This window comes from Pongo pygmaeus, chromosome X, assembly GCF_028885625.2.
Source record: "Pongo pygmaeus isolate AG05252 chromosome X, NHGRI_mPonPyg2-v2.0_pri, whole genome shotgun sequence".
Taxonomy (NCBI): Eukaryota; Metazoa; Chordata; class Mammalia; order Primates; family Hominidae; genus Pongo; species Pongo pygmaeus.
Genome location: NC_072396.2, coordinates 95,300,804 through 95,372,892, shown reverse-complemented (window position 1 = coordinate 95,372,892; position 72,089 = coordinate 95,300,804). Strand labels below are relative to the sequence as shown.

At 35.5% G+C, this 72,089-nt stretch overlaps 2 protein-coding genes and 1 long non-coding RNA gene across 3 annotated transcripts; 1 reads left to right on the top strand and 2 right to left on the bottom strand.

Moving 5' to 3' along the window:
- Nucleotides 1-34,040: 34,040 nt before the first annotated feature.
- PABPC5 (poly(A) binding protein cytoplasmic 5) lies at nucleotides 34,041-38,782 on the bottom strand. The gene is made up of 2 exons (XM_054473077.2): nucleotides 38,678-38,782; nucleotides 34,041-38,137 (listed from the first exon to the last, which is right to left on the bottom strand). Exon 2 carries the CDS (start codon nucleotides 37,992-37,994, stop codon nucleotides 36,846-36,848), a length of 1,149 nt encoding a protein of 382 aa, XP_054329052.1. The 5' UTR covers nucleotides 37,995-38,137; nucleotides 38,678-38,782; the 3' UTR covers nucleotides 34,041-36,845.
- LOC134738996 (uncharacterized) lies at nucleotides 38,556-55,708 on the top strand. Its single transcript, XR_010125350.1, has 3 exons — nucleotides 38,556-38,749; nucleotides 54,611-54,698; nucleotides 55,089-55,708. It is a non-coding gene; the product is annotated as an uncharacterized LOC134738996 (long non-coding RNA).
- Nucleotides 50,974-51,864, bottom strand: LOC129024140 (TSC22 domain family protein 3-like). The gene is made up of 3 exons (XM_054471059.1): nucleotides 51,829-51,864; nucleotides 51,357-51,442; nucleotides 50,974-51,232 (listed from the first exon to the last, which is right to left on the bottom strand). The coding sequence occupies exons 1-3, from the start codon at nucleotides 51,862-51,864 to the stop codon at nucleotides 50,974-50,976; spliced, it is 381 nt and encodes a 126-aa protein (XP_054327034.1).
- Nucleotides 55,709-72,089: the final 16,381 nt, after the last annotated feature.

Genomic DNA, 72,089 nt, shown 5'->3' with positions numbered 1-72,089 from the left:
TAGGGTGCTGTTTTGAGATTTTTTTCTCTTTTCATGTTTACAGCTATAAATTTTCCTTTAGTATATTATATTTTATATTTTCTTGTCTCAGGATATTTTATAATTTCCTTTGTGATTTATTGTTTGATCCATTGATTTTTACAGAGGGTATCTGTTTATTTTTACATTTTTTCAGTTTTCTTTCTGTTATTGACTTTTTATTTTATTTCATTGTGATAGGAAAAATGCTTTGTATGATTTTTTTAACTTTATTAAGAAAGAAACATACATAGTGCTTGCATACACAGAAACAATGTCCAGGCTGAGAGGGAAATGAAGAATACAATCTCATTTACAATAGCCACAAAGAAAATGAAATATCTAGGAATATATCTAACTAAGGAGGCAAAAGATCTCTACAAGGAGAACTACAGAACACTGCCAAAAAACATCAGATACAACACAATAATGAAAAAGCATTCCATACTCATGTATTGGAAGAGTGGATATTTAAAAAATAGCCAGAGTGCTTAAAGCAACTTACAGATTCAACATTATTCCAATCAAACTACCAACATCGTGTTTCACAGAATGAGAAAAACTTATTCTAAATATAATATGGAACCAAAAAGAGCCCAAATAGCCATAGTAATCCTGAGCAAAAAGCACAAACCTGGAGACATCACACTACCCAACTTCAAACTATACTGTCAAGCCACACTAACCAAAACAGCTTGGTACTGGAACAAATACAGACATATAGACCAATGAGACAAAATAGAAAACTCAGAAATACAGCTGCACAAGTACAACCATCTGATTTCCAACAAGGCCAACAAAAATAAGCAATAGGGGAAAGTACTCCTTATTAAACAAATAGTGCTAGGATAACTGGCTAGCCATATGCAGAAGATTGAACCCTTCCTTTCACCATATACAAAGATTAACTTAAATGGTTTAAAGATTTAAATGTAAGACCTCAAAATATAAAAATCCTAGAAGACAACCTAGGAAATACTCTTCTCAACATCATTCTTGGCAAATGATTTCTGGCTAAATCCTTAAAAGCAATCACAACAGAAAAAACTGAGAAGTGGGACCTAATTAAACTAAAGAGCAAAAGAGATGATCAACAGAGCAAACAGACAACCTGCGGAATAAAATAAGGTATTCAAAAACTATGTATCCAACAAAGGCCTAATACCCAGGATCTATAAGGAACTTAAACCAACAAGCAAAAACCAAATAACCTCATTAAAAATGGGTAAAGGACATGAACAAACACCTCTGAAAGGAAGACATACAAGCAGTCAAAAAACATATGAAAAAATTCTCAGCATCACTAGTCATCAGAGAAATGCAAATCAAAACCAAAATGAGATAACATCTTTCACCAGTCAGAATGGCTGTTATTAAAAAGTGAAAAAGAAGAAATAAATAATACATGCTGGCGATGCTGCAGAGAAAAGAGAACACTTTATACACTGTTGGTGGGAATGTGAAGTAGTTCAGCCACTGTGGAAAGCAGTCTGCAGATTTCTCAGAGAAGGTAAAGCAGAGCTGCTAGTCAACCTAGCAACCCCATTACTGAGCTTATGCCCAAAGGAAAATAAATTATTCTGCTAAAAAGACATATCTGCTCATGTTCATCCCTGCACTATGCATAATAGCAAACACATGGAATCAACCCAGGTGCCAATCAATGGTATATTGGATAAAGAAAATGTGGTAAATACACACAATGGAATATTACACAGCTATAGGAAAGAATGGAATCATGTCCTTTGCAGCAACCCGGATGGAACTTGAGGCCGTAATCCTAAGCTAATTAATGCAGGAATAGAAAACCAAATATCACATGTTCTCACTTATATGTGGGAGCTAAACATTGAGCACACTTGTACATAAATATGAGAACAAGAGACACTAGAAACTACTAGATTGGGGAGGGAGAGATGAAGGATGGGTTAAAAACTACTTACTGGGTAACTATGCTTACCAACTGTGTGATAGGATCCATATTCCAAACCTCAGCATTACAGAATATTCTCATGTAACAAACTTGCACTTAGACACACTATATCTAAAATAAAAGTTGAAATTGATCTTAAAAAGATTATTTGACTGCGTTAAAAGAAAGCTCTCTCACAAAACCACTGTAAAAATTTTTAAAGTTGAGACATACACTGAGAAAAGACATTTTAAACACGTATAAACAATAAAGAATTAATATATAGTATATATAAAGTATTTTCACAAATCAGTAATGAAACACCAAAACTTCACGAGAAATACAGTCAAGAGTTTAAACAGATGTTTCACAGAAAAGAAAATCCATTTAGTGAATAATAATATAGAAATATGCTCAACTTCATCAATAATCAAGGAAATACAATTTAAACTATAGTGAGATACCATTTCGAATCCAGCATATTGGGAAAAAATCTGACAAAAACAAATCAGGCAAGTATATGAAAATATTGGCATTTTTCTGCATGGCTACTGGACATATATATTAATACTACTATTTAGGTGAACACATTTGCAATATTGGGTAAAGTTGAAAATGCCCCCACTCTTCAACCCAGCAGTTATACTTCTAGTTATAACCCTTGCACACTTGCTTGTAGTATTTATAATAGTGAACCATCTGAAATAACAGATGCCTATCACTAGGAGAACACACTGATATATTATGGAAAAAAATAAGCAGTTAATGTGACAATCTTGAGCTGCATATATAAACATTGTTAAACCTCTAAAATGTAAGTCTCAGCAAAGATAAATGATATATAGTGTCATGCTATTTATTATAAAGCTATAAAGCTTAAAGGCAACAAACTGTATAGTTTAATTGACAAATAAGTGTTAAGCATATAAAAAATATAGGGACAACAAACATCCAATTGAAGATAGTAGTTTACACTGGTGAGGGAGACAGGGGAATATACAAAGGAAGTTTACAAAGTATGTTTCAATGTATTTGTAATATATATTTTCTAAGAATTTGTAATGCATCTATACCAAAAATACATATTAAATGATACCAGAATATTCAGAGTTGATAAAGCTTGCTGGTGGGTCAGTAGCTATAATATTTTTAAATTATTTGCTGTAATTTAAAAATTATTCTATTTTATGTGTATTTGAAATATATTAAATTAAAAAGTGTAAGTATGTTTACCTGATATCTAAAGAGACAAATATTAAAAATATCTTTTAAATAAACTGGATACAAAAGCAGAGCAGAATGTATACAGCTCTGAGAGAAGCTAAGGATGTTTAATACATTCTAGGCTTCTCCTCAAATTGTCATTGTAGTGATTGATCTGTGAGAGATCTTCTCATTAAAAACTTGGAAATAATAGTTAAAATATATACCTAACAAGTTTGAAACTACCTAATGCAAAAACAGTTCTTAGAAATACTGAGGAAATCTGTAATATTTATATATAAAGCTTGAGGTTTGGTAGTGCATATATTTGGTTAGATTATCTATCGTTAGAATTTTGAAGGTGCAGAATTTGTTGATGTCAATGTTGTTAGATAACATTTAGATCTTCCGTGAATTCACTCTCTAGTTATCTGTGACTCCAGATAAATTTTCATTCATTGTTCATTGTTCCCTTCTGTTTTGAAATAAGAGAGCAGAATCCACACAAAAGAACAACCCCACTACAACTTTTTGCGTTTGTGGTATTTCTCATATGGAGCAAAATTACCTTACCATGGTTTGAGGTCATTATTCAACTAATTTCTTAAAGTTAAACATTTTTCTTCCTTTTGTCAAGGTAAACATGTTTTGCTGTTGTTGCAAATGAATGCTCTTGGGTAAAAAGATAATCACCATTACACACAAACAGATGCATATGGCCATGTGCATGACTCAGTTTATCTTAATACAGAAAGAAAAATAGTACTATTAATTTAGCATAAATTGTTATGGAATGCAAGTATTTGGAAATAAAGTTAAAAATAAATAGTAAAAATTATTTTTTAACTTTCCCAGTAGAGAAATTTCTGGTCTTTTTTTCTTCAGGATCGAAATGTCCTCATACCACATTTGTTCTCTATGGAACAATGATGGTGAAAAGTTGACAAAGCCATTTTAATTGCTCAATACTGTATTTGAAATAACCTTTCTTTCTCGTGAATGTTATTATCAGTTTTTAAAAATAAAGCTACATTGCATAAGAGGTAATAATTTATGGCATCGTTGCACAGGTATTAATGAAACAAATGGCAAATAAGAAATTCAAATTTATTTTGAGCGAAATGGAAGACAATTGTAGATAAATTTAAGGAAGTGACAAGTGACTTGGCTATTTTTCTTACCATCAAAATTACTGGCAGTTTAGTAATAATGATAGGCACTTTGAGCTATTTTTGAAGTATAGCATGACTTGAAGCTCACAGTAATTTTAAATAAGGTTTTTTCCTTGGAAATCATATTTTTATTTTTATTTTTGAAAAGTGCAAACTAATTTTCTTGGTGTCATTTTGAAATTATGGATCAACAAGTGAGAATCGAAGAGAAAGTGATTTAATGTGAACCTTCTGTAAAGCTTTTCCAGATTTCAGATCTAAGCTTAAGGTCAAAATTGGACTGTCCCTGCCTTGATCCTTCAGAACACATGTAGCCTACACTGAACATTTTGGAATACAAATATATGTAATTTAGCAACTTTACTGACTTGTTCACTTAGCTCTCAAATACACTGTAAGTGCTTTGTTAAAAGGAATAAATGTATTCTTGTTTCCTACCCTAACGTTGTTCACCTCAAAATTCTACACAAATTACACGCTTTGTAAACTTGAATTGTTCGTGATCTTGTCAATCCCCCTTTATCCCTCTATCTTGTGGTTCTTTTTTTCCAAGTCTGAGTTAAAGAATAACAATTTTCTTTATAATTTCTAAGTTTCTGTTAGTTTCCCACACAGAAGTTTAAGCACCAGAATTTTTATTTTTCAAGGAAATTAGGAAAAGTTTTCCATAAGGAGACTCCTTTGGCAACAAATTAAAATACAACTGATATATGATTCAAAAGAGCAGGACCTAAGACTCCCAAATAACCACAAGTATTATATGAACCATTTTCACATAACCTGACACCTGGACAAGAAGCTTATTTTTGGTATTATTGGCCTTCTGGGTAGTGAGCATGCCATATTGTGATTTGTAAAAATAATCATTTCTTTTTTTTATACTGAAAGTACAAATTCTTTTATATTTTTTATTATACTTTAAGTTTTAGGGTACATGTGCACAACGTGCAAGTTAGTTACATATGTATACATGTGCCATGTTGGTGTGCTGCACCCGTTAACTCGTTGTTTAACGTTAGGTATATCTCCTAATGCTATCCCTCCCCCCTCCCCCCACCCCACAACAGGCCCCGGTGTGTGATGTTCCCCTTCCTGTGTCCATGTGTTCTCATTCTTCAATTCACACCTATGAGTGAGAACATGCGGTGTTTGGTTTTATGTCCTTGAGATAGTTTGCTGAGAATGATAGTTTCCAGCTTCATCCATGTCCCTACAAAGGACGTGAACTCATCATTTTTATGGCTGCATAGTATTCCATGGTGCATATGTGCCACATTTGCTTAATCCAGTCTATCATTGTTGGACCTTTGGGTTGGTTCCAATTCTTTGCTATTGTGAATAGTGCAGCAATAAACATATGTGTGCATGTGTCTTTATAGCAGCATGATTTATAATCGTTTGGTTATATACCCGGTAATGGGATTGCTGGGTCAAATTCCCTATTTAATAAATGGTTCTGGGAAAACTGGCTAGCCATATGTAGAAAGCTAAAACTGGATCCCTTCCTTACACCTTATACAAAAATTAATTCAAGATGGATTAAAGACTTAAATATTAGACCTAAAACCATAAAAACCCTAGAAGAAAACCTAGGACATAGGCATTCAGGACATAGGCATGGGCAAGGACTTCATGTCTAAAACACCAAAAGCAATGGCAACAAAAGCCAAAATTGACAAATGGGATCTAGTTAAACTAAACAGCTTCTGCACTGCAAAAGAAGCTACCATCAGAGTGAACAGGCAACCTACAGAATGGGAGAAAATTTTTGCAATCTACTCATCTGACAAAGGGCTAATATCCAGAATCTACAAAGAACTCAAACAAATTTACAAGAAAAAAATGCACAACCCCATCAACAAGTGGGCAAAGGATATGAACACTTCTCAAAAGAAGACATTTATGCCGCCAAAAGACACATGAAAAAATGCTCATCATCACTGGCCATCAGAGAAACGCAAATCAAAACCACAATGAGATACCATCTCACACCACTTAGAATGGCGATCACTAAACAGTCAGGAAACAACAGGTGCTGGAGAGGAGGTGGAGAAATAGGAACACTTTTACACTGTTGGTGGGACTGTAAACTAGTTCAACCATTGTGGAAGTCAGTGTGGCGATTCCTCAGGGATATAGAACTAGAAATAATTTCTTGTTGAGTCCTATGCCAACCACATTTTGCATGCTTAGACAAACAGTCCCCAAATTGAAGCAAAAAAAAAAATGATAAGGGAGAAGGAGAAATGTTGGAACCAGATAGATCTCTTGAAATTAGTTGCTTATGTAGAGAAGGGAGCTTGTTTACTCACACTTAAAAAGCTGTATGTTTTCTCAATCTCACTTAATCAAATTTGCTCTACCAATACAGCACAACTTTAAGTTGATTTTTCTTTTGATGTTTCTTTTCCTCTGTTTTGTAGAAAATTGGCAATTTTGAAAACATTTCCAAAATACAGTCATTTGCACAAATATTACTTGCTTTATTGCTTATAATTACTGGGTTTGCTTTACATGCTTTATTCCTTTTCCAAAACAGATAATAGATAAATGTTCTCATTAATTTATTCACTCATTCATATCTTTATTCTTTATTTAATGGACATTTTACATGAAATAGTCACTCAAGTAGTGGTTGAACATATGAATTATTTTATGCCTGTTATGTAAGTCATATTTCTCTGAATTTCATCATTTTCTCTTCTGTTCACACACACTAAAACACATACTCAGGTGTACAAAATGCCGATTGTTAATATTAATTACAATTTCCAAGTCCTCACCTTAAAAACCCCAAACTTTTTTTTATTTTTTTAATTATACTTTAAGTTTTAGGGTACATGTGCACAACGTGCAGGTTAGTTACATATGTATACATGTGCCATGTTGGTGTGCTGCAACCAGTAACTCGTCATTTAACATTAGGTATATTTCCAAATGCTATCCCTCCCCGCTCCCGCCACCCCACAACAGGCCCCGGTGTGTGATGTTCCCCTTCCTGTGTCCATGTGTTCTCATTGTTCAATTCCCACCTATGAGTGAGAATGTAAAGAAGACGTTTATGCAGCCAAAAGACACATGAAAAAATACTCATCATCACTGGCCATCAGAAAAACCCAAAACTTTTTATGTGAACTTGCATGATTGTTGTGTTTATCAATGTCCCCAAAACATATTTAATAGAAGAGTTTTCTTTCTTTTATATAGAATGCTACATGAATATTAAGAACAATAATACGTAACAGAAAAAACATAAAATATATTTGAAAATTAATATCATGTCTAAATAATAGAATAATATTTAGGTTTTTTGTAGTCAAGGAATTTTGATATAGCAGAGTGTGACATGCTTAGAATTAGTAAAACAGATGTTATGATAAAAGGTGAGATTAATAGGTATGTTGTGAATTTATATCCAAATCAGAAAAATTGTCATACAGATATACTTTTTAGAAAATGTTTTCCAATAATTTTAATAAGAATATTCTCAAATTTTGCAAGTATGATTTTATGCAGATATAACAAAATGTTTGAATATTTTAACAAAATAATATTATTTATTTGAATGCTTATCCAGTGCCAGGTTCTCTTCTAAGCTTTTAAATGCATTAACTCACTTAATCCTCCCAACAAATATGTATGGTGAGGTACCGTTATTATCTTCATTTTATGTATAAAAAAACGGAGACACCAAAAGGGTAAATAATTTGTTCAAAGTTATACAGCTAGTAAGTACTATACCGGCAGTGAGTTTAGTTCCAGAGTCTGTACTCTTAACCATTTTTGTTCTCTTAAAAATTCCCATAATACATAAAACATTTTTTATATCTACATAAAATATTTTCTTTCAGGATCACTAAGTGCTTAAAAAATATCTGGTGGAATTATCTTCTTTTCATTATACCATTTTTTTCAATTAATACATTTCATTTTTTAGAGCAGCTTCAGTTTCACAACACAATTGAACAGAAAGTACAGAGACCTCCCTTATACTGCGCCCTCTGTTCCCAAATATAAACAACTAACCCAACTACCAACATCTCTTACCTGAGTGGTACATTTGTTACAATTGACAAATGTTTATTGACACACCATTATCACCCAAAGTCAATAGTTTACATTAGGGTTTGCTCTTGGCGTTGGACATGTCAAATGTATAATGGTATATATTCACCACTGTAGTTATTATACAAAATACTTTCACTGCCCCCTCAAAATTCTCTGTGCTCTGCCTATTCAATCCTCCCACCTCCTTTACTCCCAGCAACAAGTGATCTCTTTACTTCCTCCATAGATTTGCCTTTTTCTGAATGTCATATAGTTGAAATCATACAATAATGGTAGCTTTTCAGACTGGTTTATTTTACTTAGTAATATAGATTTAAGTTTCTTCCATGTATTTTCATGGCTTCTTAACTCATGAATTTTTAGCACTGAATGATATTTCATTTTATGGATGTATCACAATTTATTTATCCATTCATCTACTGAAGGACATCTTGGATGCTTTCAAGTTTTGGCAATTATAAGTGATGCTTCTATAAACATGACTGTGCAGTTTTTTTTTGTGGACGTAAATTTTTAACTCTTCTGCGTAAATACCATAGGGCATGAATGCTGGATCATATGATGAGAATATGTTTTATTTTGTGAAATACTGTAAAACTGTCTTTAAAAGTACTGTATAATTTTGCGTTCCCATCAGCAATTAATGAGAGTTCCTGTTGATCCTTGCCAATATTTGGCATTGTCAATATTTTGGACATTGAACATTCCAAAGAAGTGTGTAGTGTTATCTCATTGCCATTTTAACTTGCAATTTTCACTGATGACATATAATATTGAACACCTTTTAATATTGTGTTGGTATTCTGAAACTTTTGCTTCTCCATTTAAACTTTAGAATTAATTTGTTGATATCCACAAATAACTTGCTGGGATTTCGTTTGGGATCTATAGACAATTTGGTAAGAACTGACATTTTGACAATATTTAGTCTTTCTATTCATAAACATGGAGTATCTCTCCATTCTTTTTTTTTGATATCTTTCATCAAGGTTTTATAGTTTTCTTCATATCAATCTTGTACCTATTTCATTAAATTTATATCTATGTATGTTTTTTGATATAACTTAAATGGTAATGAACTTTTAATTTCAAGTTCCACTTGTTCATTGATGATATATAGGACAGCAATAGAATTTTCTTAAATATTAATCTTGTATCCTGCAAACTTGCTACAATAACTTATTACTTCTAGGAATTTTTTATTGATTCCTTTGGGACTTTCTCATAGATGATCATGTTATTTGTGAACAAAGACAGTTTTATTTCTTTATTCCTAATCTATATACCTCTATTTCCTTTTTCTGGTTTTATTGCATGAGCTAGGACTTTCACTATGATGTTGAAAAACAGTGGTAACAGGGGACATTATTGCTTCTGATCTCAGTAGGAAAACTTTTGAGTTTCTCACCATTAATTATAATTTTAGCTGTAGGTTTTTCATAGATGTTCTTTATCAAGATGAGGAAGTTCCCTCATATTCCTAGTTTGCTGAGAGTTTTTATTATAAATGTGTGTTTGATTTTGTCAAATGCTTTTTCTGCAGCTGTTAATATGACCATGTTATTTTTCTTCTACACTCTGTTGATATGATTGATTAAACTAATTGTTTTTCAAATGTTCCCAGTCTTGCATACCTGGAAGAAATCCCACTTGGTCATGATGCATAATTCATTTTATATATTGTTAAATTTGATTTGCTAAGTTTTTGATGAGGATTTTTTGCATCTATGTATATGACTGTTATTGGTCTGTAGTTGTCTTTCCTTGTAATGTTTTGTCTGGCTTAGGTATTAGGGTAATGTTGGCTTCATAGAATGAGTAAGAATTACCTCTGCTTCCATGTTTTGAATGAGATTGTATAAAATTGGTATTTCTTCCCTAATTGTTTAGTACAATTCAACATATAATTTATCTGGGCCTGGTTCTTCCTGTTTTTGATATTTATTAATTTTTAATTCAATTTATTTGGTAGATATAGGCTCATTTATGTTGTGTATTTCTTCTTGTGTAAATATTGGCACATCATGTCTTTCAAGGAATTTAGTCATTCATCTAGGTAACTATATGTGTAGATGCACTGTTGTCCATAATGCTCTTTTATTATTTGGCTATGAGATCTGTAGTGATAGCCCCTATTTCATTTCTGATATTAGTAATTTGTGTCTTCTCTCTGTATTTCTTAGTTTGCCTACTAGAGGCTTATCAATTTTATTAATCTTTCAAATAATTAGCTTTTGGTTTTATTGATTTTCTCTATTGATTTCCCATTTTCAATTTCATCGATTTCTGCTCTAAATTTGTATATGTCTTCTTCTTCTTGCTTTGGACTCAGATTACTCTTGTGGATTTGTAAGTTGAAAACATAGATGATTGATTTTAGATCTTTCTTCTTTTCTAATATATGTATACAATTTCTTCCTAAGGACTGCATGCATTCCTTGCATTCCACAAATTTTGATAAGTTTTTAACATTTTCATACATTCCAAAATACGTGTTAATTTTACTTGAGAATTCTTCTTTAACCCATGTGTTAATTAGAAGCATGTTTCCGAATCTTCAAGTATATGGGGGATTTTTCAGTTATCTTTCTGTTATCGATTTCCAGTTTAATATCATTGTGATCTAAGAGCAGACATTATATGATTTCCATTTTATAAAATTTGTTAAAAGATGGTTTATGGTCCAGAATATGGTCTATCTTGTTGAATATTCCACTTCTACTTGAGCTTGAGAAGAATGTATATTCTGCTCTTGTTGGATGAAGTAGTCTATAGATGTCAGTTATATTCAGTTGATTAGTGATACTGTTGTGTTCAACTATGTACTTATTGATCTGTTGAATCTATTTCTGATAAGAAGGTGTTCAATTCACTAAGTGTGATATGATATTTATTTATTTATATTTGTACTTCTATAAGTTCTTTTCTGATCCATTTTGGTACTGTGTTGCTGGATACATACACATTAAGGATATTTATGTCTTCTTGAAGTCTACTTTTTTTATTATTATGTACTGCATCTCTTTATTCCTAATAACCTTTCTTATTCTGAAGACTATTTTGTCTGAAATTAATACAGGTACTTCCACTCTGTTTTCATTAGTATTAACATAGTATGCCTCTATATCCATTCACTTTTAATCCATATGTGTCTTTTAAAATTTTTAATGTATTTTATTATATTATTTTTATTTTTGAAACAAGAAGACAGGGTGTCACTTTATTCAGCCTCAGCTAAGAATGTGCTCATAGAGTGACTCAAATTTTTTGTCACCCTGTGCATATCTGTGAATGATTATGAAAGTGCTGCAAGTATTGATTTTGAAATTACTAATAAATTGCAGTGAGTAGGTAAATTTGTAAATATGGAATCTGAGAATTATGAGCATCAGGTGTACTAATTAAGAATAAAGACTGTACTTACAAATTTACACTTAATTAGGCATTCAGTGTCACTATGGGATGATTAAAACAGACAAAAAGAAACCAACATTATTATTTTTATTATGTTAGGTTCAGGAGGTAATTATGTGCGTTTGTTACCTGGATATATTCCATAATTGTGAGGTTTAGGTTTCTAGTGTACCCATCACCCAAACAGTGAACATTGTACCTAATAAATAATTTATCAACCCTCACCCCCATCAATCTCCCTCTTTTTTAGAGTCCCTAGTGTCTATTCCATTCATCTATATGTGCCCATGTGTTTATTGTTTAGCTCTCACTTATAAATGAGAATATGCAGTATTTGTTGTTCTGTTTATGAGTTATTTCATCTAGGATAATGAACTCTAGTCACATCCATGTTGCTGCCAAAGACATGATTTTATTATGCTTATGGCTGCATGGTGTTTCATGGTGTATCTATACAACATTTACCCAATCATCTATTGATGGACACTTGAGTACATGATTTTGCTATTGTGAATAGGGCCGTGATAAATATATAAATTAAAGTGTCTATTTAATATAATGCTTTCTATTCCTTTGGGTAGATACCCATTAGTGAGATTTCTGGGTTGAATGGTAGTTCTATTTTTAATTTTTTGGGAAATGTTCATACTGTTTTCCATAGAGACTGTACTAATATACAATTCCAACAACAATGTGTAAGTGTTTCTTTATTTTTCTGCATCCGCATCAAAACCTGTTTTTTTTTTTTTTGACTTTTTAATGTTATCCATTTTTACTGCTGTGAAATGATATCTCATTGGGGATTTTATACACATTTATCTGATGATTAGTGTTGTTGAGCATGTTTTCATATGTTTGTTGGACACCTGTATGTCTTCTTTTAAGAAATGTCTGTTTATGTCCTTTGCTAACTTTTTAATTTTTTTTTTGTTTGTTTTTTCTCTTGTTTAGTTGTTTGAGTTCCTTGTAGATTCTGGATATTAGCTTTTTGCTGAATGCATAATTTGCAAATATTTTGTCCCATTCTGTAGGTTGTCTGTTTAATGTGTTTATTATTTATCTTTCTCTGCAGAAGCTCCTTGCTTAAATTAAGTCCCATTTGTCTATTTCAGTTTTTTATTTGCACTTGCCTGTGAGGTCTTAGTCACAAATGTCACAAATTCTTTGCCTAAACCAATGTCCTGAAGAGTTTTTCCTAGGCTTCTTCCAGAATTTTATAGTATCAAGTATTAAATTTAAGTCTTTAATCCATCCTGAGTTGATTTTTGTATGTCATTAGAGATAGGGATCCAGTTTTATTATTCTACATAAGGTTATCCAGTTTTCTCAGTACCATTTATTGAATAGGGTGTTCTTTCATCCATTGTTTATTCTCATTGACTTTGTTGAAGATCAGTTGGTTGCAAGTATGTGTATTTATTTCTGGGTTTTCTGTTCTGTTCAATGGATTTATGTGTCTATTTTTTTGTCAGTACCATGATGTTTTGGTTACTCTAGCCTTGTAGTGTAATTTGAACTCAGGTAATCTGATGGCTCCAGCTTTGCTCTTTTTGATTAAAATTGCTTTAGCTATTTGGGCTCTTTTTTGGTTTCAAATAATGGTTTTTAATTCTGTTGAAAATATTATTTGTAATTTGATAGAAATTGCATTGAATCTATAGATTGTTTTGGGAGTATAGTCATTTTAATAAAATTGATTCTTCTAATCCATGAGCTTAGGATGTTATTCCATTTGTTTATGCCATCTACAATTTCTTTCATCAGTATTTTATAAGCCCTCCTTTTAGAAATCTTTCATGTCCTCAGCAAAATGTATTCATGGGTATTTTATTTTCTGTGTATGGCCACAGTAAATGGAATTGAGTTCTTAATTTGGTTCTCAGTTTGGATATTATTGATGTATAGAAATGCTACTAATTTTGTGCATTAATTTTGTATCCTGAAACATTGTTGAAGCCATTTATTTGACCTAGGAGTCTCTTTGGGGAGCCTTTAGGGTTTTGTAGGTATAAGATTATGGAATATAAAACTGAGAAAATTTGACTTCCTCTTTTCCAATTTGGTCGCCTTTTAATTCTTTCTTTTGCCTGATTCCTCTGGCTGAGCCTGAGCCTCTGGACTATGAACTTCAGAAGACCTTCTCAGCTTTCCTCACTTCCACTTAGGTAAGACAGAATTATTGAAGAGGGCTGGAGTTGTGGATTTCTCTTTCCCCACTGTTCTAAGAGAAGTTGTTGATTTTTTAGTTTGTTTAGCTGTTTACTTGTAGATAGGGTTGAGTGAAAATTTCTAAGCTCTTCGCACTCTGTAGAAAATTGAAGTCTTACATTTTTAAAATGCTATTTTTGGAAGATAGTAATCCTATCAGTATTCTCAAAGTAACCTTCCAATGTGATATTTAAGAAATTGAGAAAACATAAATAAAGAATTCATCACTTCCTTAATTAGAATTTTTTATTTTCTTTGATTGAAGTTTTATGCATGAAATTACATATTGGAGTAATCAAACAGGCTTATTTATTAATATAATTTATTCATTTTATTATAGACGGTAGTAAGATACAGATATATTAGCAAAAAGCAACATAATTATATGTATTTAATTTAAAAATCTTTCCAGTCTTTGCCTTTGAAGATTACTCTGCGATAATTAAATCTCCCCGCCTTGGTGTTGCTATTCCTTTATGCTGAATAAGCTCAGCTGCAGGAGAAACCTCTCAGGTAAAGAAGCAGACAGCAGCAGGTGTTTGAAGAAGATAGTTGTGAGACAAGAAGAATAGACATGGGATAGGGTTATGATTTTTAGTATCATAGAAAGAACCTACAATAATCTATCACATAATATATAGATATTACATGGATGTAGTTATTATTTTTTCTATTGTAAATTAACTCATAAGGTAAGTGGTAAGGTGCAACATCTACAGCACAGTCCATGTATAATATTTAATTATTACAACATGACATTTCTAATTTTAAAATTTAAAAATTTTCATGTGTACATCATAAATGTACTTATTTATGGAGTACATGAGATATTTTGATACAGGCATGCAATGTATAATAATCACATAGGGTAAATGGGGTATCCATCATCTCAAAAATTCTTCGTTCTTTTGTGTTATAAACATTCCAGTTGTACTCTGTCAGTTATTCTAAAATGTAAAACAAATTATTGCTGACTGTAGTCACCTTATTGTGCTATCAAATACTAAATCTTATTCATTGTATCTAACTATATTTTTGTATCCATTTAGTACCCTGATTTCCCACATTCCACTACTGTACTAGTCCTTTCTCATGCTGCTATAAAGAACTGTCCGAGACTGGGTAATTTATAAAGAAAAGAGGTTTAATTTACTCAGTTCTACAGGCCTGGGGAGACCTCAGGCAACTTACAATTGTGGCAGAAGGGGAAGCAAACAGGTCCTTCTTCACATGGCAGCAGGAAGGAGAAGTGCTGAGTAAAGTAGGGAATTGAATTGTTTTTAAATTTTTATTTTTTAAATGTTGTTGGTTTCCACCTTTCTTTTGCATCTCTTTGAGTAATGTAATAAAATTTTGAATTCCTTTTCTGATATTTCAAAAAGTTCATCTTGGTTTGTGTCCACTGCTGGAGTTAGTGTGATCTTTTGGGGTTTTATAGAACTCTGTTTTTTCATATTGCCAGAATTATTTTTCTGGTTTCTTCTCATTTGGATTAAATGTTTCTCCTAATTATTTTTGAATTTATTTTTGATTTGACTGTTTTTTTTTCTCCTAGAGAATGTGACTTTAATATTTATAGTTTATTGTCACTTAGCTTTGGCTCTATTGATTTCAGAGACAGATTCTGTATGTGTTCCTTGGTTATGGAGAATCTTTGAGCAATGGCTTTCTCAGATGGTAGTTATGGTAGCAACATGCTGGGTGTGTGAGCAGGTTCATTCTCTTTTAAAGCTGTAATGGATGAAGTCTCATGAAGTTTATCTCATTATCAAGTGATGTGTACTTAAAAAAAATGCCCATATTTCATTCATGGGATTAAACAGTTCAGCTTCAGGAAAGTAGGAGATGCCCATGGGTAAAATCCCACTATGGCTAAAGCAGGTGGGTAAATGCAAAATCTGAATGGTGGGCCAATGTCCCAGTTTTGACAGAGGAAACCGGGGAAACTCTCAGTAAAATGAACAGAAGTCTTTTTAGAGGGAAGGGAGGGAGCTGCCACAGCTTCTCTTCCAGGCCAGCTGGACAGCAATCCACCTTCCCGTCACTTTCCTGACACAGTGTTTTAGTTGTGATTTTCCATGTAGAGAAGGATTTTGACTCTACCTATTGTGCAAGCGTAAACCTGGAGTGCACTATTCCTGTGGGGATGCAGTCACCCTGAAATGTTCCAGAAAGGCTGTCTGCAGATGCACCCATGCTTAGCTCCTATCTGAGAAGCCCCAGCTGTGTCCGTATTACTGGGTGAGGGGGAAAAGTAGTACCCTTCTCCAAGACCCTTCATGAGCACCAGGGATGCCTGACTGTTGGGTTAGACCTGCAGAATTTCTCCACTGAGCCCAGCACTGCATCTGTGCCTATGGGAAGAAACTATCCACAAGCGGAAAGTTCAGGGACTCAAGGATCACAGACTGGTCTCCTTTGTCCCGCTGGATTTTCCCATACTGTGATACACGTCTTCTTTCCCTAGGAGTAGAAATCCTGAGGGCAAGACTACTGTGAATGCTTCTGCTCCTCTGGGTATAGCTACCCAGTGGGGCTGCCACATTCCAGGCTGGTTTTGGAGAATGTCTGCAAGGGATCTAGTTATTTAACCTGTCCTCTAGTCTCCTAGAGTCGGTACCAGCAGAAGCTCTGATGAGGCTGGGAGGGGAGTGATGTAGACTCTATGAGATTTCGTTGGTTATAAATAGTCTAACTATGTTGACTTTCTTAAATGCCACCTTCAATAATAATGTACTGGGCACATGGCCAAACTCAAGACCTCCTGGTTATCCAGTATGATGCAGGCAATTCTGATAGCTGAGGTCGTGAAAAAGTTTTCTTGCTGTTGAGGGCTCTGTTATTGTGCCCACAGTTGTAATGGGCTGTGCTGCTTGGCCTTCAGCCGGGAGGTGGTGCAGAGGAGTTACCGCTGCAATGGCTCTGTTGGGATCTGTGTTTGCCTTATGTTATCCAAGGGACATACTCTGGTGTTTTAGGCAATGGCTGGAGCCACGGAGTTCCCAAAAGTCTTTGACCATTGTGTTATGCTACTAGGGTGTGGGGAGGGAAAAAGCCAAGTTTGTGCTGAGTCAGTCAAGTCCACACTCTGGTTCCCTATGTTTGGGTACAAACAGCAGCCCCAATAAGAATCAGATGGAAGTTCCCTGGCCACTGGAGTAATGTTCTAAGGTAGAATGCAGCTGTCTCTGCTCCACAAAAGAATCCACGCAGACAGCAGAGAGTAGCAGGTGGCAGTAAGACCCATTCAACTTCCATGCATACGGCAACGCAGGTTCCACATCCACATTTTTTTGCTAGCAGCAGCTAGCTGGGAAACAGGCAGCCTGCATTTAAAACTCAAAACTGCCTCAGGCCATAAGCCTTCTCCATCAAGTCAGAAAAGACGGCTTTCAGGTCATGCCCCTCCCAGTCCAACCAGGAAGCAAGGGCACTCAGCTCCTGTAGCTATAGAACACTTCCCATTAGCCCCTTGGTTCTGGCCAAGGGGATTTATCCCCACTCAAGAATATATCACAGATTTCAATTGAGAACTTCTCTCAACCTGTGACCACAGCCTGATTTAGCTGGCAGACTTCCACAAGTTCCCCTATGAGGTAAGATCAGGAGTGGCTTTTCTCCATCACCACTGGAATTGTGGAGTACATGCAAAGCATGTCCTGATGCTGCTCCATATACTTCACACTGCTCAATGAATCAGCTCTAGTACTGGGTAGGATTGAAGCATTACCCCATGGCCTGGGTTACCTGGCCTCCCTGTGAGATGGTGTGTCATGGAGGGAGTCTCTCTCCCTTTGATGCTCTGCAAACTCAGTTTTCTGCATGGTTTATAGTGTATGTTCCTGCCTGCTGCTTTTTGCAAAGGGTCTGTGATTTCTTTCAGTTTTTCTGTTAAGTTCTTGTGTTGTTTCTTGAAAAAAAGTTCACAACATGTATCTCCACACACCATTTTGTCTTCCCAAGTGGGAGAGGCATGCTAATAATGTCTCCAATCCATTGTCTTGGAAAGAAAATCTCCTTTGTGTTTTTAAGAAGACATGAATGTCCAACAGCTATGTGTCAAGATTATTGGCTAAGATAAATCTTGGTAATACATTGAACTGGAATTTTTTTTTGTTTTAAACACATTTATTGTGAAGTATAACGCATATAAGGAAAACCATATAAAATATTTGTATAGTTTAGCATTTGATTATAAAGTGAACATCCAGTAACCATAACTAAGTTCAGGAAATGGAGCATCTTTTTTATCATAAACTTTTTATCTCCCTTAAAGATTAATAGACTTCTGTTTTTGGTGAAAATTGCTTCTTTACTTTCTTTATAGTTTTGCTATGGATTCACACATCCTTAAACACTATTCTTACTATTCCCTGTGTTAAAATAAAACTTTCGACAAATTAAATTAAGCAGAGTTTATTTGAGCAAAGAATAATTCATGAATTGGACATCACTTTGAACCAGGAGAGGTTCAGAGAACACCCAACAACATGGACAGGCAGTATTTATAGACATAAAAAGGAGGTTACATACAGAAACAAATTGATTGATTACAACTTGGCATTTGCCTTATTTAAGCACGATGTAAGGTCTTTGACTTTTATGTACATGATCTGATCAGTTGGTAGCCTGCAATTGGCTGAAGCTTGACTGTTATGATTGGCTGAGACTCAGCTACTCCTTACTAAAATATATCCTTAAATTAGGATGCAGTATGTTTACATACTCGGTTAGGTTGCAGTTTGCTACGTAGGAGCTCAAAGTACCTAGGCAACGCTGGACCAAAATTAGTCTACTTTAAGAGATGTTTTTGACAAGTGTTGTAAACTTTTGACATATTTGACAAGCCTCCCAAAGTCAGATTTCAACTACAAAATTAAGTCTTTCGTTTTTTAAATCGTTAATGTCAGAATGTTAAGGAGGGCATCTGCAACATCTGATAGAGAGATAAAAAGCATTATTTGATATGTTCAATTACTTGGAAAGCATTGTCAAATAAGGAACGATGTTTAAACTTCTTTGAGATGTATTGTATTGAATATGTTATTAATATGTGTTCCAAAATTGTATGTGATTCCTAAAATGATGATGTCTGGGTACATGTTATCAGTTGTAATTATGGTTATTATGTTAAATTATGTAGGCCACAAAGTCACAAAATTTTCTTGGCATTTTTGTCTTTATGCTTATTTTAAGTTCTTTCCACAGTTAATCGCTTAATTCTGATGCACTTTTTGAAAACATCACTAAAAAGTAAAATCTTAGAGTATTGTGTTTTCAGGGAGGTTCATGAAAGGATGGAAAGAACCCTGACAAGTGCTCTTGAATACAAGGTTCTGATAACTTTAGGATTATATCATTTGGACTGAGTAACAATTCCCCTAACTCTAATAAAAAGACTGACTGGTTGATAATACTGCTAACCCCAGCAGAACAAAAATTAATTGAATACCAAGTAAATACTTTGCTAGATTTTTATGCTAAGTCTACCAGTACTGAAAAAGTTTAGATATTCAGTTTTAATAAACTTATGATCCAAGTCAAATTATCTATGATAACCCATCTGATAAATAGTATACACCTAAATTGGAGAAGTAAAATTTGTATTTAAGATATAATTCCAATATTAAGTGTGGACTCATAGAGAAACTGGATGACTCTATGTGGTCTTTCCTGAGTCCTTAAAGCTTTCATTATTAAAAGCTCTGCACTCCATGACTCATTATGAAAGAAATAAGATGATTCAAATTAAATATATATATTTTTAGAAGTCACTATATATATATATATATGCATGTATATGTATGTGGAAACTTCTAAATTGCTACAGTGGTTTTTGACCATTGTTTGGTTTGTCAAACCCATAATCCTGGGAAAACAGTCAAACTTCAGGTACATCTCTAATAGCTGATGGGCCAACTAAGCATTTATAGAGGGATTTCTTTCCATTGTCATTTTTGATGCATGTTTTCTGTTTATATAAAAGCTTTCCCTCACAAGAGGGCTGATGTTATAATGATAGCTGAAACGTTATTAGGAAATATGTTTTCCTCATGGGATGTTCTTGAAGAAATCTCTAGTGATATAAGTACTTGTTTCACTAGAAAAGTTGTAAAACAGTTAAATAAGGTATTGCAGATACGATAGCATTAAGCAAAGCTAACTGAATTGACTGAATTCCCTTCATCAAAGGTATTGTAGATTAATGACAGATTCACTTCCTGTGGAAAAATAAGTTGATATCTTGTAAAATAGTCACTGGAAGGCCTATGTACCTAATAGTAGAAACTTACGTATCTTCTGCTTCTAAGCTCTGATATGACTAAATGCTACCAGGCTTTAATGCAATGTGCCAAAATGTATTTTCACCAGGTAAAGAAAGCTTTACGTGTTCCACTGACTGAGCACATTCGAACCATTCACAATCTAGAACCTGGATATTGGGTCTTCTGAGAATGACATCAGAGAAAGACTGACCTTGCCACCCACATTGCCACCAAATTTCAGGACCTTGAAACTTGGGGTTGGAATCTCACAACTCAGAAGGACCCTTCTCTGTATGTTGATTGGAGACCTTAAGGTAAAGGAACCCAGGGAAATTTCTCCCCAGAAGCAGACGTCATCCCAGACCTGGACTGGTTTTATCCCAAGATTGCAGATCAATACTTCTCTGCTATCATGAAACTCTTATTTCTCATTATTTTCCCTTGCTTATGCCTCAACGAACAATAGAACTGAAAATGAGGTCCCTCTTATTCATTCATAAGGTATACTTTTATTTGTGCAGGATTTTTTAGCCAACCTTATACGTGGACAACCATATGCCTTGATAGCTAAAATATGAAGGGCCAATGTGGATGAGAAATGATACCTTTGTTGCTTCATAATCAGTCAGAAATATAACATTGGTCCACTCCTGTTAACCTACGTCATAGATTAAAGAGAACATTGTCAGAAGGCTTTCAGTCTTATGGATGGGCATCATGTGTTAGGCCTCCGTTTTCATGGTTTGGAGTAAATGAAACAATGATTAGAAATGTATCCCTCATAAGAAGTTGTATAGCAGATTATACTGTAAAGGCTATGATCACACAACACATTTTAAATTCTGTTGCTAAACTTGTGCTAAATAATATAATGGCTCTAGTTTACTTAGTGGTTAAACAGAGAAGTGGCTGTGCAGTTATTAATAGTTCTAGTTGCACATGGAGGAATACATGAAGTATTTTAGAGGCTCAGTTATAGGGGATCAATGAACAGGCAGCTTGACTAAAAGAAGTGTATTCTATATAGCTCATTCTTTGATCTATTTGATTTTAGTAGATTTGGTTTATGGAGATCCTGGCTAGTGTACATGCTCCAAACACTTGGTATTATCTTCCTGATAGTCATAATAGCAGTTTCCCTGGTGTGCTTTATTCTTGCAAAAGCTTTAGACATTTGCATGCAGCCATCTCTAGAATGTCAAGGTCTCTCTTTGACTGTAATGACATAAACTGAAAAAAAGATGTGTGACCATGAGGGCACCATAACTCATCAGTGACGTGCTGAGGCCAGGAACCCAAAATGATAGTAACTGAGTGACGCTAAGGCCCTGTGTTTTGGTTACACTCTTATCTAAATGAGAACCTTACCAAAAGTGAAAAATTTTTAAAGAAAATTATGGGAAGCCATTGTTTTGGACTGAGCTCATGTACTAGGCCCCAGCAGACTAAACCGAACAAAAATGGAGTCATTTATGCTAAATGTGACATAATCAAGCTAAAACTTTAGCAAAACAGATAGATCCTAAAACGGACTAGGGTTTTTCTCCTGTAAATCAGAGATTACAGCACAAAACTTAACCTCTTCTCTAAACATTTAAAAAATAATCACATAAAGTCCTTGTCCCTACCTTACAAAACCCACTGCTTTGCTATTTTCCAATGGGATTTGAGACCAAATAAGTGCATTTACAATGGTGACAGAGTGACATCAATGCTTAAAGTTTTGGTCTACCAAAACTGAGAGGATGATAAAAAGGGGGGAATAGTTAAAGTAAGTTTAGCCTAAAGCTGCCTCACATATTTTATTAATAAGTTCTGCCTAAAGTTTTCTCCATACTTATCAAACCGTAACCTAAGTGGACATGTAAACTGACTGTAACCTACTCTTCTGCCCATCACTGAGTTTCAGCCAATCAAAGGCCGTCAACCGTTCAAACCAATTTCAAATAAGGCAAACGCTGAACTCTATTCAATCTGGCTGTTTCTGTACACCACTTCCATTTTCTGTACATCACTTTTCTTTTTCTGTCCATAAATCTTTTTCTACCACGTGGCTGCACTCTGAGACTATTCTGGCTTGGGAGACTGCCTGATATATGAATCATTCTTTGCTCAATTAAATTGTTAAATTTTTTAAAAGGACATGTTCTGGGGCTTTTTATACACTTTTGAATGTATGTGTTCTCTTGAGCCTAGCCTCTTTTGCATAATATCATGCTTGTAAAATGTATTCCTGCTGCTGTGTATACTTGTGTTTCCTTCATTTTTATTGCTTCATAGTGTGATGTTTATATGAATATACTATAATTCTACAATTATACACTTTTTGATGGCTATGTGGGTTTTTTTTCTGTTGGGGCTGTTATGAATTGTACTGCATATATTTTCTCACATAAAAGGAGTAGTGAAATTGCTGGGTGGTAGGATATGATTTCCCTCAATTTTATTAGATAATTTCCAAATTATTCTCCAAAGTGGTTTTACAAGCTTATACTCTCACCAGGAGAATATCAACTTTCCTATCTTAAAGTGAATGCTTTCAATATTTTACCATTAAGAATGATACTTTATAGTTTTTTAGATGATTCTTATTGGATTAAATAAATTCACCTTGTTAATAGCACTCTACATGTTTTTAATTGAGAATTGATGAGAACATTAAAAGAACCAGTTAGTCAATTTAGACATTTGAAATTTCATCCTTCTAGTGGTGTTTATCACTCTGAGCTGTTAACTTGTATTTTCTTGATCTTGAATATGGTCGAGCACTTCTTCATACGGTTATTGTCCATTTTGATTTTCTTCTTGGGAAGTTTCATTCAAGTCGATGGCCCATTTTTAGAAGTTGGCATTGTTACCTGTTCTTTTTTTAAAAATCTATATAGGTTTATTGTATATTCTTGTTGGTTATATGCACAGTAAATATCTATGCTCACTCTGTGGCTTATATGTTAATGTTTTTTATGATTTTTTTGATGAATAGAAGTTTTAAATGTAATTTAATTTTTCAAACATTCTATATTGTCATAAAAATCTCCAACACTGTCTCTAAATGGCTTTGTTGTTTTTTCTTACAAATGTTGGTGCCTAATACACCTGGAATTGATATTTGTGTGTGGTGTATGGTATCCAATTATTTTTTACACTTTAATATTGTTCTATTGCCCTTTATTTAATTTTAAAAAGTCTTCTTATTACATCTTTTCATCACTGCAACCTCTGTTCATAAATCAAGTTTCCATATATAAGTAAGTGAAAGTAACATTCCGTGCTTTATTTTCTGTTCTATTGAGCTATTGTGCCCAATAATTAACTCATCATATTAATTACTATAGCTTTATAATAATCTTGGATAATAAGTTTATATGGTTATTGATATTTGGCAGAGCTATTTATACCATCATGTTCTTTTGCAACATTATTCTGACTATACTTGGCCCTTTGAATTTTCATAAAAATTTTAGAGTCAACTTATCAAGTTATACACAAGAAATATTGTTGGAAATTTTACTGGTGTGAAATTTAATCTATAAATCAATTTTTGATAGTTGACCTCTACAATTCATGCCTTTAATTTATGAACATTGTACTTCTCTCATTTATTTTGGTCTCCTTTAAATAACTCACAATGAAGTTTTAAATTTTTTCTAATTTTCTGTTGTGTTTTTTTCTAGTTATTTGATATTTTGGATCATATAAAATATTTAAAAATTTATAATCTTTTAAGAAAGACAACTTTACATTGTCCTTGTATTTAGCACATATAAGAAAATCAATTTTCATCATGACTTTATTTGCAGATTCATTTTTATTTTCAACTTATAAAATCATATATTCTGTGGCTAGTGATAGTTTTATTTCTTTCTGACCATTTTCCGTCTTATTTGTACAGATATTCATGTATCTATTTATTTATGACTTACTGAGCTACCTAGGACATACAGTACACTGTTTTTATGTATTTATTTATGTATTTATTTATTTATTTATTTGAGACGGAGTCTCTCTCTGTCACCCAGGCTGGAGTGCAGTGGCGAGATCTCGGCTCACTGCAACCTCTGCCTCCCAGGTTCCAGCGATTCTCCTGCCTCAGCCTCCCGAGTAGCTGGGACTACAGGCGCATGCCACCACTCCCAGCTAATTTTTTGTATTTTTAGTAGAGATGGTGTTTCACTGTGTTAGCCAGCATGGTCTCGATCTCCTGACCTTGTGATCTGCCCGCTTCAGCCTCCCAAAGTGCTGGGATTACACGTGTGAGCCACCATGCCCGGTCCTGGTACACTGTTAAATAGAAACAGTGATAGCAACATTCTTCTCCCACTCCTGCGCTGAGAAAGTTGACTTCAGGATGTATAAAACAAGGCCAACTTAGAAATCATTTATGTTGACTTGGAATGCAATGAATCCAAACCACTTAAGTTAATAAGACAGTCTATATTTGAAATCACCAAATGTATGACTTATTTCATTCTTTATGAACTCTTTGCTAACTCAGAAGTGCTTTGACTATTAACTTTTTTATTTTTACTGTTTTTAATTAGCCTTTCTCAGTTATATTTGCATATGTCGAATTTTTTAATATTTAGATAATACTGAAATTTCTGAAAAAAAATTTGGGCCTTTTTTTACATGTTTGCATTTTTATAGAGTATACTTATATAGTCTGTGTAGGTATCTGTGAAGGCAAATAGGTATATAGCTACATAGTAACTACAAGCTCCTATTAAGAGTAACAGAGTTTGGAAATTCCTTTAGGATGAAATGGTGGTAGTTAGAAATGCCTTTCTGATATAGGCACCAACCCAACATTAATATAGTAAGATAGGGGTAAGGAAAGAAAAGCTTATTGCATAAGGATGTGATTTCAGAGAGGGTGGTACTATTTTTACAAGGGCGACATAAATTTAAAAATTGATTTGAGTACATATATAAATTATTTAGATAGTTGCCTCATCTTCTCCCTATTAGAGCAATTTTAAAGCAGTAGAGGTTTCTCACCCACACTTAATGTGAAGAGACTGAAGATTTTTAGACATGTTCCAAAGACAAAAATCTGTAGACTCATGTTTAAAGACTTCGAATTAATCCTGGGGGAAAATATACATATATTGTTGGTCATCCTTACATTTTGTGAATACTGTTCTTCAGTTGCTAAAGGATGATGATTATCTCCCCATACTGCAAATGATCCCAATATTTTATTCATAGATAAGAGAAAGTGTATCATAATTTAACATGGTTCAAGAAGTGAAAAGCTCTGTGACTGCCTCACCCCAGGCTACAACCTAATGCTTTTACACAAAATCTGAGTTTAATTATATACTGTGTTTGTTGTCAAACATACTGCCAGATAAGAAAGAATAAATGGCTCAGAAGGCAGGACTGCATAGCCTATCCTTGTTGGTGATAAAAGCAACATCCATTATATGTATTATTATTTTTGAATATAAAGGGAAACATAGAGCTGTGGTTTTCGAAATTAAAAACATAAAATTGCCAATATTTTACATTCACTGAAATGATTTTACCTAACACTAATAAACATTTGGGAATATAATATAGTTTAGAAATAGATTTACATTTAAAAGAAATATTAGATACTAGAATAGAATAGATTTTAGAAATAGATTTACATTTAAAAAGAAACATTAGATATTATATTAAATAACTTTATTTTATATAGATGAAAAAAGTTGCCAAAGTCGTCTCCTTAATTTGGAGCAAATCTAATCATTTGTCTCAGTTCTTGCCATTCCTTTAATTAGATTAATTGTATCCTTGCTTTATTTACCTAGCAAGAGTTACTCTGTTGGTTCAACAATTCATTTTACAAGTGACTACAGATACTTATTGAGCTTGACACCTACGTCTTCCTCACTCTCAAGTATCTCTACTACTTGCTCTTCTAGGGGAATTATATAGAACGTGTATAATAGGTCAAAAAACAAAGTATTTCTTTTATTAATGGTCTTTCTTTAACACTTTTATTCTCTTCCAAGTATACTTCATTTGGTGATGGCTTTCAATTTGTACTTTCTTTTCTGTTTCTGTTCTGAGTTAGTTAATGCTGAGGTTGTATAAGTCAGATAATATCATCTCTACTCCTATAACTGGTTGGCCTACTTAAATTACATTAATCAGGCAATTCTGATAATCTTTCTTCTCCCTGAGCACACAAAAACACATGAACAAGCACATACACACACACACGCTCGTGTGCAAAAAGACAGTTTGTGTAAAGCAACAAATTGATATTTGGTAAAAGTTGGACACCACCATAGAGGAAAGGCTAAGATCAAGGTGAAGTTATTGGTTCTGGATTGGCAGGGGATAACTACATTGATTCTCTCCTTTCTCTTTGGATGTTATCCTCTATTTCTAACAACAGAAAATAATTTCATGGTTAGAAGAAAACCAGATGTGTATCTTCAATAATTTGATTAACAAATAGGTGCTATATACCTTCTATGATCTCATGTCTGTGGTAGATGTAGCTACTTGAGAAAAGCAGATAGAAAAAAAGGATGTTATATATAAAGAATAATGAGTTTGTCTGGCATGTAATAGTTATACTTGCAAACACAATGCACTTTTTTCGCATATGCTGTGGCATGAAGGTGGAGTGGGGACATGGCTGTAGAAGAATGATGAAGCATGACGATTACTCCAAAGATGCTTAATGAGGTTTGAAAATGTTATTTTCCATTCTAATATGACTTTTCAGATGATAAAAACTTGTTCAAAACCTATGAACAACTTTAGAGATACTAAAACATATTGCTATTTAATAAAATAGTTTCAAAAGGGTTTTATAAATTTAAACCCTGATAAGCAATACCTGAGAATGCCTGTTTTAACTATAGCCTCATCAATATTGACACTTTCTTCAGTATTACTAATTTCATGGGTGAAAATAGTATCTCACTAAAATTGCATCTTAGCTAGTTACTTTAGACATTGTCATTGTCATATGTCTGTCATCTAGTTGTTTTATCCTTTTATAGTTGTCTGTTGTTATGCTTTCCCAAAAACTATTTTTGCTCATGTGCTCTTGTATTGATTTGTGTGACCTCTTTATGTAAAAACAAATAATACGCCAATTGATTTGGCATAACTGGTGTGAATATTTTCCAAGTTTGCCTTCAAAATTTTATTTGGTTAATAGAAATATAAGAGTAAAATGTTAATATAGTTAAATTCATTGAGCTTTAATGTTTTATTTATTCTGTTATATTTTAATGATTTTTTGAAGTTCAACAATTTTATCCATTAAAAAATCATATATGTTCATTAAAGATAATTTGGAATACCCAAAAAACAGAAGAGTAAAAAAAGTTTTCTTTTGCTATTGCTATTTTCTGCCTTTTAGCACTATGCACTCTGCTTCATTTTGTTAACAGTATACAGTAGAATAATTGCTGTTTCATGTCATGTTTCTTCCTGTCATGTCATGCAATTCATTTATTAAATAAACATTTATTTATCATCATTAAATATCAGCCACTCTTCCAGGTACTGAATGCAGCTATAAACAAAGTCTTTGATCACGTGGAAAATACTTTCTAGTGATAGTACGGTGGGGGACAAAAACACATATCAACATAAAACATGATGGGTATTTTTTAGTGCTATGAAGAAAAAGAAAGTCGTTTAAGTAATAGTAATAAGGAGTTTTGGAAGGAGGGGTTGCAATTTAGTACAGGGTTTGAGGGAAACCCTTGTTTGGTGATACCTTAGCAGAGATCTGAGTGAAATGATAGAATGAGAAAAGAGAATCCCAGGCAAAGGGACAGAGCAGGAACAAAGGAGCTGAGATAGGAATGTGCTTGATGTTTTAGAGAACATTGAAGTGACAGTGTGACAAGAGTGGCATGAGGGAGGGGAAGTGCAGTAGGAGATCTAATCAAGGAGGTAAGGTCACAGTAAGAACTTTGAACTTCATTGAATATGAGATAGGCTGCCATTGATCATTTAGAGAGAGAAGTTACATGATATGACTTGTAAAGATTTACCTTGGTAGTTTTGTGGAGAATAGACTATAGGAAGAAAACAAGGAGAGCTGGAAAATCTGTTAGGAGACTACCAAAATAATCTGCCTTAATAAATAGCCTATCTTAATAGGCTACATAATGGCCTACATAAATAACCTACATTAGAGGATTAGAGGTGATGGCAGTTTGGACTGGGAGATTGGCAACAGAGGTGATATAAAATCCTAATATTTTGAATATATTTTGAAAACGTAGCCATCATGATTTCCCAACAGATTGGATTTGGGGGGCATGAGAAGAAGAAAAGAGTAAAGAAAAACCCTAAGGCTTTTAGCCTAAAAACTTCAAGAAAAAAGCTGACATTTACTGAGATGCAAAATATACAAGGGTAGAGGAATAAGTTTAGAGTGTGAGGACATAAGAGTACAGTTATTACAAGGTGTTTGTAATTATATTTTTAAATAGTTTTTCTTTATTAAAAATATCCTATACTTTAGCTTGCTATGGTGGAAAGGTTTGTGTATTTCCAAAATTCGTGTTAAAATCCTAACCTCCAAAGCTGCGATATTAGGAGGTAGGGTCTGTTGGGAGGTGATTAGAGAATGAGGGTAGGGTCCTCATGAATAGAATTGATGTCCTTATAAAAGAGACCCAAGGGAGCTTGTTTGCCCCTCCCACCAGGTGAGGCTGTGGGGAGAAGGCATTGTCTGTGATCAATAGGCTCTCACCAGACATCTAACCTGCCTTGATCTTAGACTTTCAACCTCCATAACTATGAGAAATACATTTTCGTTGTTTACAAACTACCCAATTTATGGTATTTTGTATTAACAGCAGAAACTAAGACAAGCCTCTGGAACAGTGTTTCTAGATCAGAAGGTGGAAAACGAGAACTTGCAGGCCACCACTTGTTTTTGTACGGCCACAGCTAAAAAAAGGTTTTTACAGGTGAACACATTTACAATTGATTTGATGATTGAGAACACTAACTTTGAACCTTAAGTGAAATATAACCCTCTCAAATTCTTCTCATTAGTAGAATTTTATTATAGTATTCTTTTCTTCTCAATATCATCACTATATTTTGAATTTTGTCAAATTTGACATTTGTGGAAATGTGTTTTTTCTTGTTATATGAGAGCCTGCATAATATCCTTGATGCCTCCTCTTGGCCCACAATGGCTGCAATATTTGTTATCTGGACTTTTATATAAACAATTTGCTGACTCCTGTTCTAGAAAAAGTATGCATAAAAATCTCCTGGGAGCTATGAGAAAAAATGTAGATTTCTGTTCTTCACCCCAATGTCACCACTGCTACATCAAATTTGATTCGGTAAGCCAAGGGTGAGTCCTAGGAATCCAAATTTTAACAAATACTCTCGTTGATTCTGATACACTTTGAAACACAGTTTGAGAAACACAAAAATGCTGAACAGGTTTTAATACTGTCGTTTAACTAAATGTGGGCCAGTGCTTCCACACCAGCATGCTGGTAAATATTAGTTCATCATAAAGATCTTACTGGAGTGAATTGCTACAGGGATCACACTTGCCTATAGTTCTGTCCACCTGTCCAATCACCTTTCTTTGGACCACAGGCTTGTTTGGGAACCAAAGCTTTGTTTTTGGACTAAGAGGTCTGTTGTTCCTAATTTGAGCCCACGTGATAATTGATGTATTGTTAGTCCTGGGATCCTTGTATTTGTTCTTATCTCCCTTTCTATATCATCTTTATTATTGTTTATATATGCATGGAGGTATATATGCATGCATCCACCCTCACATTCATCCATCCATTGATCTATTCGTCCATCCAATTTCCTTACAAACACAAAGATTTTAACTTGACTACATTTAGAACAGTCCTCCAGCCCCATTGCCATGCACATCTTGAGTTTTTAATAGGTATGATCTACCATTTGTGCCATAGAAAATTAAAAAATTTACCAATACACCTTGGAAAGAGCAAATTTTGGGTGTCTAACTCAGTACAAAAAAGGGAGCTTTAAAAATCAAATCATTATAACACATTTCAGAATCATTGTTATTATAAGTTAAAATTATTGCTTTAATACCTTAATAATTCTAAGACGTTCTGGAGCTTTTAGATAGTACATATGAAATTAAGAAAGCAAGCAGTAATGTATCTTCTGAGATAATTTCTAGCATTAAATACTGACACTTTTTAATGAACTTTCAATGCGTGCCACAAGTTTATATTTCCAAGGGCCAAGTCTTTCTTTTTGCCACCTTTTCTACATTCTCACTGTTACTTTGGATCTACATTGATGGTGCAACAGAGAAACATGACTCTCCTTTCAGAGTTGTTATGAAAGATTTCCATGACTTTTTTTTATCCTTTTGTATCTAATCATCACCTTTAGAAATTTCTGTGAGGGCTCTCTGGAGAGAATGTATTAACTAGTATCTGACGCAGATATGTTTTCCATTTTTTCAACTGTAAAATTCTTTTTTTTTTTTTTGCATTTCAAAATGTGTATTCAATTGATCTGAAACTCCTCTCTTTTTAAATTATGAATTCTTAATACTGACAAGTTATTTAATATAATGTTCTTAGTTATTCACTGAAGAATTTTTTTAGGGACAGATTCCATATTGTTTTATGTATTTAAAAACATTTGAAATTTCATCCAACAACTTGAACAATAGGTAACCTTTGCATATATAGCAAGACAAACTGCTTTACCAGAAAAGGTTAGCAATACCCTAAAAACGTATGACCCAAGATCAATTAAAACATAATTGTCACAACCCCAAGTTCTCAGCCCCAGATTACAGTTAAAATTTCAAGCAAGCAATTATTTGAGTCAGAAACTCAGCTTAAATGACATTTATGATGAGAACTGCTGCTGAGGGGAGGTTGTAGTCCTGTTTCCCAGTTTATATATTACCTTAAAATGTACTCAGGAGATATTTTTGTACTTGAGCATTACAATAAACGATATGCATGCATCTCTCACAATCTAAAGATAATACAAACAGTAGTCAGTAGTCTGAGAAAATTATTTTGCCTAAAGTAAAACTGTTTTTCATTTTGGAGACTAAAGTAAGAGACATACCTAGTTTATACTTTTTCATTCTTTCATGGTTTCTTTCACTTATATCAAAATATAATACAAGTTTCAGAAAACTGCATCTTCCTACACGTTTTTACTCTTTAACCGAGAGGGCTCACATTATTGTAATATGTCTCCATGAAACAACTAGATAATTTCATTGCCTATGTTACACTTCAGAAGTATTGGGCAGTTTCTCTCAGCATTATCTCTTGTTATGCTTGCAGTATGATTTCATACCACAAAATTTATTCCACATTAGCAATATATATTTCTAGATATATTCCCTAGTCTTCGATATTCATATGCTCCAGCGCATGTATACATTATGAAACCACAATTCCAAACAGACCCCATGGCTTTGTCATTGGTTTAATTAGCATCATTATGAAATTTACATTTTTTAAAAGAATAGCTAAATACATTCACTCACATCTAAACAGTAGACAGGTTTCCCACCATGTACAACGTGACGTGCAAGTCCTGAAGCTTTATCTCACCAAATTGTACAATATCAAACACATGCACATCTAATAGTTACAGATAAATTTCTGAGGTGATGATTAGACAGACTACATAAACCAGAAATACCTCATGTACTTTTGAATAATCAGCAAGGATAGGATTGAGATTCAGTGAGGGAGGTAAGAGAGTAGAAGGAAGTAGATTAGCACCAATAATTATTTAAGCAATTTCACTTACAAATGAAATACTCCTGAGGCTTAGTGTCACTGTAGTAGTCATATCAATGATAAAAATAACCATACAAATTGAATACAAACGGTTTGTGATGTTTTATCTTCAATTAAGTATCAAAATAGGCAGAATTTTAATGCCTTTACAGTATTAATTTATATTTCTAACATTTAAATTACTATTTATTTCTGTACATCCTTTCTTTTAATTATTCTTGACTTAATTTGCAACTCTCCTATTTTTTTAAATTCAGCAATAAACAAGGAAACAAATTATTCATCCTGACTTGAGTTGCTTTGTAATCATCTTTAATGTAATAAAACTGTCCTCTGAGACAAAAAGACTAAAGTAGGTTCTTATTTCTTTATTTATAAATATTAATATATGATAGATTTTTGTGCAACAAGACCGTTTACTGATATATTCTGGGCTTCCTGAGACACTGAAAAAGAAATATTTGTAAATTCCTCTCTGTATTTGTTTTATTCAGGGATTTAGTCTGCTCAATATCCTCAAAGAGAGGTTACTTAAAAAAAAGTTGGCTGGCATTCTGTGTTAATTCGCTTAAATTACTTTTTAAAATACTGTTTTGTAAAGTCCTTGATTTTTCAAAAGCATAATTTATCCTTTTAGAAGTTTCAATTCAATCACAAAAGGATGTAAAATTATTTAGTTTACATTATAGAAGACTTATTTTTTCATACAAAAGATTCCAACACTTGTGTTTCACTTACTCTAAAACAGAGCCAGTCATGCCATACAATATCAGCACTCATCCCTTATCAGAACTCCTTATCTCTCTTAAGCACTAAATATTTTTTTTAAATAAATAAACTGTGAAGTTCCCAAATTTTGATGAGAAATTTAGTGAGTAGACTGATGTGTTTTTCTACCAAATGGGAGCTATTTTGAAGTTGACTGCGACTTTTGAGGGTGAAAGTATTTGGAGTTAGTTTTTTAAAGTTTTATAAGAATGATATCTTCAGTATTGGTACTTTGAATTCGTCAAAGCTATATTTTTTCATATTTCCAATGGTAGCTAGATGATTTTTAAATACTTACTATGATTCCCTGGAACCAAGAGGGATACATTAACTCTCATGAGGCTTCAAGGAATCATTTGTTAAGTTACATTTCATGGGCAGTAAATAAAACCCTAAAATATGTACGAATTAATTCCCTTCAAATGAGCGTGCTCTTGTATCTCAGGGATTACTGTGGTCATATGGTTCGATTCAGGAGTAAGACTTTGTGAAATAGCATTGGTCTCGATGGAGCACCCCATTAACTTATAAAAAGTGTTGCTCTACAAATAGACTGTTTGATTTAAGTTATACCAATTATTAGAAGCTTTGTCTGTTGAAGACAGGCTCATCAATCAAGTATTAAACACAAAAATAATGAAAAAAAGATCGTGAGAAGAGGGAAAACATTGAGAAAACCTTTACACTGTAAGCACTAGTGTATGTAACCAACAGCACTATGTATAAGCACCAGTCTGTGTAACCAATCATTTCTCAATTATTTCTTCATAGAATGGGCCTTAATACAAATGGCTTATTCTGGAATAACTCATTTCTTTTGTCAAATATTGAGGGAACTGAAAAGCAAACAAATGGAGGGATATAATTCAGATTATGAATTCATTCATTCCACAAATACTTGTGGAATGCCTACTATATTCCAGGTATTGTCATAAGTGCTGAAAAAACTTGTTTTATCTATCTGCAATCATATATTGATACATGTCTAATTATTCCCTTAAATTAGGCCACTTATTTATAGGGAAGAGGGTATTCACTCCATTCCTGTCTCCCCTTAAAAAAATATAGTAACCTTTTTCCACTGGGCTAAAAATATGACTTACATGTGTAATACTTTATTTTTCTCCTTAACCATTATTACTAGATAGGCAGCAGCATGTGGCAACTTCTTGTACAAAAAAGCCTCCTCAAAATAACCTTGACTATGATGGCTTGCAATTACAAAACAATATTTTTAGTTTTCTTCTCCTTGGGTACATTTAAAGTTTGTACAAGTGATTGTTTTGAAAAGCTAAACAGAACAAAACAAAATTTGTACTAAATGGTGCATTCTCAACCTAACTGTTTAATTCGTACTAATTATCTTGTGCTAAAAGAAATGATGAGCAAAAGTACAGGATTGAAAAACTACCCTGGTGTTTACATTCAAATAGAGAATATCTTTCCTTTATGTTTTTGCTTTGATTTTCACCAACGGAATTTACGGTTTACAACAGTTTATCAAAGACCTAAACATACATATTTTATCTGTTCTTAGGCATATTTTAATTTCTTCTTTTCTTTATACTGGCTAGCTTTTGAAAAATAGCAATAGTTTAAATACATTGTTCCAAAAATATATTAAATGCTTTTATTTGATAATTTTTACATTATAGATACCTGTCTAGATTTATATTGAATCAAAGCATTTGTAAAGAATGCAGGCTAACACTGATACTTCAGGTTTATAAATTTAACTGAAAACTGGTAATGGGTAAAAACAAATGGAGAGTATATATGATCAATAATTACCAATATAAACATTTTAAATTGTATTTGTAGTTTCATAGTTTTCATATATGTTAATAATCACAATAATGTAAAGCTAGTTGGCTCAGAAAAATAAAAAATAATATTCGCTTTTAGTTTTCCATTTGTCAATCTAAATGCAGAATATATCTTGAAAGTATTCCAAAATTTTGATACATATATCAATATGATGTGCACATATTTTTTATCAGATTTAAGCTTTTACATAGTATAGAAATTTTTTTGCAGTCAGTAATTAATAACGGTTTTAAGCAAGTGATGTTCATCACGGCATTGTTTACGCATGTAAAAATGTTAAAAATCATATAAATTAGATTCAATAGCAAACTGTTTAGATAAATTATAATATGTCAACACAAGGGAATACTATGCAGTCACTAAGATGATGATAGAGATTGATATTTATTGTCATGAAAAGATGATTATGGTTCAGTTTAAAATTAAAAATACAGAACAGTACATATAGTGTGGATTTTTGGTCAAAATGTTTGTGTATACATAGGAAAAAATATGAAAAGATATTTACACATTGAAAATATTAATTGTGGTATTTCTGAACTGTGGAAATTTTCCTTCCTTCTGCGTTGTGTACATTTTTTACAATGAGCATGTGTTATGTTTATAATCAATATAAACAGTGATTTCCATTTTGAAAATATTTGCAAATGAATAAACCTGTAATTTGTAGATAAACAAATACATAGAAACAGCTTATTGTCATTATTTTATGGTCAAAGAGCTAACAAAAGTGTTAACAAAATTATATATTTACATTTTACTATGTACGAAAATGAAGATTTGTATATAAGGTAATACAACTGACAGTAGAGACAAAACATATTCTAATGTTGAATCTGTGGCATAAGTGAATCATATTATAAAAAAGTAATTATTTAAATTTTACATAAATTAGGTATTTTCTTCTTCCTAAAAGGACTTGAACTGGTATATATTTTTAAAAAGGTAATACAAAAAATAGAAAAATAAGTGTAATATGAATGGAAGGCAGGCAATGAGGAGAACAGGAAACTGCAAATGAAATGTAGAGAATCTCCAATTTAGAAATTACAGGCTAATAAATGTAACGGCAATATTGAACAAAACATTTTTTTAAAATTTTCAAGCAGCCAAGACATAAAGAAAACCATATTGGTTTCACAGTTCTCGTATAATGGCTGGAGGCATATGACTTAATCCAAGAGACAATCTATTCCTTACCTTTGAAACACCTGTGAATATTATCAAAAGGACACGCTCAATAATTTACAAGAGATAACAAGTTTAATAGAAGGTGTTCTTCGAAGAAGTTTTTCAACATCATTCTGTGGAGTATTGCCTTTTATATTGACAGTTGATAAAACCCGAAGGTAAAATATTAAATTATTTATAGGTAAAGGCAATTCAGCACAGTTATTCATCTTTCTTGTTAATTTAACCTGATCCAAGTATATGTACTAAGGGATTTAGAAAAATGAATGGTAGGACTGGTACTGCAAGTATCCTCACATACCAAATCTCTTAGGAAAGGTTTTTAAGATGCAATTCCTACTTTAAATAGCCACTGCCTAAAGTGTTAATTTTCTCAGTGACTAATTGAGAAAACACCAATATGCTTACTTCTTTGGGCAAGAAGTTAATACGACCACTCCCAACATTTAGTCAAAAGTACTATCAAGTCTGTAGCATGTTCACAACATATTAAAAAATGAAACAAGAATACAAATAAAGAAAATAAAATACATTTCACATTTTTTTGAAAATAACATTCATTTTTGCGTAATAATTTTAAGTGAAATTACGCAGATGTTAATTGGATCACATATGTTTTCCCCTGCTGTACGGACTTCTCAAAAAGCAAGTTAGAACTTTTCACTGTGATAGATTCAGAAGAACCATGTTGACAATATTTTCATGAAAAAAATAGAGTATTACTGAAATAAGAAGGGAAATACACTCAATCAATTGCCTCACCTTGACTGTTCAGGAAAAAAAAGTGGAGGAATACACTTTATTCTACAGATTTCTAAGGATATTACATCAAAAAAGTACAAAATGACAATTTTACAATTAGAAATTATGTTCTATTCTAAAATGAACAAAGTTTTCTAGTTTCGCATTTTTTTCAAAAGAAAGAATTCACTTAAAAAAAAAACTTGTGAATTAGCATAAAATAACCCCTTATCACAAAGGAGCCCAAACTAAGGAGGCACCAACTAAGGCTGAAACAAACTAAGCATTCTTATTCTCAGCACCTGCGCCTGGCCTGGCCCAGGGTGACATGCAGGGGCTTGGAGCCCACTATGCGGCCATTCATCTCATCCACTGCTTTGGTAGCCTCTTCAAAAGAGGAAAAGCAGACCACACCAAATCCTTTGCCTTGCCCCACTTCCATCATCACTTTGGCCCGACTAATTGACCCAAAGGAAGAAAATTCCTCCTTCAGTTTTTCATCATTGATTGTCTCATCCAAGTTCTTAATATAGATAGGCACCCCTGGGGGCCGACTTTTTTCTTTTAACCTCAGCCGTTCAAATCTCCGCCTCAACTCAGCCAGGCGTTCAATTTTCTTCTGTGCTCGCCCTACATAGAGGACTTTTCCATCGATGGACTTTCCATGCAAGTCTAGCACAGCCTTTTGGGCAGCCTCGTGTGTCTCATATCTCACAAATCCAAAGCCTTTAGATTTCCCACTGGCATCTCTTATTACTTTAACACTCTCAGTTGGCCCATATTCACAGAAAAGTTCCTTCAGTTTTTCGTCATCTATGTCGTCTCCAATGTTTTTAACGAAAACATTGGTGAAAGTTGCTCTATCCCTGGTTCTGACCTCAGCCGCCCGCTCTTCTGGGAATTTGAATCTGCCAACATACACCTGGCGGTTGTTGAGCCGCACTCCATTCATGTGCCAGATGGCTCTATTGGCAGCGGCCAGGCTGTCAAAGTGCACATAGGCATAACCCTTAGAGCCGTTGTCATCGCATACGACTTTGCAGGACAGAATGTTCCCAAAAGCAGAAAATAAGTAAAACAGGGCCCTATTGTCTATGGATTTGTCCAGGTTTTTGATGAATATATTTCCCACTCCAGACTTTCTTAAGCGGTCATCTGGCTGAGACCACATAAGGCGGAATGGTTTTCCATTAATCAAATCAAAATTCATGGTGTTCAAGGCCCACTCTGCATCCGCGGGAAAGCGGAAGTTAACATACCCATAGCCCAGGGGGCTGCGGGTCACCGGATCACGGCAGATTCGGGTGAATCGCAGAGGGCCAGCAGGCCTGAACTTCTTATAGAGCATGTCCTCGGTGACATCTGGGTCCAAGTCACCCACGTACAGAGCGGCCTTGAGATACTTCTTTTTCTTGCCAGCAGGATTAGGCTCCCCGCTCCCCATCTCTCTGAGCACTGGGAGGAGGTTCTCTTTGAAGAGAAAAAAGGCTGCTTTCTCTAAGCTATGGGCCAAACAGCTGTTCACGAACAGAAAAAGCCAAGGCAGGCAAAAGGAAGCTAAAAGCAGACTCAGAATCACTGTCGAGGCTGAGAAAATGAAGTTCAGAAACAGCTGGTCAGCAGGCTCAGAACAAACACATCAGACAAAAAGGCGCCCCAAATACGAATCTATTCTCCCTGCGGGGACTTAAAATTGTCACCCGTTTAGATTTAAAATCAGTTTCAAAAGCCAGTACCAGAAACGTAATTTTCCTGTCCCCGTGAAATTGTGAGAAGCCACCAAGCAGCTGGCTGGTTCCCCACAACTAGCATTGCAGACAGAGGCCTCCCGACCCGTTTTCTGCATAAATATAGGCCTAGAGCTCCTGTTGGTTTAAAATGATATCAACAAGGGCAGGGACCGAGCGCGTATTCCTCCGCCGGCTGCCTGGCCAGTCTCGGGCTGGCTAGCCTTTCGCTAAGGCCTCTCCGCACTCAGCGTCTGCGAAAGGGTACACTAGACACTTGGTGCGATGAGACCGGCAGGCAGGCTGCAGGCAGCGGATAGGACACAGAGACAGACAGACAGACACACGCGCGGGGGATCGAAGACCGCCCAGATACCCAAGATGCCCACTGGGTACGGACCGAGTGAGGCGCGGTGATTTCAGCAGCCTGAGGCTCGAGGCAGGTCCGGAGAGACTGACTGGCAAACGCGCAGTGAGTGGGTCAGCTCTGACGCGAGGCGGGTCTGGCCAGATGCGGGGCGGAGTCAGCGAAGAAGGGCAGATGCGCGGCGGGCGGTCCCAGCGCAGACCGATGGGCTGGGGTTTCTCTCCGCAGGACAGTCCAACGGAGGGACCAAGAGCCAGTAGCAGTGATAGGGAGGGGGGACAGGCGGGGCGCGAGAAACCCGGAACCGTGCTAAGTAACTTCCCGCTTCCTCTGTACCAAGATTAAAAAAAAAGAAAGAGAGAGAGAGAGAGAAAGAGAGAGAGAGAGAAGGAGAGAAAGAAAAATCTAAGATGGCTTTTAGATGTTTCTTATATTTTAAATGTTATTGATTATTTAAAATACTACATTTAAGCCGAACATCTAAAAATCACATAAGAAGATGACGACCTGGGCAAAAATAATAAGTTTTAAAAAACTAATTATCAAAATCATTTAAGCTTAGGGAAAAGGATAGGTTGCATACTTTCCTGAGTGCATTGGAAAGTCAAAGTTTACAAATGTCCTGGGCTCCCAATCCAGTGCTAAAGGATCACAGGGTCAAGTAGAACACAGGACCATGTTGCCTTTGGCTTTTAGCCTTACTTTATTAATCTCCAACATAATGGTAATATTTTCCTCAGGTGGTAGGCAAAGAGATCTTTTCTCTGATCCCATAATACTCAGGTTTTAATGATTGGAGAGCCATATAATGGCTTTTGATGGTGTTTAGTGCCACAAAACGTTGAAACTGTTGAGCTGCCGCGAAAATTACAGTTACAAAATCTCAGTTAAAGAGATAAAAGCCACAGAATCAATACAAAATATGTAAGTAATATTTATAGATGAAATAAACATGTTAAGATATATGCACTTTACACAATTATGAATTTCAGCATGAGTTGTCAACTTGAAACCCTTGCAGGAAACAGTGCCATCAGACTGGACTCAACTCAGCGGTTTCTCAACAATATCTCTCTTCAGAGTATTTGAGAAACCCTTTTGGAGAGAAATTTTGACCGTGTTTTCAGAAATTCACTGGTATCTAGCATGCGCAAACAACACTTCAAGAAGCTCCTTCCACAATTCCTACCCCTACAGAAAAATCCAAACAAAACATCTATCACTACTCTTAGGCTGGATAAGATCCTGGGAAAAAAAGATTGTAAGAGAAGGACATTACCTTAGTGGGTGTTTTCCTAATAAGTCCTCAGAATAAGAGGCTAAATTAAGGTATTCATTCACTTTATACATTTTACAGTGTCTATTAGACTGTAGAGTTGACATTAAACCTCATTATTTACTCAAAAACTTGGTAATTTTCTTTACTATTTTTTTTTTGCTTTCTAGTATTCTTGGTTAATTAAGACATGGAGATTTTGAGAAAAGGCAAATATGAACAATGATATTATAGACTAATAAATGGGTTTTACAGTGTGACCAGAGTGACCAACATGTGGAAACACTTGTGAACATCTGCTTAGTTTATTGCATTTTGAATATATTTTTATAAACATATTTTCTTTTATGCATAATTAACAATGGGTTAGAATTCTAGTCTGTTTTGGACTTTTCTCATTTTTAAAATTGCCTTATTGAAAATAGTAAAATAACAACATAAATCCAATTTCCACAATGTCATCATTGATTCAAATCAATATTTTCATCTGTTCCTGTAACCAACTAAATGTTGTCCATATTCAAATTTATTTGTACATATTTTCTCTAAGATTATAGTTAGAATTGATTTATTAAAATACACGTTTTCAAAATAATCACTTCTCTACACTTTCCACTTCCATTCAACATAGTACTGGAAACCTTAGGCAGAGCAATTAGGCAAGAGAAGGAAATAAAAGCATCAAAATCAGAAAGAAAAAAGTAAATTAATCTTTGTTTGCAGATGGCATAATCTTATCTGTAGAAAACCCTAAAGTCTAATATTTTTAAAATCTCCATACTATCCAAACTGATCAATATAATCCCTATCAAAAGCCCAATGGCATTTTTTTTTTTTTACAGAGATAGAAAAAACAACCTAAAATTCATTTGGAGCCACAAAAAACCCTGAATAACCAAAGCAATCTGAGAAAGAAGAAAAAAGCTGGAGACACCATTCTTCCTGATTTCAAAACATGTTACAAAGCTACAGTAATTACAACACTGTAGCACTGTCGTAAAAAACAGACATATAGGCCAATGAGGCAGAATAAAGAGCCCAGAAATAAACCCACACATGTACAGTTAACTGGTCTTTGACAAAGGTGCCAAGAAAACACAATGAAGAAAGGATTGTCTCTTTCACAAATAGTGTTAAAAACTTGGATATACGTAAAATTGGATCCTTATCTTACACTGTACACAAAAATCAATTCAAAATACAGACTTTCAACCTGATCCGAAACTATAAAATTTTAGAAGAAAACAGGGTAAGAGCTTCCTGACATTGGTCTTACCAATGACTTCTTGTATATGACACCAAAACACAAGCAAAAAAAAAAGAGTATAGAAAAAGACTACATCAAATTAAAAGGCTTCTGCACAGCAAAATAAACAATCAACAGTGTAAAGGCAGCTTACAGAATGGGAGAAAATTTTTGTAAAACAAGTATTTGATAAGGGGTTATCATCCCCAAAATAAAAGGAACTTTTACAACTTAATAGCAAAAACAAACAAACAAACAATTTGAATAGTCATCTCTCAAAAGAAGGAATATAAATGGCTAATGGGTAAATGAAAAGATGCTCAACATCATAATCATCATTGAAATGCAAATCAATCCCTTAATGAGATGTCACCTCGCATCTGTTGAGATGGCTATTATAAAAATCAAAACATAACAAATGTTGGCCAGTATGTGGAAGAATTGGAATCCATTACCTTTGGTGGGAATGTAAAGTGGTACAACTGCTATGGTAAACAGTATGGAGGTTCTTCAAAAACTTAAAAGTAGAAATTCCATATGAAGCAGCAATCCTACTAGGATTGCTAAATCCTTACAAGGTAACATGTAACTTTACTCCTGCAATCTGCCAACATTCATGCTCTCTACCCCTCCCCACACACAACTAATTCAGTTAATATGTATCCAAGTTCTACTGGATAGTAGTCACATATATTTAGGTATATATCCAAAGTAATTGAAATCAGAATCTCAGAGATATTTGCACTGCCGAGTTAATTACAGCATTATTTACCATAACTAAGTCTTGCAAATGACATAAATGTCCATTGATGGTTGAATGCATAAAGAAACTGTGGTATAAACATACAATGGAATATTATTCAGCCTAAAAAAAAAAGAAATCCTGCAGCGTGTGGCAACAGGGATGGGATGGAGCTCAAGAACATTATGTGAAGTGAAATAAGCCAATCACGGAACGGCAAATAGTGCATGATTCCATGTCAATGACATATTTAGAATAGTTAGACTCATAGAAACAGAGAGTAGAGTGGTGGTTGGGAGTGACTGCTGGAGGGGAACTGGGGAATTCAGTGGATATAAAGTTTTGGTTGCACAAGATGAACAAGTTCCAGAGATCTGCTGTACAACATTGTGCCTATATTTAAAAATACTGTATTGTGCTCTTAAAAAGTTTGTTAGAAGGATCGATCGCATGTTAAGTGTTCGTAGTACAATTTTTTTAAAAAATCATTCAACTGTGAAGAAATATGAGTATTAAAAAACATAATAAAAATAATATAACAACTTTAAATATATTTTGAGTTAGTTTGCCATCTCCTCAGGGTGATTTTTTATTTTAAAATATTTAATTGACAAAGATTGCATATATTCAAGATGTACAATGTGATGATTTGCTATATGTATGCATTGTATAATGATGACTAAAATCAGATTGATTAACACATCTTAGAGTGCCCTTTTAATTAGATACTATTAGTTTAAAATAAATACTTAGAATAGTACATGTGAATTTATGCAATTACTATGTATTCAGAATCCAGTGTATTTAGAGTTTTATATATAATTAAGCTATTTTCTGTTATGATACATTGAAACAAGGTAGGCGAGCGTTGCCTACTTAGCAGATAGTCTCAGACAAATTTCTGTTTCCTTGCTAGTGCTTGTTAACTGAACACATGTCTCATATAGGGAAAATATATGTTTAGCACATTCTCTGATTAGAAATCTTGATTTGTAGTCCTTTCACTTGACCTAGAAGAATAAATAAAAGAATAATAATTTTAAAAGATGTGAACATTATGCTTTATTTTAAATTTTAAAATTGTTGTAAAATACATGTAACAAAAATTACCATCTTAATGATTTTTAAGTGTTTAAGCGGTATTAGGAACATTCATATTGTTGTGCAACCATCACCATTATCTATCTCCAGAACTCTTTTTATCTTGTTAAATTGAAACTCTATACCTATTAACCTGTGCTTTTAGATGACATTTAAAATATATTAAACCATTTCTTTATCGTTGGACATTAAAGCTGCTTTTAGTTATTTTAGTATTATAACAAACAATGCTATAATAAACATCCACATTACATAATTTTATATATTATTGATTCTATTTCTATTAACTAGATTCTCAGAAGTGGGGATTGCACAATTAAATGGTATGTATATTATGAAATGTTATTATATACTGTCAGACTTGTTTCAAATATGCTGTAGCAATTTATCTATTTTGCCAAAAACATGAAAAATTGGAGGAACTTGGAATTTCTAGCAAAATAGAAATTACCAAATTTCATTGAAAGGAAAAAAGAACAATAGCCTTAGAAAAAATTACAGAACGATTACACATATGCTACTAAAAAAACAAACAGGAACAGGTGATTTTATAGTTGAGTACTGTTACATAACCTTTGAGAAAACATAAGGCATGGTGGCTCACTCCTGCAATCCCAGCACTTTGGGAGGCCGAGGCAGAAGAATTGCTTGAGCCCAGGAGTTCAACAGCAGCCTGTTCAACATGGAAAGACCCCAGCTAATTAAACTATTAGCTGGGTGTGATGGCAGGCACCTGCGTTAGCAGCTACTCAGTGAAGTGAGAGTATCGCTTGAGCCCAGGAGGCGGAGGCTGCAGCAGGCCATGTTCATGCCACTACACTCCAGCCTAGGCAACAGAGCGAGACCCTGTCTCAAAAAAAAAAAAAAAAAAAAGAAAGAAAATACATGTACAGCCAATGGCATTCCAACCATAAAAATGCATATTCAACCATAAAAGCTCCTGAATCATTTTTATAACATTATCTCTGAGCGAGTAGTCACATAAACTTAGCCCATGTTTTCAAAGCAGACTAATGTATATATTCATGGTCAGTCCATTTACCAGTAGAACCTGGATATATATGGACTCAATTAGGTGTGTGCGGGGCAGGGTAGAGAGTGTGAGAGTTGCAGATTGCAGGAGAAGGTTACACGTTAGCTTGTAAGGATTAAGAAAGGAATATGTGGCAGGAAGCTAATTGAAGACTTCTGGTTTAGAACATCAAAGCAAACCAAACCATCTTCCAAATACTGACCATCATATATTAACATTTTGTCCTCATTTGTGGAATGTCCTTTCAAAAATATAAAACATGGAGAACACTTCTCCGCAAATGAGGAAAAGTTAAAATTGTGACAAGCAGATGATTGAGGAAAAGCCTCTGCCTTTCCTTACATAAAACTGCGGATGTAAAACAATACATTATTGTTTAATCAATATCAATGGAAAAATCGTAGAGTTTCTTTCTCTTAAAGCATCCTGTGTCCCCAAATCTCTGCCTTGTGTTTATGAACATACTAATAAGGCAATTCCTGTGAAAGCTGATGGGACTCCCCTTTTATAGTTCTCAGTCATCCACATTAATCCACATAATAGAAAACAGGAACTGTGTACCCATTTTCTTCTGAGAGTGATCATTATTTGTCTGCTTTTTTACATATAGCAGTAGTTATATCAATTGCACATTATATTTAAAGGGTAAAATATCTTCATTTTCCATTTGGTCTTTTAATTCCTTAGTACTTCTCCTTTGCCACTGTCTAAAATATGCTCTTAAAAAAGTTTTTTTATTATAAAATTTCCTTTCCATATATTTCGTTTTGGGGGTGAGGTGGCATAAAAATATTTTACCCTTATAAAATGTAATGAATATTTCTACTATTATTTTACTAATATTATACCTTTACTTCCTTACTTTGTCCTTTAAACCTAATTCCTGTGCAATATCAGAGAGTGTAAATGACAATACTAGAATCTGACAATGTGAAAACTCAAAGAAACTCCAAGGCTTAAAGTTAACTAATGCATCTGATCCGAGAAGAAACACACATTCTAATTACTTTGATTTTTCTCAATAAAGAATCATCAGTAATACTTACCTTTGGTTTATATTATAATCAAAATAAGTATTTGTTGACTTGGAGCAATACTTAAGCTCTAGCACATTTCCATTAGAAATACAGTTTAAAAATTTATATATACATATTATATATATATTTCTCCAAATATGTTGAATTTATTTGGGAATTCGAAATGAAGTTTATAACCTGAGATGCACAGCTATGCCAAGTCATGCATGCTCAATTTGAAGAGGCAGAGTAAAGGGAAGCCGATATTGGCAAAAAAATAAGTTCACATAAGTTGCTTGGAAATAGAGTTCATTGGTTTTGGAGAATCAAAGACAGAGTTGGCGTAAGTTCATTGGTGGAAACGTCATTACTGGAAAGGTGTTCTTTTAAGAGCATCTTATATGAATTATTACAGTATTGAAGAAATAATTTCTTTGAGGGTTATTTTATTTTTTAAAACTTTTTGTTTCCATAGGTTTTTGGGGAACAGGTGGTATTTGGTTACATGAGTAAGTTCTTTAGTGGTGATTTGTGAGATTTTGCTGCAGCCATCACCCCGGAGGTATGCACTGAACACAATGTAGCCTTTTAGCTCTCACCTGCCTCCCACCCTTTCCCCAGAGTCCCCAAAGTCCATTGTATCATTCTTATGCCTTTGCATCCTGATAGCTTAGCTCCCACTTATGAGTGAGAACATGCGATGTTTACTTTTCCATTCCTGAGTTACTTCACTTAGCATAATAGTCTCCAGTTCTATCCAGGTTGCTGCAAATGTCATTAATTCATTTCTTTTTATGGCTGAGTAGTATTCCATCATATAGATATATACGTGTGTGTGTGTGTGTGTGTGTGTGTGTGGCACAATATCTTTATCCACTTGTTGATTGTTGGGCATTTGGGCTGGTTCCATATTTTTGCAATTGTAAATTGTGCTGCTATAAACATGCATGTGCAAGTATCTTTTTCATATAATGACTTCTTTTCCTCTGGGCAGATACCCAGTAGTGGGATTGCTGGATCAAATGGTAGTTCTACTTTTAATTCTTTAAGGAATCTCCACACTGTTTTCCATGGTGGTTGTACTAGTTTACATTCCCACCAGCAATGTAGAAGTGTTCCCACTTCACTGCGTCCATGCCAATGTCTATTATTTTTCGATTTTTTCATTATGGCCATTCTTGCAGGAGTAAGGTGGTGTCACATTGTGGTTTTGATTTGCATTTCCTTGGTCATTAGTGATACTGAGCATGTTTTCATATGTTTGTTGGCCATTTGTATATCTTCTTTTGAGAATTGTCTGTTTATATCTTTAGGGACTTTTTGATGGGATGGTTTGTTTTTTTTTTCTTGCTGATTTGAGTTCCTTGTAGATTGTGGATATTAGTCCTTTGTTGGATGTATAGATTGTGAAGATTTTCTCCTACTCTGTGGGTTGTCTGTTTACTCTGCTGACTGGTCCTTTTGCTGTGCAGAAACCATTCTAGACATTGGCTTAGGCAAAGACTTCATGACCAAGAACTCAAAAGCAAATGCAACAAAGACAAAGATAAATAGGTAGGAATTAATATTAAAATTAGATTTAAATTTAAATAGAAGGGACAAATCTGCCTCAAAAAATCAAAGGATATAAGAGGTCCTGGTATAGTTACTGTTGATTGAAATGTCCTGATTGTGGCTCAAATTTTTTATCCTTATTTCTTTTCATGGTTGTTAAAGTCTGAATTCTAGACTTTGGTTGCTGAAATAGCCTTGAAACTGATTTACTATTAAGACAAAAAAATCATTCATTAATAATGTGGGGACATTTGTTTTGGTTAATTTGTTGACGTACTTGTGGCTCCAATAATACTGAAATAACCTTTAAAATGTTTGGATACATTATTTATCAACTTAAGTGAGCTCTCTGTTTCAGTTTGACTGCTAGGTATTTCACGTTTGCTTCAACTCTCCCCCCACCCCACCAACACGACATGTATTTTTCTTCACATGATTGTTTACAAATCTTATTTCATTTTCATGACACAATATATGATGATATTAAGGTGCATTTTAAGATCTATTTGATCATTTTAAGATCTATTTGCAGTCCCCTTACTTATATAAAGTATATTTATTAAGGGAACCCTATGTGTCAGGCACTATGCTTGGCCTAGGGGATAGAATGTTGAACAAGATAGACATGGTCTCTGCTATACATAGTAGCTTTTACATTCTAGAGGGGGGAATATAATTTAAAAAAAACATAAGAAATAAGTGAATTTTAATTTATGACATGCTTACAGGAAGCGTGGTGCTGGCATGTGCTCAGTTTTTAGGGAGACCTCAGGCAGCTTTTATTCAAGGTGGAAGGTGAAATAGGAGCAGACACTTCTCATGGTGATAACAGGTACAAGGTGAGGGCGGGGTGCCACACTTTTCAACAACCAGATCTTGCAACTCAACAATTAAGATTGAGGAGGCAGAATAAAAATGGAAGATAAAAATCAAAAGAAAGAAGGACAATGAATAGAAAACAGTAAAAAATGTTGCAGATATTAACCAAATTATATCAGTAATCACCTTAAATATCAATTATCTAAATACAGCAATTAAAAGACAGAGACTGTCAGAGTGGATTATAAAGGACCCAACTGTGTGTTGTCTTAAAAAAAAAAAAACTATTTTCAATATAAAGACACATCTAGATTAAAAGTAAAGGGATAAAGAAAGTGAGTGGCTATATCAATTCCAGAGAGAGTAGACTCCAGAGCAAGAATAACTGTCAAGGATAAAGAAGACTGTTACCTAGTGATAAAAAAGTCAATTATTCAAAGAGACATAATAATATTTAATGAATGTGTCTAAAAACAGAGTGTCAATATAGATGTGGCAAAGCTAATAGAAATGCAAGTAAAACAATACTAATCTACTATTATATTGGAATACTTCACACCCCTCAGTCAGAAATGAACAGATCCAGCGAGAAGATTATCAGGAAAGATACAGTTGAACTTAACAACATTATCAATCAATTGGATCTAATAGACACCTATAGTATATTTTACCCAGCAACAGGAGAAAACACATTATCCTCAAGCTTACACGAATTCAGCAAGATAGACCTTATTCTAGGCCACAAAACACACTAAACCAAATTTAAAAGAATATAAATTATACAATGTGTGCTCTCAGAGCACAATGGAAATAATTAGAAACCAACAACAGAAAGATAGCCGGAAAACCACAAAATACATAAAGATTAAGCAACACACTAATAAGTAAGACACAAGGCTACGAAAAAGTCTCAAGAGAAATTTAAAAATACTTTGAACTAAATGAAAACGACAATACAACTTATCAAAAATCATGTGATGCCACAAAACTAGTGCTTACAAGGAAATCTATGGCAGTGAATTAATATGAATTTATATATTAAAAAGAAGAAAGATCTGAAATGAGTAATCTAAGCTTCCACCTTATGAAACTAGAAAAAGACCAAATTGAATCCAAAGTAAGCAGAAGAAATAATATAACACATATTTACAATAAATGCAACTCTAGTTTCAAATAACACTATGCCACTTTGGAAGCAGTACAAGTACCCTCTAATGAAGTATTGCTAATTTCTCCTTCCCATTCCTCTATAATAACTGTCATTCATTTAACTTATCTATAGCTATAATAATTGTATACATTGTTGCTATTATTATTTTGAACAAACTTATTTGTTAGATCATTAAAAATAAGAAATATGTTTTATTTTACCTTCATTTATTCATTTACTAATGTTCTCATTTTCTTTATTTAGGTCCAAGTTTCTGACCTATGTGATTTTCCTTATCTTTAAATAAATATTTTTAACCTTTCTTGCCAGGTAGTCTTACTGGCAGCAATTGCATCAATTTTTGTTTGTCTGGAAGAGTCTTTATTTGTCCTTCACTTTTGAAAATTAATTTGGCTAGATGGATAATTTGAGTTGGTGGGTTGTTTTCAAGACTTTAAATATTTTATTGTACTTTCTTGTTGTTAGCAGTTTTTTTTTCAGAAAAAAAAGAGGAAAGTTTATTGAAATTTCAAGCTACATTTGAAAAATCAAAACCCAAATCCTGGAAACATACATCAGGATAATGTGTCAGAAACTATCACACACTCCCTGTATTGGTCCTTTCTCATGCTGCTATGAAGAAATACCGGAGACTTCATTTATGGAGAAAAGAGGTTTTAACTGGCTCACAGTTCCACATGGCTGGGAAAATGCCTCAGGAAACTTACAGTCATGGTGGAAGTCATCTCTTCACAGGGCAGCAAGAGAGAGAATGAGTGCCAAGTGGAGGGGGAAGCACTTTATAAAACCATCAGATCTCGTGAGAACTCACTCACTATCACCAGAACAGCATAGGGAAAACCATCCCCATGATTCAATTATCTTCACCTGGTCCCGCCCTTGACACGGGGATTATTACAATTCAAGGTGAGATTTGGGTAGGGACACAGAGCCAAAGTATATCACTCTCCTACAGACAAGCTCCCTGTGTACACCTCCCAGGCTCCATTTGATTAAAGCCATTCCCTTGTCCATCCCTCATCCACAGTAGGACGCTCTCCTTCTTTTCATTTGTAAGTTTTCCACATAATTATTTATTTATTTTTAAATAATTAAAAATAATTTAAATGACACTGTGAAGTGCAAACTGGTCCGTTAACCCCATTCTATGAAGTCAGCACCAGTGAATGGTGGGTATGGCATTCAAATGACTTCATGTGTCTTCAGTGGACAGCTGGGGAAAGGATTGCAGCAGTAAGGCATCTGTGGCTGCATTCAGAGACTGGCACCCTCTCTGCCTTTACTTACGAGTCTTACTTAACCTAAAGGAGAAACTGCATCAATATGGTAAATGAACACAGTCAAAAGACTTAGCCTTAAGAGATAAGGTACCAGTCAATACTCCCAAAGCTGTTTAGGCCCTTCAATGTGTAGGTGGATGAGTGTATGTATATATCACTACACCAAGATACAGATCTAGCCCTATGGGGGTGTGTGTGTTTGTGTGTGTGTGTGTGCATGCATTTGTGACTTTAAGAAAATCTATGCCAATACTAACCAAGCAGAACTTTGTAAGCAGTTATCCTAAAGCTGTAATCTCACACTGCACTGTGTACAAAACCATGCTTTATACCATATTAACCAACAGAAGGCTGACTTGGCTCAATCTGTCCCATCTGTGTCCTCTGCTTTCACAAAGCAGAGGACAAAAGGGAGGCTGCCTCTGCTTAAAACACAAGTGACTTATTCCTAGGAACAGTTATTGTCAGGTGAAGTCATTGAAGATGTCCATGGAATAAGAAACAGGCCCCTTATACTTTCTGGAGCAAACTGGTATCACATCTCAAATTACCCTTCCTCTTTGCCAGTTGCAACTAAGTTTCCCAGTCCCTGGGAGGCCCCTGGGTGCAGTAGCATCAGAGGCTCACTGGCTTGGAGTTACTAGACCCCATGCAAATCAGCCTCCACAGATCTACTCTTTGTTGGGGATCTGTCACTATAGTGGACCCAGGTGGCCATGTCCTTTTTTCTTTTCTTTTTTTTTCTTTTTTCTTTTTTTTTTTTTTTTTGACGGAGTCTTGTTCTGTCGCCCAGGCTGGAGTGCAATGGCACAATCTCAGCTCACTGCAGCCTCCACCTACCAGGTTCAAGCAATTCTCATGCCTCAGCCTCCTGAGTAGCTGGTATTACAGGCGTGTGCTACCACGCCCAGCTAATTTTTGTAGTTTTTTTAGTAGAGACGGGGTTTCACCAAGTTGGCCAAGCTGGTGGTTCTGTCCTCAGTGTGAGCAAAGCCACTGAAGTTATTTTACCTAGTTCTTTCCAGTTTGTTTTTGTCTCCCCAAGCATCATCTCATGAGAAGTTTACACCTTGCATAGCTGGTGTAACCACTTACACTGCAGAACCACCAAGGGCCTCAGGCACTTGGGATTCTGGAGCTTGCTCTTTAGGGCTCAGACCAGACTGGAACTTCTCCAGCTGCTCTGGGCTCACCAGGGTTTTCAAGAGGGTGTTCTTGCACTCCAGCTGGGAGTTCATCTCCATCAGCTCTAGTATCTGCTCCTTCAGAATCTCCACCTTTTCTCTCACAGCATGCATCAGATGATTCTTCATCACATCCAGGGATCCGTAGCCTGCTCTATCTTGTTGTCTACGGCCACCATGCTGGCTCTGGAGGCACTGACTTCAAAGCTAGCTAGGAATTCCTTCTGGGCTGGGAAGCTTGCAGCCTTCTCCAAAGCAGTGCATGGTGGACAGCCAGAAGCCTGCCCCACCCTGCACAGCCCTGCACAGCCCAGTCCACCTTCCCTCTGATTCTGGCTACCTCTGTGGCTGCAGCAGCTGGTTCTGACAGCACAGGCTGCAATTTAAAAAAAGAAGTCCAATATAATTCTTATCCTTGTTGCTTTCTAGTTACGGTATTTTTGTCCCTTATGACCTTTTTCAAGATTCTTTCTGTCTTTGATTTTCTTTATATAATTTTCGCAGGTGTAGACTTTTTGACATTTATACTGCTCTGTGTGCTTCGAAATTCCTGTAACTGTGGTTCGTGTCTGACATTAATCCTAGTAGATTCTCAGTCATTATTGCTTCAAGTATTTCTCCTGTTCCTTTCTCGTTTTCTTCTTTTCCCAGTATTCTCATTACATATATGTTATACCCTTTGTAGTAATCTCACATTTCTGTTCCATTTTTTTTTTCTGTATTTTTGTTCTTTGCATTTCAGTTTGTGAAATTTCTATTCACGTTATCTTCCAGTTCACTGTTTCCTTCATGGGCCATGTTCAATTTGCTAATGAGCCTGTCAAAGGTATTCTTCTTTTTTGTTACAGTGTTTTTTATTTCTAGCATTTCTTTGTATTCTTTCTTAAAATTTCCATCTCATGACTTACATTATCCATCTGTTCTTGCGTGTTGACTTTTTTTTCATTAGAATATTTGGATTATTAAATCAGTTATTTTTAATTTTCTACCAGATAATCTTCAAATCTGTGTCATATCTGAATCCAGATCTTATATTTGCTCTGTCTCTTCAAATTGTATGGTCTTTTACTATCCTTTATAATTTTTTGTTGGAAGGAAGTCATGATCTATTGGATAACTGTGGTACATAGGTCTTTACTGATATATTGCTAGAATGTGGGTGGAAGGAGAATCATTATATTGCCCTATGGTTTGACCTCAGCCTTTTAGTGAGCCTGTTTCCCTGAGCTATGACCTTTGTAAGTGCTTCTCATCTTTCCTCCACCACCTAGGTGATGCAGGGAGTCCAGATATTGCTGGAGTTGAATATTTTCCTTCCAGGTGGGTTAGCCTCTGGTAAAACCCCAGTGGATACAGCTTTGACGAAATAGTCCTTCTTGAGGGCAGGCCTTGTGAAAAACTGAATGCTCTCAGAGTATTTCCTAATGGCTACTTTTCCTCTCCTCCTGCTGAAATAACTAAGACATTTTTCTCTGATGTTCACTGTGAGAACCTAGTTATCTCTTGGCAGTAAAACTCACAAAAATGTGAAAGCATCTCTAAGACTACCCCCACCTTGGAGCTTTTAACTCTCAAACTTTTTTCACACAAATCTTCCAGAAATGTATTAATTATTGTTTAGATTTTTCTACTCTGGATTGGTTAACATGGGGATTTCTGTGTGTGCATTTCTTCTTCAATAAGTTGTTATTCTATCTGCTTATCTTCCTCTCCAATTTTGGGGACAGTGGTTTGCCCTGTGCCCTGGGTTCTCTGATGAATCAATAATATGGTGTTGATTTTCAGTTTGTTCAGCTTTTGTTGTTGTTGTTGGACAGGACTGTTGACCTCCACATTCTTTACATGATGAGCTGGAAACTGGAAATTCCCTTTATGAACATTTCAAGTGGGAAAGTTTTCTGGGAACTTTTTGTCTCTGTATTGACATGTTAGTAATTCTTTTTTTTGAGCTGGAGTTTCGTTCTTGTCGCCCAGGCTGGAGTGCAGTGGCACAATCTTGGCTCACTGCGACCTCTGCCTCCCAGGTTCAAGCAATTCTCCTGCCTCAGCCTCCCTAGTAGATGGGATTACAAGCGCTTGCCACCATACCTGGTTAATTTTTGTGTTTTTAGTAGAGACAGCGTTTCTCCATGTTGGTCAGGCTTGTCTCGAACTCCTGACCTTAGATGATCTGCCTGCCTCGGCCTCCCAAAGTGCTAGGATTACAGGCGTGAACCACCGCATTCAGCAGTAATTCTTATAACAAGATTTTCTGTCATTTATGAGTGGAAGCTGGCATGATGTTAGTCCTTGGGAGAAATTACTAGTCCTGTGCATCTTGAGTCAGAATAAAAGTTCAATTCAGAGAAAAAAACCTAACTATATAAAAACAGTGAACTAGGTAAAGACAAATACCAAAGTGATAAGTTTAGTTGTTTATCCAACAAGTTGCCTTTTATCATGTTGACAGCTATAGTATTTTTGTTTTTGTGGTTGGAAAACTGGAGTATCAATTAAGATGCTTTCAGCCACATGTATTAGAATACCAGACTAAAATGGAATTAAACCCTAGAGGTTTATTACTTTCACATAAAGAATACCAGAGAGAGATGGTTCAGGTGTTGGTTAAGTGGCTTTTTTTATTCTCTCAGGCTTCCCCTTGAGGGATCTCATCCTCACATACTTATAACTGAAGCCCCAGGAATCTCATGCTGACAGACTATATTTGATTCAGGCAAGGGCAAGGCAGAACGTTTGCCTAGTTTGTCACTCCTAATCATGGAAGAAAACCTTTCTCTGAAGTCACATCCCAGCACAGAAGATTTCTTCTTGGATTCTATTGGCCCCAGTTGGTTTTCAGGCTCAAACCCTAGTGAAGAATCAGATATAAACATTAGGGCACCAAAAAAATCCAGGATGTTTATGTCTGTTTCTGAGAAAGAATATGAGAATAGTGTTTATAATATTATTTTTTAGAATAAAATGGCCTATTAAGAAAAAATATTTTACTTCTACATGAAATTTAGCATTTCAACATTGACGTTGCTTATTATATGCATATTGTAAATGTATCCATCAAATGTTAAGCTTTTCTCATATAATTTAATTTTTATCTGCTACCAATTCTTCAATACGTGAAGAAGAGAACTATCTTAACCATGAATTTTTTGTTGAGTTAATTTCTTAGTTTAAACTGTTATCACTTGTGAAATTTATAACTACAGAAGAGCAGTATGTGAGAGACAGAGTAAAAATAGACATGTGAAGTCTGTTATATTCGATCTAGCCGTAACATGATTATTTTGCAATGAAAGGTATAGTTCTGAATTTACTGGAACTACTTAATTCTTTTCCGTTGTAATTCAGGATAATAAACTACTTGAAAACATATGATGAAACTGAAGCACATAGTTCCTTTTTTACTTTAATAAGTGGATTCAGGTTAATTGCTTTTATTTTATATTGAAATGAATAGTTTGGTTAGGTCAGAGCTTAATAAAACATGTGAATGAATTTACGTGGTATAAAATCATATTTTTCTTATTTTTTTTCTGATGTGTTTCAGATAGAGTGATTAACCATCCCTGTTAATGTGGAACAGAGAGGTTTCCTGGGATACTGGACTTCCAGTGGTAAAAGTTGGAAAGTCTAAGGTAAGCCCAGAGGAATTGATCACTCTAGCTTCAGAGTGTCTTAAAGCTTGGAAGTGTGTATTTTGGATTAGAATTCATGAATGAATTTTAGGCAGTTGGCAAATAAATGTATTTCATGTGGAGTCATCTTTCTGTCATCCTTAATATAAAACTCTTTGTTTTCTAATTTGGCTTTCTTAGTAAATTATTTGGCTTCTTTAACAGTTTCTGTAGTCACATCTTATTATTCTTTTGGTCTTTGCCTCTCATTTAAAAATAATTCTGATAATAATTAAGTTACAACATAGTATATAATATTTATTAAAAGTGTGGACTTTGTGAGAAGCATAACTTAGAAACAGAATCCATTGACTGTGAGTTTAACATATTGCATTGTGTTTTCATCTACAGCTGGCTGGCAAAATGTAACAATGGGAAAGAAGAAAACTCTAGGAAGAAACTTCAACAGTAAAATGAAACGTCTGTTTAGAGTTTAATATTTATTTAATAAAATATCCCCCCAGATCCACAATATTTTACTGGCAAAATTAGTCCTGACCCTTCCTAAAACTGTTTGACAATGAGAAGTTTCTGGTAATGCATAGTAGTATGTTTTAAGATAATATTTAGCTAGTGGCACCTTGCACCTCCTGTTATAATTAAGGTATTTTTTGTGTTAAATACATAATTTTAAAATGTTTGCTATGATAAATATAATGTTCTGCTACAGGTTTTCTATGGAAAGTCTTCAGCATTGACTACATTGAGAATTCTTGGAAAATATGTTTCAAATTTAAAAAAACTTAATGTACTCAAAGTTTTTGAGTAACACTTCTTTTACTTATATTATAGCTACTTAGTGTGGGTCTTTTATTTGCTTTCAATTTATTTATTTATTTAACAAATATTCACTATGGGCCAAGCACTATAATAGTAAACAAGTGATAGTGATGTACAAAACAAACACATTCCCTGTTTTCCATGGTGGTTTTCAAAGTCTTTTTATAAAATAAAACAATATTTCTCTGCCTTTCAGTGCTAGTTATTTCAAATCCTTTTAGAAATTAGATAAGGTGTAATCAAATAATAAATTTTAGTTGAATTAGATTAAAGTTAATTTATGCAAAGCTTCTCACATAATTATTGTACTGGTGGGAAGAATTTTTAAGCCAGCTGAGGTTAACTGTGCAATCAATTCCCATGAAGATAACAAAAGGTAATTGGACTCTGAGTAGTTGAACAAAACTAAGTTATAATGCAAGTTATGTTTTCATCTATATATGAACCTCATATTTAGTCACTTCCAAGAGAAACTGCTGTGGGGTCATTGATGGTTCCTCTTCTTCTTTACCATTCATGGACTACCCAATACCTATGTCCTTTTTTTTTTAATGGACTGCAGCCTGGGACATACTCCCAAGTTTCCTTGGGAGCGCTCCTTCCTATGTCTTAATTAAATTTATTTCTACTTCTTAATACATTTTCTATCATTTTTTCTATCTTTGTATTAGCTCAGATACTTATAATCTCTCACACGGTTTAGTGGAGCATTCATATATTTAGTCTTCTTACCTCCAGGATTCTCTGTTCTCATCCCATCATTTACATTGGCACAAGAATACTCTAAATGTAGTCTAAATAGAATTATTTGTTTACAGAATAGAATGTAAATGTAAAATTTGTAGACTAGAATCTAAAAGTAAAATGTAAATACAATTTTGTTCCTCTCTTGCTTGAACATCTTCTATGGCTCCAGATATTTTCACTATAAGGATAAATTAGTCATTGCAAACAAAGTCCTTCATGACCTGATCAGTTAACCTTGTTTGCTTCATTCCCCACTGCTCTTTACCACATACCATATACAATTGCTTTATTGAAATAGTCTCTTCACCATTCATGCCATTTTCATGTCATACACTTTTATACTTCTGTGTTGTTCCCACTGTCTAGCATGTCTTTCTCTGTTTTTCTACCTTATCAACTCCTACTCACTTTTCAGTATTCCTTCTCTGAAACATACTGTTATTTCCTGATAGAGATAGTCTCATTCCCTCATTTGATTTCCCATAGCATATTACACAAATGTTTACTATGGAACTTGCCACATTTCATCATCACTTTACCTATCTTTCCAAATCTGCTACTGGTTTTTTAAGACCAGACACTAAGTCTTAAGAAACTTTGAAACTCCATCCCCTATCATAGAGATTAGCTAGTTAACTATCTAGTTAATATATGTCTTGCACTAATACTGCCTTAGTGTCTAAGACATAGCAATATGTCTTTCTTTTTTTTTTTTTTTTCACTTACAAACAATGAACATTTATTTCTCACATTTCTGGAGGCTGAAAAAGTCCAAGACAAAAATACCGGCAGATTTTGTGTCTTACGAGGGTCCACTTCTTGGTTGAAAGATGGCATTTTCTTGATGTGTCCTCACATGCTGGAAGGAGCAAGGCAGCTCTCTGGGGCCTCTTTTATAAGAGCACTAATCCCATTAATGAGAGCTCTCCCCTCATGAACAAATAATCTCCCAAAGGCCCCGCCTCTTAATAACATCATATTAGGGATTAGGTTTCAACATAATGAATTTTGGGGAGACACAAACATTCAGACCATAGTAACCATCTAAGCTTTGGTTTCTATTATACAGGGGCCCAACTTTGGGAGTCCTAGGAAAACGCCTTTATTTCTTTTTTTAGTCTGGCTTTCAAGACTATTGCCCCAGTAAGGTTTTTTTAAAAATCTAGTTGAAATTTAAAACTGAGCAATGACTATTTTGTCCTACGCTGTGTCTACTTCCTCCTCCCAAGACAGTAGGCCTTCATCTTATTGCATAATCTTAATGGCAGAAGAACAGCAGGTGCTTCTTCTTTTCGTCTTCTTCTCCTCCTCCTCTTCCTCTTCCTCCTCCTTTAGTAACTACCCACCAAAGAAGGAAAACACATTTGGATAATATTTTAAAACATTATCCTCGCATCTAAAATAATAAAATCATGGGAAGTAGTGGAGTGTTGGCATCTGTTTTTTCATTATTTCTACTTCAAGAAAATGAGAATTGGTTTGCCAATAATTAAAATATTGAGTTATTTTTATTATATTTCGCATAAACCTTAATTCAAGTTAATTATTGTTATCAAGAGAGGAATTTTGAAGACAGAGGGCAAAATCTTTTTTTTTTTTTTCACAAATGTGTTTTTAATTATAGCATTAACAAAGATAAAGCAAAATCAGGGAAGTACAAAATAATTACATGCGAGTCTAACAAAATAAACATCATTTGTTCTTAGATTCTATGTACTTCCTATAAACCTGCTGTTTTTCCAAATATTGGACCTTTTCCTCTTTACTAGTTTTCTTTCTTTTTTTTTTTTTTTTTTTTTAAGTATTTATTGATCATTCTTGGGTGTTTCTTGGAGAGGGGGATATGGCAGGGTCATAGGATGATAGTGCAGAGAAGGTCAGGAGATAAACACATGAACAAAGGTCTCTGGTTTTCCTAGGCAGAGGTCCCTGCGGCCTTCTGCAATGTTTGTGTCCCTGGGTACTTGAGATTAGGGAGTGGTGATGACTCTTAAAGAGCATGCTGCCTTCAAGCATCTGTTTAACAAAGCACATCTTGCACCGCCCTTAATCCATTTAACCCTGAGTTGACACAGCACATGTTTCAGAGAGCACGGGGCTGGGGGAAAGGCCCTAGATCAACAGCATCCCAAGGCAGAAGAATTTCTCCTAGTCAGAACAAAATGGAGTCTCCTATGCTCACCTCTTTCTACACAGACACAGCAACAATCTGATCTCTCCTTTCTTTTTCCCACACTTCCCCCACCTTCTTTTCAACAAAACCGCCATAGTCCTCATGGCCTGCTCCTGATGGTCGCTGTCTCTTTGGAGCTGTTGGGTACACCTCCCAGACAGGGCGGCCGGGCAGAGGCGCTCCTCACCTCCCAGACAGGGCGGCCGGGCAGAGGCGCTCCTCACTTCCCAGACGGGGTGGCCGGGCAGAGGCGCTCCTCACTTCCCAGATGGGGCGGCTGGGCAGAGGCACTCCTCACCTCCCAGACGGGGCGGCCGGGCAGAGGCGCTCCTCACTTCCTCCCAGACGGGGTGGCGGTGGGGCAGAGGTGCTCCTCACTTCCCAGAGGGGGCGGCCGGGCAGAGGCGCTCCTCACTTCCCAGAGGGGGCGGCCGGGCAGAGGCGCTCCTCACTTCCCAGATGGGGCGGCCGGGCAGAGGCACTCCTCACCTCCCAGACAGGGTGGCGAGGCAGAGGCACTCTTTGCTTCCCAGACGGGGTGGCGGCCGGGCATAGGAGCTCCTCACCTCCCAGACGGGGTGGCGGCCAGGCAGAGGTGCTCCTCACCTCCCAGACGGGGCGGCCTGGCAGAGGTGCTCCTCATCTCCCAGACGGGGCGGCCAGGCAGAGGTGCTCCTCACTTCCTCCCAGACGGGGTGGCCACCGGGCAGAGGCACTCCTCACCTCCCAGACGATGGGTGTCCAGGTAGAGGCGCTCCTCACTTCCCAGACAGGGCGGCCGGGCAGAGACGCTCCTCACCTCCCAGACGAGGCGGCCGGGCAGAGGCGCTCCTCACTTCCTGCCAGACGGGGTGGCAGCCAGGCAGAGGCGCTCCTCACTTCCTAGATGGGGTGGCGGCGGGGCGGAGGCTGTAATCTTAGCACTTTAGGAGGCCAAGTCAGGCGGTTGGGAGGTGGAGGTTGTAGCCAGCCGAGATCACGCCACTGCACTCCAGCCTGAGCAACATTGAGCACTGAGTGAGCGAGACTCCATCTGCAATCCCAGCACCTCGGGAGGCCGAGGCGGGCAGATCACTCGAGGCCAGGAGCTGGAGACCAGCCCAGTCAACAGGGCAAAACCCCGTCTCCACCAAAAACACAAAAACCAGTCAGGCGTGGTGTCGCGCGCCTGCAATCCCAGGCACTCGGCAGGCTGAGGCAGGAGAATCACAGGAGCCCGAGACAGGGAGGTGGCAGCGAGCCGAGATCACCGCAGTACAGTCCCGCTTCGGCAACAGAGGGAGACCGAAAAAAGAAGGAGAGGGAGACCGAAGGAGGGAGAGGGAGGGAGAGGGGGAGGGGGCGAGGGGGAGAGGGAGAGGGAGAGGGAGAGGAGCAACATTGCTTAATCATCAAAAAAACTAAATTGCTTATTCAGAATAACGATGAATAAATTATAAATTGCTTACTTGTTAGAAAATATAAGTGATTTTACCATTTGGACACTGAAAATGCTGAAATTATTTGCAAGGAAGATATTTAGAAGAGAACAGGTGCAATAGTGCTGCTCTGCAACTTACTATGAGAGCTTAGACAAGCTATTTAACCTTTGTAATCTTCATATTACTATGTTTCATGGAGATAAAATAGCATATACCTCATGGAGTTTGTTAAGGAAAAACCTAAGACAAGTTAAATTCAACAAAGTTTATTTGAGCAAGCAGTAGCTTCTAGAACCAGGCAGCATTCTGGACCAAAGATTATTCAGAATGCTCCCACCCCCAACGTGGTGAGCTATATTTACAACCAGAAAACAGAAAATGACATATAGGGATTACTTGATTGGCGCAGTTTGCATTTGCCTTATTTGGGAATAATTTAGCAGTTTTCAGCAGCTTTTAGCAGCTTTCAGACCTTCAGCTGAAGGTCCGGCTGTTATAGTTGACTGAGACACTGTTGCTTCGTTACAAGGGCGTACTACTATGTATGCTGACAACTTGTTTACACATCAAGCTAGACCACAGTTCATTATGTAAAAATGCCATTTTAAACCATACTTAATTTAGCAATTCCCCCCATTTGGTCATCCTCTCACCCAAGAGAGATTGACCAAAGCTATAGGCATGGGGAGTTACACCATCCTCTGCAGCCTTCACAATCACTCTTCCGGATCCAGCAATTGTCAAGAATTTACAATTTCACAATGTAAAATAAGTTAGATGACTCTTATGTTTTATGTGTTTGTTATTCCAACTGTAATGAGACCATTCAATGCACAGAAGACAGCTGTATATGGGTATTTAAAATTTTTGAGTGAATACAACACAATTCAATGCCAAGAAACTGAAACTCACCTTCCAGCAGGAGTCTCCATGAATTAACTAATCAAAATTGAACAACCGAAGGTTCAGGCACTAAGTGCAATTCATTAGTGTTTGAGTCCCATTGGTCATACTCCTTGTTTGGAATATGATGGAGAGCAAGGCCCATAGCATGCTGTAAGATTGCGTGATCTAAAGAGGTATTCAATTTTGTGGTTAGTCTGGTGACACAATTCACAGTGATCTGGAGATCCATTAACAGAAATGTAAATATTAGAAAACCTTAGAGCAGCCAAGCTTGCCATCCATTTGTCAGAGGGTAGCCTGTATGCATCTGAATCCCTGAGAGGTTTGGCCATAAAGTCCAAATTTTTTCCCACTATATGAATTAGTTTTACATTTCATAACAACTGACACCCCAATACTGCCAAAAGTTAGGCATCAGAAACATAATGGGAACCTTTCCTCATTGAAAACAAATTTGTCCATATTCATTTCAACATGGATACTAATTTTGATTATTTTCCTTTTTGGTTTCTGATTATAGAAAATACTAAGAAGATTTTCAGGAAAAGCTATTTGGAAGGCAGAAGGGAGACGGGACAAACAGCAAGATTTTAAAGTGAAGAGGCCGGCCCAATATAGGCCCTCGGGAGCTGGAAAGGAAGGCCACCTAGTGGCGTGTGAGCGAAGGTCAGTTATATCTACTCAGTCAATAATCATAGTTCCTGAATAAAATACAAAAAGAAATTTGCTCTTAGGTGGCCCCTCTGTTGTATACTGTAGGTGTGCATAACCACACCTATTGGTGAGTAGTGTTATATAAGCAGTTACTTGTACCCACATAGGTAGTTCCTGGGTCTCTAGTATTTGATTCCAGAAGGCACAGTATACCTTGTAAAAGGCATTACCCAGAGAGGATTTTTTAAAAAGTTCCTGGTAGCAATTAGGCTATTGATTGAAAAGGTAAGAGTACCACTTCTGTAGATCATAGGAAAGCAATAAGTGGTGATGTTTAACATATCAGGGATAACTTTTCACTCTTCCTTTGAGGTTTTCAAGGTGTGTATGGGAACATGAAGAAGTATTGGCAATAATGGAATGGTTTCTTAAGGGTTTTTCTTTTTGCATTAGACCACAAATCCAACAATTATTTGGTTTCTTGCTAGAGCACAAGCTTTTGCTAAAGCCTTCCGCAGGTTATTGTCCCATGAATTTTCCTGCATGAAAAGAGAATGGGTGAGAAAAGCAGAAAACATGAGGAAAATTAAGGTCTTCATAATTGCAGAGAAATCTTGGTCCATGATCTTAGGAAAGCTGTCCATGTATTACCAGGCCATCTGTTTCTGGGAAAGAATTTCTTTGGTTAGCTTTACCTTAGAGTCTCCAACAGGTGTGCAGTTCCAGGAGCCTGGAGGGGCCCTCTTAAGTTGTGACTTGTAGACCCAAGATTCGAGTCTCTTGAGCTTTGCTGTGGTGAGGGTGGAGAAAAAAACTTGGTAGGGTTCTTTTAATTAAAAAAATTATTTTAGGCAGAGCGCGGTGGCTCACGCCTGTAATCCGAGCATTTTGGGAGGCCGAGGCAGGCTGATTACCTGAGGTCGGGAGTTAGAGACCAGCCTGGCCAACATGGCAAAACCTCATTTCTACTAAAAATACAAAAAAAGTTTAGCTAGGCATGGTGGTTTGTGCCTGTAATCCCAGTTGCTTGGGAGGCTGAGACAGAATCGCTTGAACCCAGCAGGCAGAGGTTGCAGTGAGCCGAGATCATGCCACTGCACTCCAGCCTGGGTAACAGAGGGAGACTCCATCTCAAAAATAAATAAATAAATAAAATTATTTTAGATTCGGGGTACATGTGTAGGCTTGTAATACAGGTAAGCTAGTGTAATGGGAGTTTGATGTAAAGATTATTTTGTCACCCAGATACTAAACTTAGCACCCATTAGTTATTTTTTCTGCTCCTCTCCCTCCTCCCAGCCTTTATCATTTGTTAGGCCTCAGTGTCTGGTGTTTCTCTCTTTATGTCCATCTGTTCTCATAATTTAGCTCTCACTTATAAGTGAGAACACACAGTATTTGTTTTTCTGTTCCTGCGTTAGTTTGCTAAGGATAATGGCCTCCAGCTTTATCCATGTTGTTGCAAAGCACATGACCTCATTCTCTGTTATGACTGCATAGTATTCCATGATGTATAAGTACCACGGTTTTTTCAACCAATCTGTCATTGGTGGTCATTTAGGTTGATTCCTTGTGCTTGCTATTGTGAATAGTGCTGCAGTGAACATATGTGTGCATGTGTTTTCCATTATAATTGTTGTGAGATGGTATCTCATTGTGGTTTTGATTTGCATTTCTTTAATGATAAGTGATATTGAGATTTTTTTTCATATGATTGTTGGCTGCGTGTATGTCTTCTTTTGAAAAGTTTATCTTCGTGTCCTTTGTCCACTTTTTAATGGAGTTGTTTGTTTTTTTCTTGTAAATTTGTTTAAGTTCCTTATAGATACTGGATATTGGACCTTTGTTAGATGCATAGTTTTCAAATATTTTCTCAAATTCTGTAGGTTGTCTGCTTGGTGATAATTTATTTTTTGCTGTGCAGGAGCTCTTTAGTGTAATTAGATCTCATTTATAATTTTTTGCTTTTGTTGCAGTTGCTTTTGGCATCTTCATCATTAAATCTTTGTGAGTTCCTATGTGCAGAATGGTATGGCCTAGGTTGTCTTCCAGGTTTTTTAAAAATAATTTTGGATTTTACATTTAAGTCATTAATCCATCTTGAGTTACTTTTTGTGTATGATGTAAGGAAAGAATCCACTTTCAATCTTCTGCATATGGCTAGCTAATTATTCTAGCACCATTTATTGAATAGGGAGTCCTTTCCCAATTGCTTTTGTCAGCCTTGTTGAAGATCAGATAGTTGTAGGTGTGTGGCCTTATTTCTGGGCTCTCTATTTTGTTCTATTGGTCTATGTGTCTGTTTTTGTACCAGTTCCATGCTGTTTTAGTTGCTGTAGCCCCGTAGTATAGTTTGAAGTCGGGTAGCATGATGTCTCCTACTTCATTCTTTTTGCTTAGGATTGCCTTGGCTATTCAGGCTGTTTTTTTTTTTTTTAATTATTCCAAATGAATTTTAAAATCTTTTTTATAGTGAAGAATATCATTAGTAGTTTGATAAGAATAGCATTGAATCTATAAATTGCTTTGTGCAGTATGGCCATTTTAGGGATCTTGATTCTTCCTATCCATGAGCATGGAATTTTTTTTTTTTCATTTCTGATTTATTTGAGCAGTGTTTTGTAATTCTACTTGTAGAGATTTTTCACCTCCCTCATTAGGTATATTTCTAGGTATTTTATTATTTTTGTGGCAATTGTGAGTGGGATTGTGCTCCTGATTTGTGCCTCTGCTTGGCTGTTGTTAGTGTATAAAAATAGTAGTGATTTTTGTATATTGATTTTGTATCCTGGGACTTTGCTGATGTTGCTTATCAGCTCAAGGAGATTTTGGGCTGAGACTATGGTATTTTCTAGATATAGAATTAGTCATCTTCAAACAAGGATAGTTTGACTTCCTATTTGGATGCACTTTATTTCTTTCTCTTGCCTGATAGCTCTGGTTAGGACTTCCAATATTATGTGGAATAGGACTGGTGAGAGAGGGCATCCTTGTATTGTTCCAGTTTTCAAGGGGGACGCTTTTAGCTTTTGGCCATTCAGTATGATGTTGGCTGTGGGTTTGTCATAAATGGCTCTTATTGTTTTGAGGTATGTTCCTTCAATAGCTAGTATGCTGAGAGCTTTTAATGTGAATGGATGTTGAATTTTATTAAAAGTCTTTTCTGTCTCTATTAAGATGATCATATGGGATTTTTTTTTTCTGTTAATGTGATGAATTACGTTTATTGATTTACATATGATGAACCAACATTACATCCCAGGGATGAAGCTTACTTAGATCGTGGTAGATTCACTTTTCGATGTGCTGCTGGATTCCGTTTGCTACTATTTGGTTGAGGAGGATATTTGCGTCAATGTTCATCAAGGATATTGTCCTGAAGTTATATTTTTCGTGTATGACTCTGCCAGGTTTTGGTATCAGGGTGGTACTTATCTCATAGAATGAATTGGGGAGGAGTCCTTCATCCTCAATTTTTTTTGTAATAATTTCAATAAGAATGGTACCAGATCTTTTTTTGTACATTGGTAGAATTCGGCTGTGAATCTGTCTGGTTCAGGGCTTTTTTTGATTAGTAGGCTATTTATTACTGATTCATTTTGAATCTCATTATTGGTCTGTTCAGGGATTCAATTTTTTCCTGCTTCAATTTTGGGAAGGTGTATGTGTCCAGGAATTTATCCATTTCTTCTTGATTTTCTAGTATGTGTGCATAGGGGTTTTCATAATAGTCTCTGATAGTTATTTGTATTTCTCTGGAGTCAGTGGTAAGATCTTTGGCATTTCTGATTGTGTTTATTTTAATCTTCCTCATTTTCTTTTTTGTTAGTCTAACAGCCTATCTTATTAATTTTTTCAAAACATCAGTTCCTGGTTCTGTTGGTCTTTTGAATGGCTTTTAATTTCTCTGTTTCTTTCACTTCAGCTCTAATTTGGGTTATTTCTTGTTTTCTGCTAGCTTTTGGATTGCTTTGCTCTTGCCTCTCTAGTTCTTTTTGCTGTGATGTTAGACTGTTAACTTGAGATCTGTTTCACTTTTCGATGTCGGTATTTAGTGCTATAAATTTCCCTCTTAACACTTCATTAGCTGTGTCTTAGAGATTCTGGTATGTTGTATATTTGTTCTCATTCACTTCAAAGAAGTTCTTGATTCCTGCCTCAATTTTATTATCTACCCAGAAGTCATTCAGAAGTGAGTTGTTTAATTTTTATGTAAATATATGGTTATGAGCTATTTTGTTCATATTGAATTCTACTTTTATTGTGCTGTGGTCTGAGGGTCTGGATTTTTTTTTAATTTGCTGAGGATTGTTTAATGTCTGATTTTGTGGTCTATTTTAGAGTATGTGCCATGTACAGATGAGAAGAATGTACATTCTGTTGTTTTTCAGTGGATAATTCTATAGATGTCTTAGATCTTAGATGTATAGATCCACTTAGTCCTGTTTTGAGTTAATATCTTTGTTAATTTTCTGCCTCAATGATCTGTCTAATATTGTCAGTGGGGTGTCAAAGTCTCTCACTATTATTGTGTGGAAATCTAAGTCTCTTTGAATGTCTCTAAGAACTTGTTTATGGGCCAGGCGTGGTGGCTCACGCCTGTAATCCCAACACTTTGGGAGGCCGAGGCGGGTGAACCACCTCAGGACAAGAGTTCGAGACCAGCCTGGTCAACATCGTGAAACCCCGTCTCTACTAAAAATACAAAAATTAGCTGGGCATGGTGGCCGGTGCCTGTAATCTCAGCTACTCGGGAGGCTGGGGCAGGAGAATCACTTGAACCTGGGAGGCGGAGGTCGCAATGAGTAGAGATTGCACCACTGCACTCTCCCTGGGTGACAAGAGTAAGACTCTGCCTCAAAAAAAAAAAAAAAAAAAGAATCTGGGTGCTCCTGTGTTGGGTGCATATATGTTTAGGACAGTTAGCTTTTCTTGTTGAATTGAACCCTTTATCATTATGTAATGCCCTCTTTGTCTTTTAAAATTTTTGTTGACTTAAAGTCTGTTTTGTCTGAAATCAGGATTGCAACCCCTGCTTTTTTTCTGTTTGCCTTTTGCTTGGTAGATTTTTCTTTGTCACCTTATTTTGAGCCTATGGTTGTCACTGCATGTTACATGGATCTCATGAAGATACCCTTGGGTCTTGGTTCTTTATCCAGCTTGCCACTCTGTGCCTTTTAATTGGGTCATTTAGTCCATTTACATTCAATGTTAGTAGTGATATTATGGATTTGATCCTGTCATTGTGCTGTTAGTTGTTCATTATGCCGACTTGTTTGTCTGGTTGCTTTACGGTGTCATTGGTCTGTGTCCTATAGCATGTTTTTTAGTGGCTGGTAATGTCTTTCCTTTTCATATTTAGTGCTGCTTTCAGGAGCTCTTGTAAGGCAGGTCTGGTAGTAACAAATTTCCTCAACATTTGCTTGTCTAAAAAAGATGTCTTATTTCTCCTTCATTTCTGAAGCTTGGTTTTTCTTAGATAGGAAATTCTTGGTAGGAATTTCTTTTCTTTGAGAATGTTCAATAAAGGCCCCTAATCTCTTCTGGCTTGCAGGGTTTCTGCTGAGTGGTCCACTATTAGTCTTATGAGCTTCCCTTTATAGATGACCTGTCCTTTCTTTCTAGTCGCCTCTACTATGTATTTTTTTTTCATTTCAACTTTGGAGAATCTTATGATTATGTGTCTTGGGGATGGTCTTGTAAAGTATTTTGCTGAGGTGCTCTGCATTTCCTGAATTTGAATGTTAGCCTCTCTAGCTAGATTGGGGAAATTCTCATTGGTAATATCCTGAAATGTTTTCCAAGTTGCTTCCATTCTCCTCATCTCTTTTAGGAACACCAATGAGTCATAGATTCTGTCTCTTTACATAATCCCATATTTCTTGGAGGTTTTGTTTGTTCTTTTCTATTCTTTTTTCTTTATTCTTGCCTGACTTTCTTATTTTAAAAATCTGGTCTTCAAACTCTGGGATTCTTTCCTCAGCTTGGTCTATTCCACTGTTAATACTTAAGATGGTGTTATGAAATTATTGTAGTGTTTTTCAGCCATATCAGGTCAGTTATGGTTCTTTTCTATACTGACTATTTTGCCTGTCAGCTCCTATATCATTTTATTGTGATTCTTAGCTTCCTTACATTGGATTTCAACGTTATCTTGAATCTCAGTGGGTAGGATTCTTTCTAATGAGTTTCAAGGGCAGTCTCTCTGATGTCATTTCCAGAATGCCCAGTCTCCAAGGTTCTAGATTTTGAGAGGCCTGGTTTTCATCAGTTCGTGGGCCACAAAAAGCTTTGTTTACTTAATGAAAATATACTCTGGCATAATGCATCCGTAATACCTTATAATTTGCCCAGTAAAATGGTTTTTTGTTTTGTTTTTTTATTTTTTTATTTTTTTGAGATGGAGTCTCGCTCTGTCTCCCAGGCTAGAGTACAGTGGCGCGATCTCGGCTCACTGTAAGCTCTGCCTCCTGGATTCACACCATTCTCCTGCCTCAGCCTCCCGAGTAGCTGGGACTACAGGTGCCCACCACCACGCCTGGCTAATTTTTTTTTCGTATTTTTAGTAGAGATGGGGTTTCACCGTGTCAGCCAGGATGGTCTCAATCTCCTGATCTCGTGATCCACCCACCTCGGCCTCCCAAAGTGCTAGGATTACAGGTGTGAGCCACTGCGCCTGGCCTAAAACGGGTTTTTCTGTCACTGAAATTTTCTCCAGGGATTCCCCGTAAAGGGACGGCAACATACCTTCCAAAAGCTTTCCAGCCACTCTCACAGCATCAGTGCTCCTACATGTAAAAGCTTCTGTCTAACCAAAAAGCATTCAGACCATTTCAAGTACATAAACACATAGTTTAATATTTACTATTAACTTAAATAAAGATGAAGGTGGCAACTGAATAAATTCTATCACTAAATATTCAAATTATCCTTCAGGTTGTGGAAATGCACCACCTGAAGTTTTTATTTTCTTCCAAGGATTTTGCATTTCAAAAACCAGACATTGATTACAAACTATTTTGACTATTTTAAAACAGTTACTTCACCAATTGTTTTTTCAATTTGGATCAGCTTGCCCATTCCATGATGGGTTGTGGAGTGCAAGGTTTTTTAAAATTATTAAAGTGGTGAATTACTTCAATTGATTTTCTAATGACCTACCAGTCTTATGTTCCTCAATTAAATCTAACTTGCTGGATTCACTTCGCTATTATTTTATTTAAATATTTTGCCTACAGTGCTCATTATCTGGCTGATGGGGTCATTTGTATCCCAGACCTCAGCAATTAGGCAGTGCACTCAGGAAACTAACCTGCATATGCACCCACAAATACAAACGGTAAAAAAACAGTCTATATATGCATGAATGATATTGGTTAGTACATTTTTCTCACATTATTTTTCTCAGGTTTTAGAATCATAGTTATGCAAGTGTTATATATTATGAAAAACTTTAGGTATTATGGTAGTACTGGCTTCACTGAAAGTTCAGTAGAACTTATAAAGTTGATTGACCTCAGATTTGGGAGTGGACGATTTTTGACTTCTCATTCAATTTAATGAAAGTTATACAGCTACTCATAAGCTGTGGCTCTTTGTGAGTTACTTTGATAAGCTATAGTTTTCAAGGAGTTGTCCATCGCATATGAAGTATCAAAATTTGTTGATGTAATATAGTTAAAAATAAGTTTTATTATCTTTATAATGTCTATAGCATCATATTTAGGTGCCAATTTTTATTACTAGTATTGTTTATGCCTTCACTTTTTTCATCTTAACCATCTTGCCAAAGGCATATCAATTTTTGGCCTGGCATGGTGGCTCATACCTGTAATCCCAGCACTTTTGGAGGCCAAGGTAGCTGGATCTTTTAAGGCCAAGAGTTAGAGACCAGCCTGGCCAACATGGTGAAACCCCATCTCTCCTAAAAATTCAAAAACTAGCCAGCTGTGGTGGCACATGCCTGTAATCCAAGCTACTAGGGAGGCTTAGGCACTACAATCACTTGAACCTGGGAGAAAGAGGTTCCAGTGAGCCAAGAGAGCGCCATTACACTCTAGCCTGGGTAACAGAGGGAGACTCCGTCTCAAAAAAAGACATATCAATTTTATTACTCTTTGCAAATAATAAATGCTTGGTTTAGCTGATACATTGTATTGCATTTCTTTCTATTTTATTAATTTCTACTGTAGTCTTTCTATTTTTTTCCACATCCTAGATTTATTTTTTATTTTTAAATATTTTTAATTTCTTTTTATTTCCAAATTTCATTCAAGGTTCAGGGATTATGTGAGATGACCAGACACATGTAAACTTAGAGAAATGGGGCCTTGGTGGGCAGATTATTTCACCATCCAGGCAATAGCATCATACCTGATAGGTAGTTTTTTGATCCTCACCATCCTCGCACACCCAATGCTGAAGGAGGCCCAGGTGTCTTGTCCTCTTCTTTGTGTCCAGGTGCAGTCAGTGTTTAGCTCTCATGTATAAGTGAGAACGTGTGATATTTAGCTTTCTCTTTTTGCGTTAATGTTCTTAAGATAATGACCTCCAGCTCCATCCATGTTGCTGCCAAGGACATTATCTCATTTGTGTTCTGACAGTGTGGTATTCCGTGGGGCATATGTACTACATTTTCGTTAGTCCAATATTGATGGGCATTTAGGTTGATTCCATGTTTTTTCTATTGTTAATAGTGCCGCAAATGAAACTATGTGTGCGTCTGTCTTTATGGTAGAACAATTTACATTCCTTTGGATATATACCCCAAAATAGGATTGCTGGGTAGAATGGTAGTTTTGTATGTTCCTTGAAAAATCTCCAAACTTCTTTCCACAGTGTATGAACTAATTTACATTCCCACTTGCAGTGTATAAGTACTCTGTTTTCTCTGAAACCTCAACAGAATTTGTTATATTTTGACTTTTTAATAATAGCCACTCTGAGTAGTGTGAGATGGTATCTCATTGTGGTTTCGATTTGCATTTCTTTGGTTTTGATTTGCATTTCTTTTCTAATCAGTGATGTTTACTTCTTTTATATGCTTGTGGACCACGTGTATGTCTTCTTTTAAGAAGTGTCTGTTCATGTCATTTGCCCATTTTTAATAACTTTTTTTTGTTTTTTGCTTGTTAATTTGTTTAGGTTCCTTATAGATTTGGGATGGTAGACTTTTGTCAGATGCATGGTTTGAAAAAATTTTCTCCTATTCTTTAGCTTGTCTGTTTATTACTCTATTGATAGTTTATTTTGCAGTGCAGAAACTGTTTAGTTTAATTAGGAACAATTGATCAATTTTTGTTTTTGTTACAATTGCTTTTGGAGTCTTTGTGATGAAATCTTTGCCAAGGCCTATATCCAGAATGGTATTTCCTATGATTTCTTCTAGGGTTTGTATAGGTTTGGGTTTTACATTTAATTCTTTAATTCATTTTGAGTTGATTTTTGAATTAATGTTAGGGAAAGGAAGGGGTCTAGTTTCAGTCTTCTGCATATGACTAGCCAGATATGCCAGTGCCATTTATTTTATAGGCAGTCCTTTCCCCATTGCTTGCATTTGGAGACTTTGTCAAAGATTAGGTGGTTGTAGGTGTGTGGCTTTATTTCTGGGTTCATTAACCTGTTCCATTATTCTGAGTGTCTGTTTTTGTACCAGTACCATGGTTTTTTGCTTAGCGTAGCCTTGTAGTATAGTTTTAAGTCAGGTAATGTGATGCCTTCTGGTTTGTTATTTTGGCTTAAGATTGCTTTGGCTATTCAGGCTCTATTCATTCCATATAAATTTTAAAATAGGTTTCTCCACTTCTGTTAAAAATGCCATTGGTAGCTTGAAAGGAATAACATTTCTGTAAATTGCTTTGAGCAGTATGTACATTTTAACAATATTAATTCTTCCTATCCATGAGCGTGGAATGTTTTCCACTTGTGTCATCTCTGATTTCTTTCAGAAGTGTTTTGTAATTTTCATTGTGGATGTCATTCACCTCCCTGGTTAGATCTATTCCAGGGTGTTTTATTTTGTTGCCGCTCTTGTGAATGGGATTGTGTTCTTGATTTAGATCTCAGCTTGACTATTGTTGATGTATAGAAATGCAACTGATATTTGCACATTGATTTTGTATGTTACAAGTCTCCTGAAGTTGTTTATCACTTCTAGAGGCTTTTGGGCAGAGACTATAGGGTTTTCTATGTATAAAGTCATATCATCTGTGAAGAGAGACAGTTTGTCTTCTCTTCCTATTTGGATGTATTTTATTTTTTTCTCTTGCCTGATTGCTTGGGTAAGACTTTTAGAACAATGTTGAATAGGAGTGGTGAGAGTGGGCATCCATGTCTTGTGCCAGTTTTCCAGGGGAACGCTTCTAATTTTTGCCTGCTCAGTATGATATTGGATATGGGATTTTCATAGATGACTCACTATTTTGAGGTATTGTCCCTCAATGCCTAGTTGAGGGTTTTTAACCTGAAAGGATGTTGACTTGTATCTAAATCTTTTCTCTGTCTATTGAGATGATCATGTGATTTTGGTTTTTAGTTCTGTTTATTTGATGAATCAGATTTATTGATCTGCATATATTTAACCAGCCTTGTATCCTAGACATAAAGCCTACTTGATCATGGTGGATTAGCTTTTTGATGTGCTGCTGAATTTTTTCTGCTTGTATTTTCCTG

Bases quoted from the DNA above. Each gene is read 5' to 3' on its own strand.
- PABPC5 (XM_054473077.2), bottom strand. From the start codon at position 37,994: ATGGGGAGCGGGGAGCCTAATCCTGCTGGCAAGAAAAAGAAGTATCTC.
- LOC129024140 (XM_054471059.1), bottom strand. From the start codon at position 51,864: ATGGCCCATGAAGGAAACAGTGAACTGGAAGATAAC. The intron at 51,443-51,828 runs GTGAATAGAAAT...TTTAAATTGCAG, and splicing joins ACAGTGAACTGGAAGATAAC to CCTGTGCTGTCAGAACCAGC. The intron at 51,233-51,356 runs GTGGGGCAGGCT...TGGTGGCCGTAG, and splicing joins GCTGTGCAGGGCTGTGCAGG to ACAACAAGATAGAGCAGGCT.